The sequence below is a fragment of the Peromyscus eremicus genome, chromosome 3 (assembly GCF_949786415.1).
Source record: "Peromyscus eremicus chromosome 3, PerEre_H2_v1, whole genome shotgun sequence".
In the NCBI taxonomy this organism is placed as follows: Eukaryota; Metazoa; Chordata; class Mammalia; order Rodentia; family Cricetidae; genus Peromyscus; species Peromyscus eremicus.
The window spans coordinates 81173772-81245860 of record NC_081418.1 but is presented as its reverse complement, the minus strand read 5'-3'; the positions used below and the strand labels follow the sequence as shown (position 1 = coordinate 81245860).

The 72089-nt window shown below is 38.1% G+C and overlaps 1 protein-coding gene and 4 gene segments (V, D, J or C); all 5 read right to left on the bottom strand.

Moving 5' to 3' along the window:
- Positions 1–8616: 8616 nt before the first annotated feature.
- Positions 8617–9367, bottom strand: LOC131906335 (immunoglobulin kappa variable 2-112-like). The segment is given in 2 exon segments: positions 8617–8948; positions 9319–9367. Coding segments are annotated over 2 exon segments (381 nt in total).
- A 25917-nt stretch (positions 9368–35284) lies between these two features.
- LOC131906334 (immunoglobulin kappa variable 1-39-like) lies at positions 35285–35784 on the bottom strand. The segment is given in 2 exon segments: positions 35285–35607; positions 35730–35784. Coding segments are annotated over 2 exon segments (378 nt in total).
- Positions 35785–39559: 3775 nt separating this feature from the next.
- LOC131906333 (immunoglobulin kappa variable 2-112-like) lies at positions 39560–40351 on the bottom strand. The segment is given in 2 exon segments: positions 39560–39891; positions 40260–40351. Coding segments are annotated over 2 exon segments (381 nt in total).
- An 8886-nt stretch (positions 40352–49237) lies between these two features.
- Positions 49238–58637, bottom strand: LOC131906332 (Ig kappa chain V-II region 26-10-like). The segment is given in 3 exon segments: positions 49238–49483; positions 57891–58207; positions 58589–58637. Coding segments are annotated over 3 exon segments (612 nt in total).
- On the bottom strand, positions 52053–52397 carry LOC131905563 (developmental pluripotency-associated protein 5A-like). Its single transcript, XM_059256438.1, has one exon. The coding sequence runs from the start codon at positions 52395–52397 to the stop codon at positions 52053–52055; it is 345 nt and encodes a 114-aa protein (XP_059112421.1).
- Positions 58638–72089: the final 13452 nt, after the last annotated feature.

Below are 72089 nucleotides of genomic sequence, written 5' to 3'. Positions count from 1 at the left end.
GCAAACACAGGGGACAAACCAAATAAGGAAACAAATGCTGATTTGTTTATTTTCCCAGTTTGGGTTTTATTGAGATATAGTTTTGATGTTGCTAGCTCAGACATCTCTAAAACTTCTTAGGATCCCAGGCTGACCTTGAAGTTACAATATTCCTGTTTCAGATTTCCAATGTAGATATTATAGAGAACCCCTATAAAGCTCTTCATTGTACTTTTGATGTACGTACATAACATATATATACCAAATGAATACCTATGTATATATATATACAAACGTATTTTCACAATAATTAGGAAATACAATCATTCATCAGTTGACATGTGGCTAATGAAAATGTGGTACATATATACAGGGTAATTTTATTCACCTACAAAGAAATCTGAAATCATGAAATTTGCAAGACAATGTCTGGTAATGGAAAATGTACACTGAATGACAAAAACTAATGTGATGTGTTCACTCTCATAAGTGAATCCTAATTTTGAAATGTTAGACTTGAATGGTAAATCTGGAGTCTGTTAGGTTGGAGTTAGAAAGATCTGATGAGAGAAGAACTGATAAGAGATTATAAAGAGGGAAGGTGAGAGTAGAATAACCTGATACCTAATGGAGAATATTTTTAAGCACAAACATAGAATTGTCTTGAATTTTAAAGATCCCAAATATTATGTCCTTAAGTTCACATCTTTAAAAGTTAGTGAACATTGATAATTAAATATATTTTGTTTGTTTTTTTAGTGTTGTGGACTTGCCTATTGTCTTATATATGATCAGACTCAGGCAAGGGTGATAGTTGAGGAGGCTCATGAAAGCCTATCATTTATTTGTTTGTTATTTTTTTTTTGAGACTGGGTATCACTGTGTAGTCCTGGCTGTCCCAGAACTACCTCTGTAGACTAGCCTGACCTCAAACCCTCAGAGATTCACCTGCCTCTGCTTCTCAAATGCTGGGATTAAAGGCATGCACCACCAACACCTGGTGAAAACTTATCCTTTATTAAAGGTATTATTTTACACAGTATAATGAAATTATTTTAAATAGTATTTCAGACTTCTAGGGCATAATTAATAATAAATGAACATCAGTTTGACATCTGAAACTATGACTGTGTGTATCTGGGACCTTCTCCGCTGTCAAATAGGTAGAGATCTGTGCCAAAATTCCCTAAAGACATGTAGAGTGCCTTACACTAACTAGTAAGCTACAGAGCACAGTCCCAGGTGTGACATGAGGCCCTAGGAGCTCCAGAAAAAAAACACTGTGTCACAGAGGGAACTTGACTTTATCAAACAGATCTTTATACATGTCCTTTTAAGGACCCATTGCAACTAAGAAATGATAATGGTCTCTCTTCTACTAACAAATTATTTAATAAATTTTAATATCATACATGTTACTGAACTCCCTCCCTATCCACAAACTATTATAAAATATTGCCATCAAGTACATAAGGGGAAAAAAACAAGGGGTACATTCACCCACCTAAATTGCCACACACTATACTACATCTAGCTGTACTAACTTTAATTTTTTACATTAATAGATAATGCTTTTTTCTCCTGCCCCCAAACATTTTTCCCTAAAGGAGACACAGACTAAAATACACGTTGAATGAAAGGATCTAAAAACTAATCAATGGAAAGGGCACAATGCTCTTCTAATACAGAGACAGGATTATGATTATGTCTTTTCAGCAAATAAACAGTCTCAGATTGCTCCTGATCTGGAACTCCTGATCTTAAAATTACCATGGAGACCACCAGAGAAATGAAACATCTGAAGGCAGATGAGAAATCCATAAAAAGGAGACACCCCAAGAGTGTGAGTAAGCTGATGAGTTGGGGAGATATCGAAATATTAACTCATCAAGCAGAGACTATGTGGAAACTATACTGCTGACCCCAAATAATAATGCTATGTTACTGACTGTATTGCATGTTAATTATCACCTTGTTAATACAGTATTCTAATGATTTTTACAAGAAGGATAAAAGACAAACCTGTAATGGGAGACAGTATCATGCTGTTTAGCCATGATAAGGATTGTCTATATCATTTGGGACCTGTTGTCTAGATAAAAAAAAATGGTGTACAAATATTTTGTCACATAAATGAGAGATATTTTGGAAAAACTAAATATTCTATCTCATCAGTTCAAAAGCAATAATATGCATTTTAGCATAATTAAGTACTATTTAGATAACTCTGATACTGAAAACTACAGTAGTATGTAGATGAAAAGGGGAATATCTGATATATTGCTTCCTAAAGTTGATATTGTTGTACCTAGAACAGAGCTATTTGTTACCAGAGGTTTAAAAAATAACCACTACATTCATTTGGTACATGGCAGTAAACAAAAACAACCTTGTATATCATAGGACACTCATCTACTCCAGGCTCTTAAAAAGAAATTTATATATATGAAATCACTCAAAACACACACACACACACACACACACACACACACACACACACACACACACACTCATAGTCACTCATATGCATTAAGGATAAATAACAGGGGGAAACAAACCACCTTAAACCATACTCATAGAGCTGCTTCTGATATTCCTGTCAATGGAAAATGATCAAAAATAACTTCAAAGTTATAAATATGTTGTAAATATTCATGATGGCAGTACATACACCACTGAGTACTTTCCATGCTACCTATTCATTTAATTTGATACTTGAAATTTCACTGTATATATTCATTACACTTGAAAGCCATATGTTGTACATTGAAGATAAACTCATATTCATCTAAACTCCCTTTTTATTGATTCATTCCTAAAAATAATTTAGACATTTAAATTAGTATGCTGTATTATAATTAAAATTGCATTTAGTAAAATTAAGGAGAGTGAAAAATGGTAAGTTCAAGGGTGAGTTGAATTCTCTTGTTTAATATCTTCTCTTGTTTGTACTGTACTTAATGGACAAAACCTGAAATATTTGTTTTTACTATGGATTAGATTTTTTTTGACTTCTAGAATCTCTTATGACATGAATTCTCTGGATGACTACATTTTTAGAGCACTTTTGTGTGAAAATATGGAAAAATTCCTCATTTGTGATGCCATATGATAGGGACAGGTGTCTATATTTCCAATATCTAGACTGGGGGCAATAAATTAGTGATGGATCTAAGAGTAGGAAAATATAAATTAGTTATGCTATTCATTCTATTGAACAAACATCAATCATAAGTGTGTGACCATCAGTGTGAATACGATACTTTCTATGACATTGTTTTACATTTTGACTATGGTTGAAAAAGAAATGCATCTATTCTTTCAGTCCTTGACCAAGTTTAAAAAATGTGTTTTCTTTGTCAGAATGGCTAAGATCAAAAACACTGAAGACACCTTATGCTGGAGAGGATGTGGAGCTAAAGGAACTCTCCTCCACTGCTGGTGGGAATGCAAGCTTGTACAACCACTTTGGAAATCAATATGGTGCTTTCTTAGAAAATTGGGAATCCATCTCCCCCAAGATCCAGCTATACCACTCTTGGGCATATACCCAAGGAATGCTCAACCACACCACAAGGGCACTTGTTCAGCTATGTTCATATCAGCATTGTTTGTAATAACCAGAACATGGAAACAACCTAGATGCCCTTCAACTGAAGAATGGATAAAAAAAATGTGGTACATATACACAATGGAATACTACTCAACAGAGAAAAACAATGACATCATGAGGTTTGCAGACAAATGGATGGATCTAGAAAAAATCATCCTGAGTGAGGTAACCCAGACTCAGAAAGACAAACATGGTATGTACTCACTCATAGGAGGATACTAGATGTGGAACAAGGATGACTGGACTGCTACTCACATCACCAGGGAGGCTACCTGGAAAACAGGACTCCAAGAAAGACAAGGAGATCGCCCAATGACAGAGAAATGGAATGAGATCTACATGAACAGCCTGGACCTGAGTAGGGGTAGTGAAGGGCGAGGGTTGAGGGAAAGAGAGCTTGGGGGAGCAGGAGATCCCAGCTGGATCAACAACAGAGAGGGAGAACAAGGAATAGGAGACCATGGTAAATGAAGACCACATGAGAATAGGAAGAAGCAAAGTGCTAGAGAGGCCCACAGAAATCCACAAAGATACCCCCACAACAGACTGCTGGCAATGGTCAAGATACAGCCCGAACTGACCTACTCTGGTGATGGGATGGCCGAACACCCTAATTGTCGTGCTAGAAACCTCATCCAACTACTGAGGGATCTGGATGCAGAGATCCATGGCTAGGCCCCAGGTGGATCTCTGGGAGTCCAATTAGGGAGAATGAGGAGGGTTTATATGAGCAAGAATTGTTGAGACCAAGGATGGATAAAACACAGGGACAAATAGCCAAAGGAATGGAAACACATGAACTATGAACCAATGGCTGAGGGGTCACCAACTGGATCAGGCCCTCTGAATGGGTGAGACAGTTGATTGGCTTGATCTGTTTGTGAGGCATCCAGGCAGTAGGACCGGATCCTATGCTCATTGCATGAGTTGGCTGTTTGAAACCTGGGGCCTATGCAGGATCGCTTGGCTTGGCCTGGGAGGAGGGGATTGGACCTACCTGGACTGAGTCTACCAGGTTGATCTCAGTCCATGGCGGAGGCTTTGCCCTGGAGGAGGTGGGAATGGGGGGTGGCTTAGAGGGAAGGTGAGGGGGGTGGGAGGGGGGAGAACAAGGGAATCCATGGCTGATATGTAGAACTGAATTGTATTGCAAAATAAAAATTAAAAAAAATAAAATAAAATAAAATAAAATAAAATAAAATAAAATAAAATAAATGTGTTTTCTTATTAGTTAGCTTCTGTCCACTATATATTCCTTAATAAGGACACAAGGGTTGTTTATTGTGGTGTTCTTTTTCCACTTCATTGACTAACTTTTCCAACATGCTTCAATTACAGTTTGTGTCACTGGCTTCTTTTTTAATTTAAGTTATTTATTGTCTTATCTTTCAGTTACAAAAATACTGAATTTGCTAAATCAGTTCAAGTAACAAAAATAACACATACAAAATATAATAGTGTAGGTTGTTTCCTAGGGCCTGTGACTTTGCTAACCACAGGTTCTTGCCCCCTATTCTTGTGAAAGTTATGCATTTTATTTAATGGAATGGGCCTTAAATCCAACCAGAAAGTAGTATTGGTTTATACCCATGATTTTCATACCGTACTGTACTAACAGGCTTATTTTATAAGACAGGTAATTATTGTGGCTACTCAGAGATCAAACAGTATGTAAGATGTTACTTTAATTTTCCTATATTGTTGAGATTTGCTTTGTGTCCTGTTGTGTTTAATTTGGGAGAAAGGTGTGTGGGCTGCTTAGAAGGCATATACTTCAGTGTTTGCTGGAATGTTCTGTAGATCTATACTACATTAATTTATGTTGGATAATATTTGGTTTATATTTAAAATTACCATCTACTGATGATAATATTGTGTATTATAAAGCTGAGGTATGAAATGCTCTATAATAATCATTAGTTCTAGGTCACAGATATTGCTGATGTTCATTATTCTTAAAAAAGAATAATATAGACTACCACAATTTGCCCACCTTGAACCCAATCCAAGTTAGTGGTGCATGCCTTTAATCCCAGTACTGGGGACCTAGAGGCAGGTGGATCTCAGTGAGTTTGAGGCTAGCCTGTTCTAAAAAGAAAGTTCCAAGACAGCCAGGAATGTTACATAGAGAAACCATGTCTTAAAAAAAAAAGTGAAATAAAGTGAGTGGAGACATGGGGCAGAGGACAAAAAAGCAGCAAGATCAAATGAAAGAAAGAAAATAGTAAGGAAAGAAGAAATGTGAACATGAATGAGGGGAGGGAGTAAGGCATGACAATATTATTGCACACTAGAAAGAATGTACATAAAATTAAATACTGGTAAAAAGGGAAAAATAAATATAGAAATCTTTTCAGAAATGTTTTCTTAATTTTCAAGAGACTCATATACAGACACAATGAAATATGATCATATCTTCTTCACAGTTTCTTGCCTTAAAAATCTCTGCATCTGAACATCACAATGCTCTGTCTTAATTCCATGTCATTCTTTTATTATCATTTTTTTGATAACTCACTAAGTCTACTTAATACTTCCCATGGGTATGGAGCCATTCCATAGAACATAATGAACCATGCATTGACCACATTTTAAAAGAAGAATTATCCTGTTGCCTACAGCAGGTATCCGCTGCCAAAAGCTACTTGGTACCAAGTAGAGCCTAGAGATCTTCTAACATTTCTACAACAGGGTTTAGCTATCAAGATCTTGTGTAGGTTTGTGTAACTATTCAGCTTCTGTGATATCCATGATTGTGATGGCCATGTTATGTTCAGAAGACACACAGCACTGCTTCCCATTCTCTATATCCTAATTCTTTCCACTTTTGGCTGAGGTTTCACAGAATTATGAGCTTCCATCACTGAAGAGACACATGGTAAGTGTGATTGAGTGTGTTGCAACTCTGGGGGAAAGGTATCCTGACTGTTCAGGAGTCAGGTGACACCTTGAGCTTCTAGGACCGCTCTGACAGCTGGAGCTGCAATGTGACAGCTCAGCCCTAGAGGGGAAGGTATCCTGGTTGCTTGGGAGAGTCAGGCCTAGAGCTGCTGGGACAGCTCAGCTCTGGAGGGCAAGGTATTCTGATTGCTCAGGAGAGTCAGACAAGACCTGGAGCTGCTAGGACAGCTCAGCTCTGGAGAGAAAGAGACAGGCTTGGAGCTGTTAGGCCAGCTCTGCAGAGAAAGGTATCCTGACTGTTCAGGAGTCAGACTATACCTGGTGCAGTTGGGGATGGTCTCCCTGCAGGATATAGCAATCCTGCTGCTCTCCTGGACAATGGCTACAGTTGAGCTTTGCTCAGCCCCAACTTAAGGGGGCTTCCCAGCAGAGCTCTCTGCTTCTTCTCCAGCCCAACATGTTGCTTCTTTTGCTTCACTCTGCTAAAGGGAAAACCACTGCAGAAATGTAGCAATCTCCTATGGCTCCTGTGAAAAGTGGTTACTTTTTCTGCTCCACCTGGCTTAGCCTGTTAAGGGACCTCTCAGCAAGGATATTGTCTTCAGATCCTCCTTGTTCAGTTGCCCTAAGGGAATGTCTCTGCAAGGGTTTTTCTGTACAGTTCATTAAGTGATGTCTTAGCAAGGTTCTTCTTAGCTGCACTGGCAAATGATCTTCACACCCAAAACTCTTTTGAGAAAGAGATTTCTTTGGGAAGGAGGAGTCCAGGAGAGTGGCTGCTTCTACCAGGGTAAGAAAGAACAGCCAAAAATTGAACAGGCTGGCTGGTTTATATAGCACCTCTTGGGGGCAGAGTTTCTCCAGAGAGAATTTCTGTCCAGGCATTGGTTAGTTTTTTTCTGCTCAGGGATTGGTTAGTTTTATGGGTTAGGGGAAGAGAGGGCCTTGATTTCAGAGTCAAACTGTGTTTCTTTCACTGGCCTTTCTTAGCTTTGTGGCTCTAATTCTATGGCCAAAGCATATTTCTTTCACAGGCTCTGATTCTAGGGACAAAGTTTCTTTCTTTGGTACTGATTTCAGAGTCAGAGCATGTTTCTTAGGTTCTGGGTATGGGGATAATATGTTTCTTTCTCTGGCTTATGTCCCAGATCCAAGATGTGTTTCTTTCCCTGGTTCTGGGCTCCAGGGTTAGGGCGAAACTCTTTAGCCAGTCCCTTTTCCCTACAGTAAGTCCTGAGAACCAGGCTTGATTTCCATTGAGGGATTCTTTGTGGTCTTCTCTGAGAAGATGGGAACTCTCACCTAGGAAAGGAGATAACAAAAGGGTGCTGTTGTTGTTAAGGTATGGCCACCAGGAACAACCTGGTCCACATTCACTTCTCTACATGGGAATCAGAGAGCATGGCTGTAGAATCTTTCTGTAAACCTCCCCCAGTCTTTAGAAATAGGTCCCACTTCTCTCAAGTGAGCCCTGATTCCCTGCAGAGATTTACCCCTCCATGATGGCTGTCTCTGGTGTGAGGAACTAAACTCTCCCTGTATCTCCCCACCATGCTATTTCCCTTGGTTTGTCTGTCCAGAGCATTAAGAACTGTTATAATACATACCTTGGTCCTCAGTTATCCATCTCAGTGTCTTGTAAAACCATGACACCACATACAAAACCAAAGTTTTATCCTCTAGAAAGTTCACTTCTATTTTGTATCATATACACACATGTGATTATATGTATCTATATCTAGTCTAATTAACACAAATGAGAGTAACAATGTAATAGTTGTCATTCTGATATCTACTAAACCCAAGTAATATGATGATCTTCACTTGCTGTCAGTTTCCTGAGATCACTCTTACTTCATTTTCTTTATTGTTAAAAAATTCATTTCTTTATTTGGATACAAAGAAAAAGAAAATCATAAAGTTTCCAGGTAAATGGATATAACTAGAAAAATTTGTACTGTGTAAGGTTTAGAATTGAGTATTTAATTTGGAGTAGCTGTTGAATCTGGAAAACCATTGTGCTGAGGAAGGGTATGTATTTATGCCATGCTGGTTACACTACTTTACACCCAAAACAAGGAAGTTATAAGGCAGCTTTGTACCTCAGTCAGGGAGGTTTTTGTTCAGGGATGTATCACTGTGGGAGGATTTTCTAGCCACTGCTGACAGTAATAAACACCCATATCCTCAGCCTCCACTGTACTGATTTTCAGTGTGAAATCTGTTCCTGACCCACTGCCACTGAACCTGTTTGAGACTCCTGAGGCAAGGTTGGACATTCGATAGATCAGGAGCTGAGGAGACTGGCCTGGTCTCTGCAGGTACCAATCCAAGTAAGTGATGCCATTGCTATGTAGAAGACTCTTACTAGACCTGCAGGAGATGGAAGTTGATTCTCCAAGACTAACAGGATTGGAAACTCCAGGCTGGGTCATCACAATATCACCACTGGCTCCTGAAATAAAAGAAATGAAAGGTTATATTTAAACAAAATGACACAATAAATAATATTTCCTTCCTTTATTTGCTTCCTACTTATTATGTCCATGACTCATTCATAGTCTATAAATATTCAACATAAAATATTTATGTAGAGAGAGCATAGAGACTCTCTAGAAATCACCTGGACCATCTGCTTTGATACTTGACAGAGTTGCCACAAGAGCACAGGTTCTCCTCTCTTCACCCTCTAAACTTCGAAAGCCCATTCATGGAGAACAACACTGGCAATCTCACATTGGACAGAACATGTATTTGCATTAGCAGGGCCCCAGAAATCTCTAACCCCTCCACAATATCCTTCTTCATCTTTGTTTCTACCTTACCAGGGAGCCAAAACACAAGCAGCCCCAGGAGCTGAGCAAGACACTTCATTCTGAGAACTTGATATGAAGAGTCCAGAGTAGACAAGGCAGAAAGAGGACCTAGCTTTTGTCCTGTACTTGCAAGGAGAAGTTTACCCTAGGGAGCAATATGCAAATCCCCTGGTTGATGCAGCTGTGTGAAAAGAACCAAGGGTGTGAAAAGCCCACCCTTAAGAGCAAAGTGACATAAAGTGTCTCCTATGATTGTAGAAAAATGGATTCATTCCCTACTGCATATAGCAGGGGACAGTTGGATGCCACTGTGTAAGCTTGCATAAATGAAGACATATAGGATCTATAAGCACCATGCATCCCAAGATAGCAGAACCAAGAACCAAGGTAGTCTTTTTAACACACTTCGTATTTGCTAATATTTTTTCAGCATAGCATCTTTCTGATTAAGTGAACCTGACTCTGTTTGTTTTAGTTTTGTCATATTGGAAACCCAATAAAGAAAACTAGGGAGAAAAGTAATCCTCATTTTTACATGATAAATGACTCCCTAATGGCAGCTTACTACAAAAGTGTTGATACATTAAAGATAGAAAAGGAGAAATGAAGTTGTGAAAACATGCATATAATTCCCAATAGACTGTTATTACTTGGACAAATACTTGGTTAGATGAATAGATTTCTATCATTTAATTTAGGACTCATATAGACAGATACAATACTCCAATTCAGAGTGGGAAGGGATAAATACTACTTCTTCTATACTAAAACTCAAGCAATGGGTTTCTGTGACTCAAGTACTTAAGCCTTAGCTATAATCGTAACTTTGTGCTTATTGTATAAGTAAGTAAAAGCGTGTGTCTCTAGGTTGCTATAGAAAACATGTTTCATCACATTGGAAAATTTGGAGCATGGAGAGAGAACACATCACAAGTGAGTTAGTGAGGTCTGACGATATTTTCAGTCAGGCCTGGGAGGATTTTTCTCCGTTGATAATTTCATATATGTGCAAAATGAAACATGATCATATCCATCCTCCATTTTTCACCTCCATGTGCTGTTCCAATACCTCACCCACCTAAAATTATGTCTTCTCTTTTTGTTTTGTGTTGTTTCTTGATAACCCATTATGTTCAATTATTAAAATTCATATGGTCATGGGTATAGGCCCATACACTGGATCATGAGAAAACTACCAGTGACCACATCCTAAAAAGTAGTAATTCTTCATCCCTCAGCAGCTATCAACTGCCAATATCTTCTCTAGAATGGATGGCAGCTGAAGAGCACTTCATAAATCAATGCCTAAAATTTGGTTTCCTTGATCAAAGCGAATGTAAGAACAGCAGCTATGACTTCAAGCTGTTGTTATATTGCTAAATAGTTGTGCTAATAAACTGCTTCTGGAATACTTACACTTATATCCACTGACTGGGATTGCCTGAAACCTTGGTCAGAGAAGCTTCTTTTGCAACAGGCAGGAGTCAATGTAGAGATGCATAATTGTTCAATAAGAGACTGAGTGCCAGGATCTAAATGTCACATCTTTATCACCACCACTCCTCCATGCACATACACATTACCAAGGCTAAGAAACATATACTTTTCTAATTGAAAATAGATTCTTCTCTCATACAATGCATCCCAACCACAGTTTCCCCTACCTCAACTCCATCTAGCCTCCCCCAACTTCTCATCTCTCCAAGATCCACACCTTCTCTGTTTCATTTCCAGAAAAGAGCAGACAGCCAAGACATGACATCTAAAATACAATAAGATAAGGCAAAAGCCCTCATATTTGGGCTGGACAAGGCAATACAGTAGGAAGAAAAGAGTCTCAAGAGCAGGCAAAAGGGTCAGAGATACACTGATACACTCACTCCCACTGTTAACAGTCCCACAAAAACACCAAGCTAACAACCATAACACAAATGCAGAGGACCTGGTGCAAACCCATTAAAGTTCCAATGCTTGCTTTTTCAGTCTCTGTGAACCAATGTTAGTCCTGCCTAGTTAATTCAGTGGGCCATATTCTCTTACTGTCCTCCATCCCCTCTGACTCCTACTGTCTTTCTTTCCTCTCTTCCACAGGGTCCCCAATCTCTGAAGGGAGAGACCTGGTGGACACCTCCAATTTAGACACTAACTGCACATATTAATGACAAAATTACTGCATTTCATCCAACTCATGTCATATTTACTTTTATAACTAGAAAATATGAAATAATTTTATAAAAGAAATAGAATAGTTTTGAATAAGGTAAAGATTTTCCTATGCAAAATATTGAATAATAAATGTTTCTCATGCAACAAAGGAAGAAGGAAAATCCCAGTGGTGAGGTTCACGTAGACTGTGGAGGGAGTATTCAGTCTTTAAGAGGCAATGAGACAATTGACCTTGGGCAGTCACCAGATACACCAGATATCAGGACAACTAATTACAGTTGTTTACTTAATCTTACAAATGAAAAAAAGAAATATTGAAAGAGTGTAAAGAATATGTTTCAAAGCAAATGAAGACAGATCAGGAACATACTGAAGAGGTTGTAACTCTCATCATGCCCCATCCTTCCTCACTATCTGAGTGAACAATCAAGATACTCAACTCTGATGTTTTCAAGGTTATTTTTTCCACTTGAAACTATCTTATGTTGGAAAAAAATCTGTGAGAGTTTCCCTCTGTGGTAATTAATATACAGTGTCATTTCATAAACACATTTATTTACTTATGTACAAAATGCATTGTAAAGAAAAAAAGAACAAAAATAATTGAGTACTGATTTAACTTTTCATGAACAGATATGGTGACATCAGTAGGAGATATCATTAATTCTGATATAAATCTGTATGCCCAACATTCAAATACAGCATGAGAATTATCATTGTATAAGTACTCAAAAACATGAAGGAAAGCCATTCTCTTAAAACTTTTAATAGGATAGTGATCCAATATGTGGAAATTCTGAGGTACAAGGGAAGATTTCAAAATTCAGTTTTACATCTCAAAGATATGGGGGAGGACACATTCTAAGACCTTGGTAGCAATAAAAGATGCTCTCAAATCCATGGTCATTGTTTAATGATATGATTTCTCAAATTTCTGACCAAGAATCTCTTATTGGACAAGTGAAGATTCTTTTTTTTTTTCAGGGCATAATTTCTTAGTGTAGCCCTGGCCATCCTGCAACTTACTCTGTAGATAAGGCTGGCATCAAACACAGTGTTTCACCTCCCAGACCATCCCAGTCCTAGAATTAAAGGCATGTACTACCACTGTCCAGCTGAAGATTCTTTTTTTTTAAATTTTTATTTTGTAATACAATTCAGTTCTACATATCAGCCACAGATTCCCTTGTTCTCCCCCCTCCCGCCCCCTTCACCTTCCCCCCAGCCCGCCCCCCATTCCAATCTCCTCCAGGGCAAAGCCTTCCCCACAGACTGAGATCAACCTGGTGGACTCAGTCCAGGTAGGTCCAGTCCCCTCCTCCCAGGCCGAGCCAAGGGACTCTGCATAGGCCCCAGGTCAGCTGAAGATTCTTATTCTCAGCCTCCTCATTCTTAAAGTCCTGTCCTACTCTGGAGACTTTCTAAGATGATTCTGTTTTCTCACTCTTATAACTTGCTAAGACCAGAATGTCAGGATTCACTACAAAACCAAAACACAAAACAAAAAGATATCATGTGTCAATGATAACCACATGATTTCTCTATGAGATATTCTACCACAAAGACCACTTAGAATCCTTCTAGCTAATGGGTTCTGAAAGGTCACAACATATAAAGCCAGAGAAGGAAGAAATAGCTCCGTCTCCAAAATATATCTATTTTCTTTGAAAAATCACTATGTGTAAAATTGCAACAAAGGTATGAAACAGTGTTGTGTTTCAGTTCTACCTGTGTGTGTCATGGGTGATCCAGACTCACCCATATAGCTTGGGTAATGAACACCTATACATATGTAAGAATTAAAATAACATGATATTTTCCTGTTTGTCTTTGTAATGGTTAGAGCTAGCATTTCAGTGTTATTATATGTTGTGAGAAATACTGGGGATTCCATGACAGTAATGAAGTGCACTGTCTTTAGAATGTAGGTGCTTATGGTGAATATGAAATCTGATGTGGTTTCTTTACCACTGACCATGAGAGGATTTCAGACAAAGACTGTACAGAAATCTGTGTGTGGATTTTGGAGCCTGATTCAGATTCAGCTTGTGCCTTAACTGGCCTGAAGATGATGGCAGCACTATCTCCAGGAGCCATAGACAGAGAGGAGAGACTGGGTCTACACAATTGCATTACTGCAGACTGAAACCAAATGTGAAACAAGAGCAGAACATGATTGTGGTGGAGCCTGCTACTGTCAATCTATTAAAAATAAGCTTCATTGTCATTCTAATGCTTTAACAGATTTATATTCAATATATGAGGAATTGAAGTCAATAACATAATGAAATATTACTTCACAGTAATTATTAATTTAATTACAGAATAAATGACAGACACATTATCTGTGGAAAAATCATAAATTGTTGCATTGTTACTGGGTATGGAAATGAGGTTCAGCCCCTAGACAACATGGGACCTGATGAAGTCCCCAGGGATATGCCTGCCACTTGGCTGATCATTTTCACTACAAGGTACTCCAAGTTCAGGAGAACTGGAGCCTGAAAGTAGTGTAAAAGTTTGCACTCCCCTGTCCACATCAGCATTATTCAGAATAGGCAAAGAGAGTATAAAGAAATTTTGGAAACCACACAATGAATTATAGCAATATCAGAATACAGTCAGACCTTGATTAATTAATTCTGTGTAGTGTATCATGAGATAATTTTGTAATTGTGTAAATATCACAAAGAAAATGTATATAAGCCTAGATTATAAATCATTCTACCTACTAAGGCTTTTGTTATATGCCATTATTCCTAAACAAGGCACTCACAGAGAAGATGAACATATTCACTATTGGACTCAGTAATAACACAATGATAGGTAATTATAGACTTAAACATGCTGAAACAATTAATAGATATAGTAAAACTGCATTATTAAAAAAATAAAATATAATACACCTATAGAGTACACACGGGTTTTTTTTTGTTTTGTTTTCTTTTCTGTTTTTGTCCTCCAGCTTACAGTTACAACAGGAAATAACCTGCAACTCTGGGATTCTCCACTGCAAACACAACTCAGCTTACATCTGGTTCACCATGCATCACTGAAGCATTCCAGCAACAAATATGAGTCACAGGCTGAGTGTGTGAACAACTGACTCCTAAGTGGGCACTTCATGTTCTCTTTACTACCTTCAACTAAAGTCTTCATACTCTTTTATTTCCTTGATATTGATCCAATTTTTTGTTATCTTTTATTTACTCAAATTATGTTGAATAAGACACACATTTCTATTCTGTCCAATTCTGACACTCAATTTCAACATTGGAATTCACATAATAGACATCTTATTTCAGCATGTTGTGAATGATATTGTCCTAAACCTTTTGATGCTAGCATTTTGCTTTGATCAATTTTACAAAAGTTTATCTGGTAATGTGAAAAACAAGATGGACAGAAAATTCCTCTTTTAATGGCTTGAGGACAGGAGAATCCAGTGTTGTGTGACTTTTAAACTAAAGAACAGAAGAAGTTAAGAGAATATGCATGTTGGAAAAGGTAGACTGGAAAGTGTTTTTTTTTTTTTTAAGAAAACTTTATGAAGGGAACATAGGGAAGTCTTGGAAGTAATTAATATGATTTATAAAATGAATATTTTTTTTTACAATATACAATTGTGACATCACATTGGAGACTGTGACACTATATTAGAGAAAACTGTCTTTCCCTTTGCCACCAGTTATCAATTGCTAATAGCTTCTTGGTTAAGGATGGGACTTTGTGTTCATTTCCCCTTATTCTTTCTAGGATTTTGTCTGGTTTAAAGTTGTGCAAGTTGTGTGTGCTATCACAATCCTTGTGAGTTCATATGTGTATCAGCCCTGTAGTGAATGGATGAAGCTATTTCTTTAGAGTCACCTACCACCCCTGGCCTTTATAATCTTTCTGCCTCAAGAGGGAAGTTTTATCAACAAAGTTTTCCTGCTGCATGTGTACAAATTACTGATCAAAATACTCTATCTCCAAGAATACAATAATGTTACTATATTAAAAAATAACTTATGAAGGTGATATAGGAGTTTGATACGTGGCAAAAAAAAAAAAAAAACTTAATGAGTAAATATCTCCAAGTTTGAACTCTGGTATCCATAAGATAGAAGGAAAGAACTACTATCCATTTGTTCTCTGACTTCCATGTGTATGTTACCTCACACATGTGAGTGCACATGCATACATACATGCGTGTGTGTGTGTGTGTGTGTGTGTGTGTGTGTGTGTGTGTGCTGTATGATGTGTTTTAGGTGCCATGAGTCATCCACATCCTTATTTACTTGGCTGTATTCATGGATGATTTTAATTGGAGCATGTGCACAAGTTTAGGACAGAAAGGAAAACTAACCAGCCTACTACCCTTCTTTCATGTCTGGCTGTTCTGAATTGCCCTTGGCACCACTGCACTCTGCTGCTGCTTGTGGCATGTAAACAGTGTATCTGTTGACAGAGAAACCAGGTAACTGCAAGGCAACCTGGAAAATGCAGAGGCTGTGACTTGTCCTCCTGTGTGACTCAATATTTACCTCTTATAGGATCCTGGAGGATCTGCTGTGCTGCTCTCCAGAGAAACACGTAAGGGCAGCTGACTCTTCCAAGCACAAACATTTTCATTTGAAGTATACCACCGTTAGAGGAAGATGTGTACCTTGAAAGCAGTAATAATTCAGCAAATCCTCAGGCTCTGCCCTGTTGATTTTGAGGATGAAATCTGTCCCTGCCTTACTTCCACCATATCTGTGTAGGACCTCAGAAAATTGGGTGGAAAACTTATAGATCAGGAGCTGTGGAGACCTGCCTAGTCTCTTCAGGTACCAACTCAGACAGGTGTTCGCACTACTAAATAACAGGCTATGACCAATGCTGCAGGAGATGGAGACTGGCTCTCCAAGGATGATAGCCAACAACAATGGAGACTTGGTTAGCACAACATCCACTACTGGATCCTAAAATTATAAAGGCAGAAAATACATGGGATTAAATATAAACACAGTAGGATATTTTTATAATTTCCCTTTCATTATTTTATTCCTTTGTACCTTTTTAGTTACTCTTCTGAAAATATGCAATATAAAAATATGTTTACAAAGGAATAGGGACTCTAGATTTCTTTTATGGTAGTTATCACCATTTATGATTGCCAGAGTACAGCTGAGAACATGTGTCCTGCATTCTTCTGAAATCTCCTTCACTTTAATAGAACTATTCTGATCATACTCATTCTGAAGGTAAACCCCACATATTTCAAATGTAAACAGGACACTCACGGAAAGCACAGGGTCAAGAAATATGACATACCCATTGATTCTCATTTCACTTACCAGGGATCCAAAGCATCAGCAGTCCCAGGAGCTGTCTTGACACCGCATGTTGTGTAGCAGCTGAGGAGTCTTTATCAGTCAGGTTACAAAGAGATCGGAACTTTTATCTGAGAATGTGATAGAAATGTACTCACTAAGAAACAACATGACAATTCCTTGCAGGGTTCAGCAGTACACAAAGTCAAAGTGAATTAAGGCAAACTTTCTTTAGGAAATGGTCAAATGTCTCCTGTGATTGGAGGAGAGCAGTGCAGTCTATACTGTTACAGTAATGAGAAGGACTTCAGGTTAAGAATGTTGTTCTGTGGAAAGATGTGATGCATTCATCCCTTCCATCCTGAGACAGCATCAGACTCAGCAATATAGACTTGGATGCTCACAACAGTCCCTGAGAGGATCATGGCCACTCTGTGTGGTTCCCAGCTATTCTAGACAATAATAAAGCACTCCCACACAAACACAGATGTTTACATTCATATGTTATATTGAACAGCAGTATGGACTAGGCTCATTGAAGTATGGTCTAATATTTTGTTACCTGAATAGTTACTGTAGAAGGTTCAATACTTGTTAAAAAAAACTGTCTATTCTTTGGACTTATAACTATAACAACACAGGAGAACTCAAGGACAAAGAACAAGAGAGGTTTACAGATGAAGAGCTCACAGCCCTTTTCAAGGCAAGAGGCACAGCAGATATTATTTCATCCCACAGAATTTGAATATATATTTCATGTAAAAACTTGAACAATATTACACTCTGCCATACTTCTTCATTTTGTTTATATGTAATGAATACATCAAAGTACTTCTTAAGCATTCTTTCTAGACAAGGATTTAGAATAAGAAAGAAAATTTTTACTGATTTTGTTTCTGAGTAGTGTTTCTTAGTGGTCTTCATATAGAATCATGTGGTTTACTTAATTTCTTGCCTAATGGAAGAAATTCAGTCTCCCATCTACTCTCTATGTGGACTAGCACATCCAAAAATCCACAGTTCATGAAGGCTATATAGTATTTTAGCAAAGGAAATAGTAAGTCCAAATATTTTTGGTGTGTGTTTGTAAAATTTACTGGGAGAAATATCAAGTAGTGAGGCTAGAGCAAAGCAGAAAATTTCTATTCAGGCCTCAAATGTTGTATGATAACATTCTTAGCTTTGAGTTACAGGAAGATAGGGATTAGTTCACATTTTTGAAAATCAATTAATTAATAGTCACAGGGATGTTTGGTCACATACAGAATTAGACAATAATTGGCTGTGTAAGGAATTAACAGGAACCAAGATAATCTAGTGTTCAATCTGTCACATTATTCCACCGCACAATCATGAGAATTCTAATCAGAACCAATGCCTGACTACCTATCACAGGATGATATGGGGCTATATCCTTTCTAGCAAATTGTACCACTATTAAGTCAGAAGGAGCCAGAGGAATTTCAATTCTTACCAATCTCATAAGACCTTTCCTTATCTATTTTCAATACATTCTTGCAAAGTTGTTTTTAATACAAACTATAATGCTGGAAATGTTAGGCACTAGATCCTCTTGGTACCTCTGCCTCAGAGATCATGCCACACTCTTCTGCAATCTCTCTTCCCTCTGCGTGCTGCTGCTAGAATGAATTGACAAGCTATGTACTGCTCTGGCAAAGAGTCAACACCCCTGCCTCTGTCTTCTGGGAATGGGAGACACCTGATGGCAAATATGTAGTATAGATGCCATACTAACCAGGGCTGCTGTCCTGAGGTGTAGAACATCCCTCTCCCTATGAAACATTTAAGAGTTGGTACCCTGCTTGCCTGAAAGAACTGAAGCGATCTCTCCCTACTTCCTCCCCCTCTCTCTGTGTCTGTGCTGTATGGTGTTAAAAAATCTTAATAAAACCTTTGCCTTAAAGGATGCTCCATTTCTGCATCCTTCTCCCTCAAAGCCCTTCTCTTCCTCCCTAAAATCTAAAATATGATAGACAGTATGTCTTCCTTCTTACATGCTGAGTTAAGTTAAGCCTCTCCTTCTTTAAGTTGCATTCACCAGTGTCTTTTGTCATGGTGACAAGAGAACATAACTAATATGCATGTTAAATATATGCATGCTTAAAATGTATCATGCTGTCAGGGCTCAGCTGATTGGTTCTATTGAAGGCAACCATGCTAATCTCCAATCTTTGATTAGTTTGATTTGAGAAAGAAACCACAGTAACAATAAAAACTTGGGGTAATGAGAAAACCCTGAGTCCAAACTACATGAACAAATAGAGATCTTCTACATTGTGACACAAAATTTATTTTTTTAGATCAAATTTTGCCTAGATAATTCCTCACATTACAAAAAAAGTCTTACAATCTGTAATAGTTGATATTGACTATTGACTGTTGTCGAATATTAATTGAAGATGTGTTACATTTGTTTATGCTGTGGAACATTTTTTTAATGATGCAAAGATGTGTTGCATTCTTTTATGTTGCATTTGTTTAACTCTGTGAAGCTGTGTTACTTTGCTTGTCTAAAACACAATTGTAACTGGCAAAATTCATGTTGGGACATGGTGATTACAATGTACTATCAAGTGTTAATTTTCATTATGAAAATTATTCTTGAAGCACATGATTCACTTGCCTTTTGCACTATTTGTTCTCCTAACAAGATGTTCAATGAGAGACCTCTGTAAGATTTAGAAGAAGAAAACCCAATGCTATTCCATCAACATGGAAGGGAGGGCCTATGATGAAGATCGATAATTTCCAGAGAGTTGCTCCAACCAGCTGAGCCATCAACTCAGTCACATTTGGCCTTCTTAGCCAAGTCTACACGCTGCAGACTAGAGACTTTAGATCTTGGGTGGCAAATACATGCTGGCCACTAGTGAAGAATGAGATAATTACTCCATTATTAGTATTTGCACTTTGTATTTTCATACTCCCCAACTTTGGGTAGGTAACAGAATAATCATTTTAAATTTTTCACTCTCTCTTTGTGATGATCTTTCCAAAGTTTGGGAATGCAGCCCACTCTCTGTTCCAAACCCCAAGTCATGACCACTACACTGTGCATGGATTATTGTCCAGGGCTCTTGATAGAGTTCATTTCTCTGACAGTTAAGAATTAAAAAGCAGGAAAAAAATCTCAGGTGAAAACAAGTAGAAGAAGGGAAAATCTCAGACACAGAATATACAATTAGTCAATGATGAAAGGTTTTCATTGGGAGTGAATCTCACACACAGCAAAGCCCACAGAGAAAAGACCCTCTGCAGAGCAAACGGCAGACTTAGAAATCCTGGTGTCTACTTAAGGGTTGTGAATTTTAAGAACGTTTGAGGGGTCTTTCTCCCCTAGTCTAGAATTGGTCAGCTTTCACTAGGACAGGGAGGCTGACAGGTCCACAACTTTGGGGCAAATGTGTCCTGATCCAGCTTGAACTTCAAAGACAGTCCTGTGGCAGGCTCTTCTGCTGTGAAACGCTTCAGTGGAAATACTTGTGTTCATGGCGACCCCTGCTGGAGATATGATCAAAATGATGAAGTATCAGCTGAATAACCAAACATTTCTGAAATCTGTGTCCTTACAGCTAATTAATGGTTCTTTTATTTTCACCAGTGTTCACAACCCTTTTCCCTGGGACTTCTTATATCTACTAACAAAACATCATCTCACCTCTTTTATCTTTTTATAATTTTTCCGGCATTATGTGTAAAATGGTCTCTAGAAACCTGAGAATAAGAGGCTAAAATCTGGAAGAACATATTTGTCATTTCATCCATTCATGTGCAGACCCTTATAAGCTTACTTAAGTGTCCAAGTGTACTGGATGAATTTTGTCATCTTGACACAAACATAGACATCCGAGAAGAGGGTACTTTGATTAAGGAACTACCTCCATCAGATTGGCTTGTGAGCAAGTTTGTTCTTCATTAATAATTGATGTGAGAGGGCTCAGCCAATTGTGGGAGTGTCCACTCCTGGATAGGTAGTCGTACATTGAAGTCCATTGTCTCTGCTTCAGTTCCTATATCCTGGTTTCTGCATTGAGTCCCTGCCCTGACTCAACTCAATGATAAACTGTAAGCTGAATGAACACTTTCTACTTCAAGTTAATGGTCTCCGTTTTTTGATCCTCCTCCAGCTGACCTGTCCCTTTCAGCTGCTGCCACCACCTGTCTCATTTACCCTAGTTTTTCTGTGGTATGTGCATGAAAGTTTTCAGTTAAGTTTGGAACCCTGAATAGCCAGGCACAATTTTCTTGGACCACTTATTTCCCTTAATTATGTCCCTGATTGAAAATTTATGATAGTTTTTATCACACTTCCAAAAAATTACCATTTTCAGTTAAAAAAAATGAACATGGAATGTCACACAGAACGGCTGCATCTTTGAGGCACAGAAGCTTTGCTGGAACTAACTGTTATTCTTCTGTGGCAGGTTATGTTTGGACATTTCAAATAACCAATCATTCTAGGGAGATATCTGACTGATTGTAGTACAGCTGAAAGAGAAAGAGATGTTCAATGCTCACCATTAAGAGATGAGTCAGAAGAGCAAATTCCTTCCTCTGAATATTTTCCAGTTGAACTGGAGATGGAAAAAAATGTCTGAGATGCTTTCAGAGGCAGTACAGAAAAGACTTGCATGAAAAAGGAAAGGAAAGATGGAAGGAATGTGTGTGTGTGTGTGTGTGTGTGTGTGTGTGTGTGTGTGAGAGAGAGAGAGAGAGAGAGAGAGAGAGAGAGAGAGAGAGAGAGAGAGAGAGAGAGAGAGAGAGAAACTGCTTTTAAAGTCTTGTGGAAGAAAACAAAGAAATCCCAAGCCAGGGATTTCTACATGGATGAAGGTGCCAGTAACAACACTTTTGCCAAGCATGAGGATCTGAATTTGGTCTCTGGAACATAGTTAAGGGAGAGACCTGACTCCAACAAGAATTCCCTGATGTCCACAATAAAAAAATAATGTAAATATGAATTTATTTTTAAGTGAATACATGAGGATGGAGAGATGTCTTAGTGGTTAAAAGTATATGCTACTTTTCTAGAAGACCCGTGTTTTTGGATTTCTAGAACCCACATTGGTGGCTCATGACTACCTGTTACTTTGCTGCAGGGAATCCAGTGTCCTCTGCTGGAATTCGTGGGTTCTTGCATACATGGGGTATGAGTGCACACACACACACACACACACACACACACACACACACACACACGAAGACATACATTAAAATATAATGAAGATTTAAAATTAATAAAATGATGATCATTTCTCAAATTGTGTTTTTAACTTTTTCATTAAAAAAAATAGACAGCCTACTTCTAGCCTATCTAGTATATTCATTACTCTATGTCTTTCTGTTATGCAGCCTTGCAATGTTTAAAAGTAAGGCAGACCAGGTCTCCTCTTTTGTTGTTGTTATTGTTTTGATTGTTTGTTTTCTAATGCTCAAAATTATTTTAGGTACTCAAACTGTATTTTGATTACATATGATATTAGACTATTTTAACAGTCTAATGTTAGTGTTCATTTTCCAGAGAGAAATGGATTTAAGGGGGAACAGGTGGACTATACATTAACATACCCCCAAGTGTTCAATAATGAGGCTTATATCACTCTTTTAGAGATTTTAATATGTGTTGGTTTTATTGATTCTGGACCTTAATTGGTATCTTATTTAGGTTTCCTATGGCTGTGAAGAGACACCATGGCCATGACAACTCTTACAAAGGAAAACATTTAATTATGGTGTCTCACATTCAGTTCAGAGTTTCAGTTATTATCATCATGGTGGAATGCAAAGTAGCATGCAGGCAGACATGGTGCTGGAGCTGAGAGTCCTTACATCTTGATTCACAGGTGACAGGAAGTAGTCTAATTCACTGCATATGGTTTTAGCTTATGATACCTCAAATCTGCCTCCACAGTGACACATTTGCTCCAGCAAGACCACATCTACTCTAACAAGGCCACACCACCTAATAGTGCCACTGCCTTTTGGGTCATTTTCTTTCAAACCTCCAAAATGAGGCAGAACATCATGATGGTATAAGCACGTGACACGTGCTATTAAATCCAGGACACATGAAAGGCACTGAGCTCAGGAATTAGTCAGACCAACATACAGCTCCCAAGAATATACCCCCAAAGTAAGAAAAAGATGTTCCCACCAGGCCAAGACTTCTACACTTTACCAACTCTCCATGATTCCTTAATATGATAAAATATTTAAAGAATTACTCCACTAATTAGGGTAGATCTCTCATGATCGAGCCATCTGTGGAAATGCCCTCAGAATAATTATGGAAGGGAAATTTTTGTTAAATTTCATCTTTCTCTAGTTTCCTGTACAGTTACTCAATAAGATCCTTCCCAAAACTTGATGTCAAGAAGAGGATTTTCAACATTCATCAGCATCAGTGGTAAAACATATGAGGTGAGAATTGAGCTTCTCCTGTGATGTGCTTCACAAAGTTTGAAGCTTCAGCATCAAACTCCCTTGGACTTCCAAACTTGTCCAAGGACCACATGATTAGGCACTTTATTCCATCTGTTATGGTAGATGCACACTGAATGTTGGCAGAGAACCAGAGAAAAATGTTAATATTCAGATATCTGGGTGCATTCTAATAAAACCACTTCTTGACACACAACCATTCTGAGCACATAGACAAACAAGGGGGAACAGCTGGGGCAGCACAGCCTCCAACTTCCACTCCCCTGGGTGGTTTATGTCATGGCTTATATCATTATATGATGGCTACCATAATGCTGTAGACAAAAATAAGTTCCAACATCTTCAGGCTCCATTTTGCTGATGGTTAGAGTAAAACTTCTACAAGAATATTGGCCACCAAACCTTTATGTGACACCAGATGGCAAACTAGTTGCAAAATTGATGGAGGTTGTGAGAGCTTGACCTGATTTCTAATGGTGACAATTTAGCTTATTGCCAATCCTCTCACTTGCCAGTCAAGTGATAGTCACTCTGTCTCCTGTAGATGCAAATAAGGAGAATGAATATTGAATCACTTGAATGTCACATCTGGTACCTGACAGTAGAAAAATAAAACAAATATCATATTCTTCAGGTGAAGGGCATCTAGTTTGTTTTCAGGTTCTGGTTATTAGAAATAATACTGCTATGAACATAGTTGAGCATGTGTCCTTGTGGTATGACTGAGCATTCCTTGGGTATATGCCAAAGAGTGGTATAGCTTGCTCTTGAGAGAGCTTGATTCCCAATTTTCTGAGAAAGTGCCACACTGATTTCCAAAGTGACTGTACCAGTTGGAATTCCCACCAACATTGGAGAAGTGTTCCCCTTGCTCTACATCCTCTCCAACATAAGCTGTCTTCAGTGTTTTTTATCTTAGCCATTCTGACAGGTGTAAGGTGGTATCTCAGAGTCGTTTTGATTTGTATTTCTCTGATGACAAAGGATGTTGAGCAATTCCTTAAATGTCTTTCAGTCATTTGAGCTTCTTCTGTTGAGAATTTCCTGTTTATCTCCATAGCCCATTTTTTAATTGGACTGTTAGGTATTTTGATGTCTAGTTTCTTGAGTTTTTTATGTATTCTAGATATCAGCCCTCTGTAAGATGTGGGGTTGATGAAGATCTTTTCCCATTCTGTAGGCTGCTGTTTTGTCTTATTGATGGTGTCCTTTGCCCTGCAAAAGCTTCTCTGTTTCAAGAGGTCCCATTTCTTAATTGTTGCTCTCAGTGTCTGTGCTACTGGTGTTATATTTAGGAAGTGATCTCCAGTGCCAATGCATTCAAAACTACTTCCTACTTTCTCTTAATGGATAAAGAAAAGTGGTACATATACACAATGGAGTACTACTCAGCAGAGAAAAACAATGACATCATGAGGTTTGCAGGCAAATGGATGGAACTAGAAAATATCATCCTGAGTGAGGTAACCCAGACTCAGAAAGACAAACATGGTATGTACTCACTCATAGGAGGATACTAGATGTAAAGCAAAGAATAACCAGACTGCTACTCACAGCTCTAGGGAGGCTAGCTAGTAAAGAGGACCCTAAGAAAGACACAGGGATCTCCCAGCGATGGATAAATGGATGAGATCTACATGAGCAAACTGGGGGGTGGGGTAATGGAGGGCAAGAGTTGGGGGAAAGAGAGCTTAGGGGAGCGGAAGGTCCTAGCTGGATCAGGAACAGAGTGGGAGCACAAGGAAAGAGATACCACGATAGGTGAAGACACTATGGAAATAGGAAGAAGCAGAGTGCTAGAAAGATCCCCAGGAATCCACAAAGATGACTCCACTATAGAGTACTGGCAATGGTCAAGAGGGTGCCTGAGCTGACCTACTCTGGTGATCGGATGGCCGAACCTCCTAACTGTCATGATAGAATCCTCATCCAGTGACTGATGGAAGCAGATGCAGAGATCCATGGCCAAGCACCAGGCGGAGCTCCAGGAATCCAATGGATGAGAGACAGGAGGGATCATATAAGCAAGAGATATCAAGACCATGATTGAAAGAAGCACAGAGACAACTAGCCAAACTAGTGGAAACACATGAACTGTGAACCAAAAGCTGAGCAACCCTCACGGAACTGGACTAGGCCCTCCAGATAAGTGAGACAGTTGTTTAGCTTTAACTGTTTAGGGGGGCACAGGCCTTGAGACTGGGACCCGTCCCTAGTGCATGAACTGGCTTTTTGGAACCTAGTGCCTATGGTGATACTCTTTGCACAGACTTGGAGCAGGGAGGAGGAGATTGGACCTGCCTCATCTGAATGTACCAGGCTCTGCTGACTCCCCAGGGGAGACCATCCTTGGAGGAGGTGGGAATGGGGGTGGGTTGTTGGGGGAAGGTTGGGGAGTGGGAGGAGGGAGGACCGGGGAATCTGCGGTTGATATATAAAATGAATAGATAATCTCTTAATAAAAAAATCATAATTAACAATGCTATAATAGGACATCCTTTATTAGAAAGGAATTGCTTACTACTGTTAGTTGAATAAATTCTCTATTTTTTAAACATACCTAAGAGCCAGTGTAGCCAAATTGCCAGCACCTAAACATCAACCTTCATGGCCATGCTGTGTCCTGAGTGGGACTGACTGCTGCAGGGTGTGTGACAAGCCAGCTAAGAATCTGTCAGTTAAGGGGGATATGCTCTGGGCTCATGCAAATCAGCAAAGTATGTCAGGCCTACGGACAGCTACAGGGTTTGCTCAGCTCAGTAAAGCAGGAAGTCTCATTGTCTACAGGGACCCTCCACCAGACCTGGGAGACTTGCTACTGAGAAAGTGTTTCCCCCGGGGACTACTGGATGTAATTAGTCTAGAGTCCTTTGAGTAGAGTGTCCTTTTGCTCATTTTGTGGATAAAGTCATCCTTTTCTTCTAACTTTGAATATATGATGAACAGTTGAAGATTTAACTCTTTAGAAACTCTTCATGTTGCTGCTTCTTCTATAATGAAATAATGTAGGTGTTGACAGATGCTTCCTAAGGTAAAGTCAATGCTGTTTTTGTCTCCTAGTCTCATGTTTAATCTACTCCTCTCAGTGTTTCTGTATGATCCTCCTACACATACTTGGGAAACCTGCTGTACTGTTCCCGAAGACAAAGAGCACATGAGGCAGCTGGGCCATCTGTAGCAAGAATTTTCGGGAGATTGTGTCACCTCAGTAGAAAGAGATAGAGTATGCATGCAAATATACACTTCAAAATATTCAGGCTCCACTCAGCTGATTTGCAGTATGAAATTCACTATTGACTCACTGCCACTGAATGTGGTTGGGATGTGAAGAAACTGTTTGGGAACTCTATAGCTTAGGGGCTAGAAAGATGTGTCAGCTTCTGCAGGTAGCTAAGTAAATAATGTGTTTCCATTACTCTGTGTGAAGGCCTGACTTGACTTGAGGATATGAAAACAACCTCTCTAGCATCAACTAGCAGAGTGAGCCGTCTGTGTTGTCACAGTATTTACACGGATACTAAAAGTATAATAAGAGAGAAATGATATTTAATATAAAGACATAGAAAAATATTTTAAAATTACTTCGTATTATTATATATTTCATGCTGTGGTAATTTCAATGTAATTCCCTCCCCCCCCCCCAATCACATAGGGAGTGAAACTATGAGGAGGTGTGGTTTTCTTGAAGTGAGTATAGCCTTGTTGGAAGAAGTGTGTCACTGTGGGGAGGGGGGCTTTGAAGTCTCCTATGCTCAGGATATGACCAAGTATATAAGTCTACTTCCTGTGGCCTGCATATCAGATATAGCCAGCACCAAGTCTGTCTGCATGCTGCTATGCTCGCTGCTGTGCTCCCTGCCATGATGATAATTGACTGAACCTCTGAAACTGTAAGCGAGCCACCTGAGTTAAAAAATTTTTTTTATAATAGTTGCCATAGAAATAGTGTCTCTTCACAGCCATAAAAACCCTAACTAAGCCAGAAGTTGGTACCAGGTATTGGGTTATTGCTGTGACAGCCCTGATTATGTTTGTGTTTTGAGAAATTTGGACACTGGTACTTTGCATTTGGAAAGCCATGGAAAGGGGGCTTGTGGGTTACAGGGTCTGATGGGGGATGGTGGTAGTATGACCTGCCTGCAGAAGGTCTGCCTGCTCACTGACCTGTAACTGGGACTGCAATGGGTGGTGGTGTGGGGGCACAGGGTTGTGCCCCTGGGCCCAAAGCTTAGGGCCTGGGGTGTTCAAGTGTTAAGATAAAGACTCACCTCTTAGTCCAATCGGGTGCTGGCAGGCTCTGTCTCAGGGAACAGTTGCAGTCTAGGAGGGTGGATCTAAGCACTGCTTAATGGGTCATACTAGTAGGAGCATGGAAGACAGTGGTGCTGAATGTGATTTGATGAACTGTGGGGAACAAGAAGTTTCAGAGAAGAACTTTAGTACATGGCCTAGAGATTTGGTCTTATGATATTTTGGTGAAGAAAGTCACTGCTTTTTTCCCTCATGTGAGGAGTCTGCCTGAGGCTAAAGTGAAGAGTTTTGATGTTTTGGATTAATTTCCTTGGCAGAAGAACTCTCAAGACATTCTAGTAGAGGCTCTGTGAGATTACTAGAGGTAACTCTAATGAAGAATTAAAATGAAAGGAGCAAGCTAAGCAGGCTAAATTACAAATGTAAAGTTTAAGGAGAAAAGGAACACCAAAAAGTAGAATGGAACTAAGTTCTGTGTTCAAGGAGATAAGCATATTAAGAAATGGATTAAAAGAAGTATTGACCTCAGGGCAAGATCCCAGCCAGTTAAGTTTCCAAAGAATATCTTAGAGCCAGGTGTAGTGGACACACCTTAAATCCCAACACTGGGAAGGCAGAAGCTGGTGGATCTCCATGTTTGAGGAAAGCATGGTCTACATGGCAAGTTTCAGGACAGCCAAGCTTAGGCAGTGAAGGACAGAAAGCTGGTGAATGTAGCTGAACAAGGGAACCATGTCCTAGCCCCATTAAGCAACAGAACTTGGCAGCTTTGGTCATGTGTTTCTGGCTTTAGAGTCAAGCATGGAAGAAAGCGATTATGAAATTTACCCCCACACCTAAAGAAAGATGCTGAAGCCAGGCATGTATCAGAGGTGTCCCTAAAAGGAGGCCTGGTAGAGAAGCCATTGCATGAAATTTTGAAGTTGACACCTGGATTTCCTTAGAGAATTCACGATGTTAGAGATACCAGAGTTGTGGGATACCAGCCAAGAAGAGCTGCTAACAGGGAATCAGCCCAAGAGAAAGAAGCATGTTGCAGTTAACAAAGCTGAACAGAGTCGGAGATCTGAAGAGTATTTTGGCATCAGACATGAAGCTGAGAGTTTGGAGTTTGCTCCGCTGGTATTCAATCTTGCTTTGGTCTAGTATTTCCTCACTAAGCTTCCTTCCCTATGTTTTGGAATGGTAATTAATAGCCTGTGCTGGATATATGTTGGAAGTATTTGATCTGTTTTTTCATTTTGATTTTACAGGGGATTACAGTTAAGAGATTGCATGGATCTCAGAAGAGATTTTAAACTTTGGACTTTTAAACATTGTTGAGACTGTAATAGACTATGGGGACTTTTAAAGTTGGACTAAATGCATTTTGCCTTATGATATTGTTTCAAGCTTATGGGGACCAGGGAGTGGAATGTAGTAGTTTGAATGTAATTAGCCCCCATAATCTCATAGGGCATAGAACTATTAGTAGATGTAGCTTTGTTGGAGTGGGTATAGCCTTGTTGGAGGAAGTATGCCACTGTGAGGACAGGCTTTGAGATTTCCTATGCTCAGAATACTACTGAGTGTGTCAGCCAGCTCCCTGTGGCCAGCATATCAAGATGTGGTCAGCACCACAGCTGCCTGCATGCTGCCATGCTCCCCACCATGACGATAATGGACTAAACCTCTGAAAATTTAAGCAAGCCACCCCAATTAAATATTTTCTTTATAAGAGTTGCCCTGGTAATGGTGTCTCTTCACAACAATAAAAGCCCCTAAATAAGACACATGCTAATTGTATTCACAGCTTTGGTACATATTCTAAAATGTAGTTCATTAACAACAAAAAAAAGATATTTACAAATCATAACGAAGGCCCCAGAATTCACCTGTACCATACTCTTCCATCTTTGTCAGATTTAGCACCAGAACACAAATCCTTGTTCATTGTAACATCCCTCTCAGTCACTTATCTAAGCCCACAGGGCCATGTGTAGCACAACCGCAGCCATCTCACATACTGACAGATCACAAATGACCAGTGATGGAGTCTCAGAGTCCACTCACTCTCCACAGTCACCTTCATCTTCCTCCTTCTATATAGGACAGTGGTTCTCAACCTGTGGTTCATGAGACCCGCAGGGGACACATATCAGGTATCCTGCCTAACATATATTTACATTATGATTCATAAAAGTAGCAAAATTACAGTGATAAAGTAGGAACTAAATAATTTTATGGTTTAGGGTCACCACAACATAAGGAACTGTGTTAAAGGGTCACAGCATTAGGACATTTGAGAATCCCTTTCTTCGTTATTTTTAAAAGATTTTCTATTCATTTTACATACTAACCACAAATTCTCCTCTCCTCCCTCCTCCTGCCCCCCACGCTTCCCCCCAAAACCCACTCCCCATTCCTACTCCTCCAAGGCAATGTCTCCCATGGGGACTCAGCAGAGCTTGGTACATTCAGTTGAGGCAGGTCCATGCCCTTCCTCCCTGCACCAAGGCTATGCAAAGTGTCCCACCAGAGGCATAGGCTCCAAAAAGCCAGCTCATGCACCAGGGGCCAGTCCTGATCCCAATGCCTGGTGGCCCCCTAAACAGTTCAAGCTAAACAACTGTCTCGCCTATCTAAAAGGCCTAGTCCAGTAAGTACCATGGGGGCTCCCATCATGACCCCGATGTCCCTTGCTCATAGAATCCCTCTGCTCTCTCATAGATTAGATTCCTGGAGCTCGGTGTGGCACCTAGCCATGGATCTCTGCATCTGCTTCCATTAGTCACTGGATGAGGGCTCTATGATGACAGTTAGGGTATTCAGCCATCTGATCACCACAGTAGGCCAGTTTAGGAACCCTCTGGACTATTGCCAGCAGTCTAAGATGAGGTCATCCTAGTGGATTCCTGGTAACTTCCCTAGCACTGTGTTTCTCCCTGTTCCCATGATGTCTTCATTTATCATGGTATCTCTTTCCTTGCTCTCCCACTCTGTCCCTGTTCTAGCTTGAACCTCTGGTTCTCCTATGTTCTCATCTCCCATCCCTTGCCCTCCGTTACCCCACCTCACCTCCTGTTTACTCATGTAGATCTCCTCTATTTCTCCTTTGCTGGGTGATCCATGTGTCAGGCTGTAGAGATGGCTCAGCTGTTAAAGGCTAGGCTCACTACCAAAAATATAAGAGAACCACTTTTATAGGGGATCCAAAGTATTAAGGAAATACTTAGGAAAAAGATATGGAAACCAATACTATGAAGTTGAGCTAAGGAGTCCTAGTCAGTCGAGAGGAGATTAGAAATGAACTTTCATCTCAGACTTGTGAAGATGAGCCTCCAGGGTAAACAATACACAAATTTGCAGGCTAATGTAGGGAAGGGCCAAGAAGAACAAAATGACTAAAAATTTCATTGGTTCTTGTAGGAACCTTGGTACAGCCCATGTTCCTGAAGTACTAGACAAAAACTCTAACTGGAAGATTTTGTTCTGTGCAGAGAACACGTTATCAGAGGTTCCTGCCACCCCTCAAAAATACCTGGGACACCACATACTGAGGTATATAAACATAGTCAATATCCATGAGGGGCATGACTTTCATCCTTGGGCCCATTGCAGCTAATTATACAAAGGCACATCACACACTCACACAAATATGGAAGATACAATGTTTTATTCAGTAACAGCATGGGTTTCAGGTCAGTAAAATGTGCCACATAACACTTTTAACCAAATTTTATGTTTAGAATTACTAACAACAAGTGTTAGAAATTGTGGTTCTCTGCCATCTAATATAGTAATCTGAAAAAAGACCACTATGATTTATGTAAAAATATGTAGTAGTATTAAAAATAATAATAATAAATAAATTTTTAAAACCTGACAGGAAGAAAAAAAAGTTCCTTACAGGAAATTAGCATATGCTTTGCAAAGCAAGAGAAAATGGAGAATTTTTTATGCTTACAAATAAATTCTTTTGCCTACAAAATTACATGTATGACTTGCTATAATCTTGTGAATATCCTTGACATGGTGGATGCATGAGAACTCCATCCACTGAAGGAAAAATGACAAGACCCACCATGTGTGTGGAAGACTAAGTTTCCACACAGATAAGTAGGATCTGATTTAGATCTGTGCCAGATCCACTGTCATATAACTAGGACATGCTGGCCTATGAAGCAAGGCTCCTCGCTGAAGTGTAATCTCATATCTCTGTTATCAAAGGAGCTGTAATACTAACAATAAGGCTTCTCGTGCAATTTGGTGTTTTGTGTTAGGGTTCCTTGTGTCCCCTGGTTTCCTGCTTTCAGTTTTCCAGGCATTAATCAGAAATTATATGTGGCCAAACTGTCACAGATGATGCCCAATATGGTGAAGTACCCCTGGAGAAGATCAGGATATAAGTAAGATGGAAAATTGTGCATAGGGTACTCTCAAGGATGCCAGGAATTCAACTAAGGGATGAAATGAAACCAGGCAGGAAGATTATTACATTTACTTGGTGCTGTTTTCCATAGGTCTGGAGTGTGCACATCTGAACAAGTTTGTAAGAATTCATACAAATATGTCAAGAAATATTAACTCCCTCCCCAGCGCTCCCTGAGAACTAAGGAGTGCCAGCAGGTATTGAAGCCATTGTAAGTCACATATGTATGGGGATGTGTAACCTGTAAAAGTCTTGTCTCTTTGGAATCTTTCACCTTAATGTTCAGCCAATTCAAACCACTCTTGCCCTATTAGATTAATATGTAAGTGTTTTTGTTTCTTATGGTATTAAAATTTTTATCAATAAAAATTTTATATATTTATCAATATGGCTAGATATAATTACAGAAGTTTCATTCTCTAAATACTTCCCCAGCCCTTTTTGTGCTTGCTTACAAAGTATGTTCACACTCAAGGTCATCACTATCTCTGAGGCTCTTGCTAAAATGTGAACTTTCTCAAGATCTATAAAAACCACAGGGTAGTGTTAAAAAGCTGTAAAATTTTAAACAATAAATGTTTGTTAAACTTACAACAAAAGTCAATAGTCCAAAGTACATGTAGAGGTGATATTTGGTATAGCAAGTATACAGGTTGGACTTAACTCTTGTTTAGAGAAATAAAATAAAGAGGAACAATAAATATATATATTAAATATAAGATTGTTAAATGTTAAACATATATTAAATATAAGATTGTATTCTGGGAAAATTTGCATGAGAAGTTTTTTTATATGATAAAATGATATTCTGTCTTCAAAATAAATTACAGATGAGAACATAAACCATAAATGCCAAGTCTCAAAAGACCAAAATAAAAGTTATACACATTTATGTAGGATGGAAGTTAATAATGATATAAATTTGGAATAGGATTTATAAATTCCTCAGGTTATAGCGATTTGTTCATGATAATAAAACTGACTTAAAAATGTTTCATCTGCTGGGCAGTGGTGGTGCATGCCTTTAATCCCAGCACTTGAAAGGCAGAGTCAGGCGGATCTCTGTGAGTTTAAGGCCAGCCTGGTCTACAGAGTGAGCTCCAGAACAGGATCCAAAGTGTCACAGAGAAACCCTGTCTCAAAAAAACAAAAAAGAAAATGTTTCATCTAAGTATTCACTTATGTCTTTGTTAAATTTAACCATTTGAAAATAACTAGTTGTAACCAAACTATGGAAAGACTCAGTATATACCTTTTTAAGTCCTATAAATGCCTCCTTATAAAAACCAGTTTTACTGTTTCTCCACATAATTATATTTTTATGACAAAGTAAACTACTTAATATAAAATACTATAAAATTGACTTAGAACTTGTGAAAATACACTACAAAAAGTTCAAGAAGATAAAATTGCCAGTTTCTTCATGCATTCATTGTGTTTATGATTTAAAGTCTACTTGAAGTGAAGACTAAACTTCTCTCTGGGCATATGTAAAAATACATAAACATTATGATAGTTTAGTAAATTAGTTGTTGCAGAGTCTTTTCCAATTAAAGATAACTTCTCTTGTGATGGCTAAAGAAACTCCACTTCATGATGGACTGTGATGTCAACTGTAAACGGACCTCTTTCCTTCCCAAGTTGCTTTTGGTCACAGTGTTGATCACAATAGAAAACCATCTAGGCATTCCTAGCAGAGTTATCACATGGCTCCTTTATCCAATTAGTAGGATAGGCTTCTTAGGAGAAAAGGTCTCTTAGAAAACTAGGAAAGAATGAACAGGAGCAGTTTCATATTTTCTCCTTTTTGATTTTTAGGAAAACTCCCTATTAACCATTTTTCTACATAAGGAAAACAAAATTCTGTTAGATTCTTGTTAACTTTGAATGAGAATCTCTCCCTCTTATAAGCCACTGTTTAATGTAGCCACATCAAAGGAGTCTAAGTTCACAGAGAACTCCATCTAGGGGAATAAAACTAGATCCACCCTTTTAATACCTCACGGTTATCTGTGAATGTGACTCCCTGTCCCCTGGGTCTTCATTTGACAGTGGTCACTAGGACTATGATGGAGGGTCAGAGCTACTCAGCAGAGTTAGTCATCTGGTGTATCCTCACCAAATGAGGAGAACATGTTAATTCCTTGATACTCAAACCCATGCTGGACACTTTAATTGAATAAAACTTGACAGTATCATTAACTTCACATGGCTTAGAAGGACAATTACTGGATTGCAACAATGATACCAGATTATACAAAGAGTAGTATTTAACTCTGGTAAGTACTGGACAATTTAATACAAAAGTATAAATTAATTAAAGCAAAAGTGAGCTAGCCTATACAATTTTAAATGTGAAAAATAAAAAGATCATGTTTTAAATATGCATGCTTAATAACTTGATTTATTGTATAAATTGTCTATTTTGTGATTGGGACTCAAATAAAATGTTTAAAATATTTAAAGTTTTAAAAAATAAATGTATGACATTTCTTGTCCCAAATGATTCGTCTGTTTGTTTTGTTTTGTTTTTCTTGAGACAATGAGACATGAGCTGTCATCAAATTAATGATCTCTCTGCATCTGCCTCCCATGCTAGCAATTTAGGTATTTGCCACAATTTGTGGTTTTCTAATATTTTTAATTAATGATTTCCCTAATTGGATATTTTCCCAATTCCATTTTCCTTGGATATTTAATTGTGCTATGGAATATCAACTCTTCAATAATACCACTTCCGGTATTATTTCCCTATAATTTCATGTAAACAAATCTATATTGCAATTCACACAGTGGGATTGAAAGTCACATGAGAGTGGTTTAATTTTGTTTGATACTTATAAGTGGAACAGTGTACATAGGAGCCAGAAGAATCTTATGTGAACTGCTACAGACAGCTGAGGTTTTCAATACCCACAGCTGCAATTTCAAGGCATAACAGAAGATCACAGTTAGGCAACTTCTCCTTTCTCTGACAAATGTACTTTAGCTTTTGAAAGAAAACCAGGAATCCTTTCTGCTGTCAGCTTCTTTCAGTAGTATTTCCCTGCCATTGAAATGCTGGTGCTTAGAATCAAATTCATTGCATATAAACTTGGAATGTCCACAGAAGCTTCTACTCTTCTGTAGAGTTCTAGATGGTGATAAAACACAGACTCCTTACATGGAGCCACTGTGTCCTCTGTTAACGTAGAAAAGATATTGGTATTCTGGATGTCTGAAAATGAAGAGGAAAGAAGATAGTTTAGGGTACAGAGAGGACTGTTTAGCCTCTTCTGCAAAAAAGAAGTCTCTCTGTGATTCTTTTTAAAAATCTCATGACATCTGAGAAGCAGTTTCATGAGGAGGATCAGCTGTGGCATCCTCTCACTTCTGCTTCCATAGAGGTTTATGTTATGACTTGTGTCACTGTGGGAGGAAGATTACTACTCTGTAGACAGTAATAAGTTGCAATATCTTCAGGCTTCAGGCTGCTGATGGAGAGAGAATAATCTGTCCCAGACCCACTGCCACTGAACCTCGATGGGACCCCATCTGCCAAGCTATTAGTATAATAGATCAGGAGTTTAGGAGCTTTCCCTGGTTTCTGCTGGTACCAGTTTAAATTATTGTAAATGCTCTGACTGGCCTGACAAGTGATAGTGACTCTGTCTCCCAGAGATGCAGACAGAGAGGATGGAGACTGAGTCATCTGGATGTCACATCTGGCACCTAGGAATGGAGACATAATAAACATCCAAATAGTTAAGCATGATAAGAGAGAACCTCCCCCAAATTTCAGTCAACAATAATCACAGTGTAACAGTGAAATTCTCACTATAGTCATTTTTTACCTGGAAACCAGAGCAGCAGAAGCCCGAGGAGCTGAGCAGGGGCCCTCATGTCCATGCTCAGTCCTGACTGCAATGACAACTGTACAGGGTGTGACTGGTATATGAAGAAGTCCTCAAGGCTGTGCAGCGAGTGCATGCAAATCACTGGGAACCAGTTAGGGTGGGGCACAGCTGCAAGGCTTGCTCATCTCAGTAACTGAGCACAAGTCCTGTGTCCCCAGATGCCCGAGGTCAGACCACACATATGCCTTCGGAAAATGCATTTCTTTTTTTAAGTTTTAAATTTTGGAGGTTTTTGAAATTTTTTACTGTATGTAAGCTCATTTTTAATAATATATTTCAAATATATATTAGCAGTAATATAGACAAATATCTGACTATCAATGAATATACAACAGAGGAGGGACTATTAAATTTTTAACTCATTCATATAATTCCTATGGATTAAAAAAATACTGTGTCAAGCCTGGCAGTGGTGGTACATGCCTTTAATCCCAGCACTCAGGAGGCAGTGCCAGGCGGATCTCTGTGAGTTCGATGTCAGCCTGATCTACAGAGCAAGATCAAGGACAGGCACCAAAACTACACAGAGAAATCCTGTCTCAAAAACCAAATATATATATATATATATATATATATATATATATATGTGTGTGTGTGTGTGTGTGTGTGTGTGTGTGTGTGTGTGTGTGTGTGTGTATAACTGTAAGAACACACAGGCCTAAAAATAGAAGGTAGTATAAAATTTGACAACAGGAATAAAATAGCATTTAAAGATAATTTGCTAAATTTTTTCACATGCACTTATTATCTTTGAGGTAATTTCATACTATATCTCCTCTGAAGTCCCTTATCTCTCCATTCCCATGAGTCTTGTTTCTACAAAAAGTTGATGTTTGAATCTAGTGGCAGCTTTATAGGAGCTCTCTAAATACTCATGGATACTGACAGGTGCTCTACAGGGACGTTGAAGATGGGAGCTCTCACCAGGGAAATTAGATAAAATAAAATGATTCTGGTCTTAAGGTATTAGCAGCAGGCACATGCTGGTCCTCACTCTCTTCTTTACCTGGGAATCAGAGGTTGGCTGTTTGCTCTTTCTGTAAACCTCCCCAGTCTTTAAAAATAGGTCCTGCTTCTCTCATGTGGACTCTGATTCCCTAAAGAGGCCCTGCCATGGTATTTGTCTCTGGTGCTCAGAATTAAATTCTCCCTGCAACACTCCACCATGCTATTTCCCTTGGTTTGTCTGTCCACAGCATGAATAATTGTTATAATAAATGCCTTAAACCTCAGTTATTCATCTTAGTCTACTCCAAATCCATATTGCCACACCCAAAACCTGAAAGTTCATTCATACAGAAAGATTCATTTCTAATTTGTGTCAAATGCATGTCATATATATAATGATAAAACAAATGAGATTAATCATGTGGTAGTTGCTGTTCTGATATCTACTTAATTCAATTAATATGATTATCTTCAGTTGCATTCCTGCAATCACAATAACCTCTTTTTCTTTATTGTTAAAAAATCTACTTCTTTATTTGGATACAAAGAAAAGAGTAATCATAAAATTTCTAGGAAAACATATATAGCTGGAAAAGATTGTATTGTGTAAGGTAAACTATAGAGCTGTGTGCTTAATTTGAAGTACTGATGAATCTGAGAAATCATTGTGGTGGGGAAGGGAAAGGAAGATGCTAAGTCGGGGAGATAGTGCACAAGTGACATGAAAGAGGAAAAGAAATTATTTGATAATTTTCATACGTATTCTTACTAAAATAAAAGAGTTTAAATAGAATTAGCCTACACCTGGCATTATGCTCATTCCAGAAGCTGTAGGTTGCCAAATAAAAAAATCCCTGAGCCAGGTTTGAGACACTTCTCTTCAATATATTGATCGGAGGTATACTGAAGATCCTCAAAACAGTGATGGTGATTTTCGTTGTTCTTGGTTGCTGTAGTGGCTTAAATGAGAATGTACCCCAGAAGTTCAAGTGCTTGAATACTTGGCCCCAGTTGCTCTCACTGTACATATTGGAGGTGTAGGCTTGCTGAAAAAAAAAAGTATGTTACTGTGGGTAAGCTTTGAAATTTCAAAGCTGTACATCATTTGATTTTTTTCTTTACTTCCTACAAGCAGTTCAAGAATTGAGCTCTCACCTGCTGCTCCAACCACCATGCCTTCTCTCCACCACCATGGATTCTAACTTTGACCTATAAGTCAAAATAAACCTATTCTGTAAATTGCTTGTGGTCATGATGTTTATCGAAAACATTGTATACAAACTAAGACAGTTTCCAACCAGATTCTTATGGTGAGATGCAAATTCTATAGACACTACCTACATTTGTAAAGTATGTGGAGCAATCAAGTCAGTATTTACAAGAGAGAAGGGAGACCCTGATATATAGTTCCCTGTACAGAATGATGTATGAGCTGCAAAGGAGTGAAGAAAAATGGACATTCTTAAAAGCTATAAAACCTGTGTATTGTTATAATGACATATATTAGTGCATCCTTCAGACCTCATTAGAAATGATTCCTTTTACAGTGGATGGCGGCTGAGACAGAGACTCACAAATGGTGAAAGTGCTGAGAAAAAGTGTTAGTGCTATGTGCAACCACAGATAGGGAATCTGTATTGTAGCTAGAGTTTTCCTGCCTGGTTCACAGTCAGGACAAATCTCTCTCACCTGCCAGTCCCACAGCTGCTCAGACCCAACCAAGTAAACACAGAGACTTATATTGGCTACAAACTGTATGGCCGTGCCAGGCTTCTTGCTAACTGTTCTTATATCTTAAACTAATCCATTTCTATAAATCTATACCTTGCCATGTGGCTCGTGGCTTACCGGCATCTTCACATGCTGTTTGTCATGGTGGCGGCTGGCAGTGTCTCTGACTCAGCCTTCCACTTCCCAGCTTTATTCTCCTCCTTGTCCTGCCTATACTTCCTGCCTGGCCACTGGCCAATCAGTGATTTATTTATTGACCAATCAGCAACACACTTGACATACAGACCATCCCACAGCACTGTATTGTATCTCATTTGCAAGGTTCAGGGAACATTACAGAAGAGGAGGCAGATAGATCATAAGAACAAAGGGTGTTTATTATATTTTATTTGTATTTTATTTTTTGAGAATTGCCTGTTTATTTCATTAGCCCATTTGTGGATGGGGTTATTAGATTTCTTGTTGATTAATTGGTTGGTTGTACTTTTAGTTCTTTATTTTAGATAATAATTCTTTGTTAAATATATAAGTACCACTTTTCTGAGGACTCAGCTACTCCTTAGTTTGAATCTTTGAGCAACTTCCTCTTACAAAGTCTCAGAGAATCTCCTGTTGCTACATAATGTGGGATCATATACTGTGCCCCAAGACTGACTGATCAGCCTGTCTTCAATAAGCAAAATTTAAAGTAAAAATCATAAAATGAAAATTTTATTCAATGTGGCCACTTTGTAAAGTGGGACAATTATACCCATCGAACTATGAGTCTTGTGAAGTCCTGAAATGAGATTAAAGATTACAAATTTGCAAAAAAATATGCATACTAAGTGGTTCTGCCCAAGATGTGGTCCTGTCTACTACTGTCCCTAACTGACTGCACTTTTAGCATCCAAGCTGCTTCCACTCCTTCTCCCAGCATGCATTCTCCTGAAACCCCCCTCTCCCAGGGATTAATTGTTGCAATAGCTGAAAATCAGAGTAAAACAATTGTCTCTTAAGTATATCTTCATCTATGTTGACTGAACCATGTTGTACCCAAAACAAGGAACTTGAGACAGCTTCATCACTTCAAGCAGGGAGGTTTTTGTTCAGGGATGTATCACTGTGGGAGGATTTTCTAGCCACTGCTGACAGTAATAAACACCCACATCCTCAGCCTCTACTCTACTGATTTTTAGAGTGAAATCTGTTCCTGACCCACTGCCACTGAACCTGCTTGGGACTCCTGAGGCAAGAGTAGACATCCAATAGATCAGGAGCTGAGGAGACTGGCCTGGTCTCTGCAGGTACCAATTCAAGTAAGTTTTGCCATTGCTGTGTAGGAGACTCTTACTAGACCTGCAGGAGATGGAAGCTGACTCTCCAAGAGGAACAGGATTGGAGAGTGCAGTCTGGGTCATCACAATATCCCCACTGGCTCCTGAAATAACAGAAATGAACGGTTTTGTACAAACAAAATAATTCTATAAAATAATTTTTCCTTCCTGTATTTTCTACTTACTGTGTTTTTTACTTTTATTTATATTCTAAAATTTTTAACATGAAATACCTATGTTGAGAGAGCATAGAGACTCCTTAGAAATCACTCGAACCATCTTCATTGGTACTTGGCAGAATTGCCACAAGAGCACAGATCCTCCTCCTTTCACCCACTAAACTTCACAAGCACATTCCTGGAGAATAATACTGGCAATCTCATACATGGACAGAACATGTATCTGTACCAGTGGGGTCCCTGAAATCCTCATTCCCCCCACAATCTCCTTCTTCATCTTTCTTTCTCCTTACCAGGGATCCAGAACACAAGCAGCCCCAGGAGCTGAGAAGCACACCTCATTCTGATAACTTGGTTTGAAGAGTCCTGAATAACCAAGGCAGAAAGAGGGGCTAGCTTTTGTCCTAAACTTGAAAGGAGAGGTCCTCCCTAAGGAGCAATATGCAAATCATGAGGTTACTACAGCTGTGTGAAAAGAACCAAGGGAAAGAAAAGACTTAAGAGTGAAGAGTAAAGGCACACACCTTTAATCCCAGCACCCAGGAGGCAGAGGCAGGCAGATCTCTGTAAGTTTGAGGCCAGCCTGAGGTTCAGAGTGAGTTCCAGGAAAGGTGCCAAAGCTACACAGAGAAAGCCTGTCTCAAAAAAAAAAAAAAAAAAAAAAGAAGAGACCTAAGATGTCTCCTATGTTTGCAGAAAAATGGATACAGTCTCTGATGCCTATAACAGGGGAGAGATAGACTCCACTGTGAAAGCTTGGATCTGTGTGAATGGAGACATACATGGTCTAAAAGCCCAGAACATGCCAAGACAGCACCAAAGAACCAAAGCAATTTTTTCAACATTCTTTGTTTTTACTAATGTTTTCAGCATAGCATCTTGCTGTCTAAGCCTATCTGATTTTGTTTGTTTGTTTTAGTTTTGTCAGAACCTGATAAAGAAAGCTTAAGAGACCAGTAATCTTAATTTCTTCAATGGATACCTCCAATTTAGTCTCTATCTCTGCATATCTTAATAAAGAAAATACTGCACTTCATTTAACTCATGCCATATCATTATTATAACTGGAAAATGTAAAAGAAGCTTTGAATAAGATAAAGATTTTCCTGTGTAGAATGTTCAATAGTGAAGGTTTTTCACATAACAAAGGAGGAAGGAAAATCTCCAAAGTGGTGGAGATTCATGGAGGCAATGGGGGAGTTAGTCCTTAGGAGGCAATGAGCAGATTAAATTTGAGCTGCCATCAGATATCAGGACCACTAATTACAATTAATTTTTACTTAGTCTTTGAACCGGGCATGGGGGCATTGGAGAAAAGTAAAAATGTATTTCAAAGCACTTGAAGATAGATATGAATATACTGAAGAGGATACAACTGTCATTTTACTCCATCCTTTTTCAACATGAATGAACAAACAAGACAATGAACTGGAATTTTTTCTAAGTGATTTTCTCACACTTAAAACTATTCTATGAAAAAAATTCACTGGGAGTTTTTCCTGTGGCAATTAAGACAGTGTCATTTCATAAACATGTTTATTCACCTTGGTACAAAAATGTATTGAAATAAAACAAAAGAACAAATGCGGTTGAGAACTGTTTGTAACTTTTCATGTACAAATATGGTAACATCTGTAAGTAGATGGCATCAACTCTAATATAAATATCCAAACCCAATGCTCAGTTGAAGCTTAGGAATTATCATTGCAATAAATAAGTACTCAAGAACATGAAGGAGAACCCTTTTTTGTTCTCTTAAAATCATTAAAAGTATAATGATCCTGACATATTGGAATTGAGTTAAAAGGGAAGATCACAAAATGCAGTTTTACATCTCAGCGAAATGAAGAAGAACACATTCTAATGACTTGATGATTGTGGGAGCCCACAAAGATTCCAGCTTGTGGTTTGTTTCCAGGTTTGAGAATCAGAGTTTATGTTATTCCTCAAAGTTGCATAATAGGGTGCAAAGGCATGGTTAGCAGGTGTCTTATATTTCAAGACCTAATAACAAGCTGCTTTGCCACGGATCATGGATACCTGTTGTTTTGAATCAGGTCTACACTTCGTTGTACCTTGTGCTTTGATCTTGAAATATGGGTGTCTTTTGCCTCTCTCCTTGCTAGTGCATAAAAAGCCAATTAGAAATAAACTTGAGACTGATGAATATTGAACCAGGACCCTCCTGGAGCTATTCCATATCTCTTTCTCTCTGTCTATGTCTGTATTTCTTCCTATTATTTCTCAATTACTCATTCCCCACTTTAGGGATCCTTTGATAGGTTGGGGCTGGATCTCAAAACTGGGCCCTGATAGTTGATCAATGGAAGATGCTCAGTTTTAGGGGCAGGTTGTTCTACCACACTTCATTTGTAAATCATCACATAAAATGAGAGGTTCTTTCCTCTCTCAAATCCATAGTCACTGATTAGTGATCTTCTTTCTCAATTTTTGGGCAAGAGTCTTTCATTTGCCAATAGAAGTTTCTTGATTTAAGTATCCTTAGTCCTAAAGTCCTATACTGCTCCCTAGACTTTCAACAGAGGACTCTGCATTCATTGAACTTGCTCAGGTAAGAACAACACTGTTGACCACAAAATAATGTTGTATGTGTCTATTGCAACTGTATCATTTCCATATAAAATACACTACCACAAAGGTCTTTTTGAAAACTTCTAAATGATGGCTTCGGAAAAGACACAATGTATAAAACTGTAGAAGGAAGAAATATATTTATTTTCAAAATATATCCACTTACTTTGAAAAATCGAATTGGTTAAAGTTGAAACTAAGGTATGAAACAATGACTTGGTTTTCAGTTCCAGGTAACCTGTCAGGAGTCATCCAGACTATCCCATATTGCTTAGCTCATGGCCCTGTGTGCACATTCAAAAATTAAAAGAACATGGAATTTTCATGTTGTGTGATATCTTTCTGTATGCTGTGAATATGTGTTGCTCTGACTGGTTGATAAAACTGTTTGGTCAATAGTGAGGCAGAATGAGGTTAGGCAGTACAATTGAATTAGGGAGAGAGGAGAAGAAAGGAGAGTAGAGGAGATGCAAGCAAGCCACCCAAGGAGCAACAAGATGCCACCACACCAGTAATGCCATGGCTACATGGCAAAAACATAGATTAATAGAAATGGGTTAATTTAAGATAAAACAGCTAGCTAGCAAGAAACCTGCCACAGGTGATATAGTTGGTAATTAATATAAGCCTCTGAATGATTATTTTATAAGTGACTGTGGAACCTCAGGGCTAGACAGGAAACAGGAATAGGAAAACTTCTATTTACATTTTGGTGTTCAACATGGTAGCAAGAATTTCCTCCAAAACCTGAGAAAGGTTTGATAAAGGGTTCTAAAATGGATCAGCTTCCTAGTTGTGTCTCTCAGGCAAGCCATGATACAGAGATGACTCGTCATTGGGGCTTGAGCTACCGTTTGATGGATTCGAGATGTGTAGCCTTGACCTAAAGCAGGGTGGATTCTTGCCACAATACACAAATCACACACACAAAAAGGTTTCTGGCAGTAAATGGTAAAAGTACTTCCACCACTATATGGTCTAGGGGAGAGATGAAGGTCAGCAAATCAGTTTATGGAGAAGACTGAAGAGAAAAAGGCCTCTAAGGATTACAAATGTATGCATGCCTTGCCAATGGTGAGTTTCCCTGCCAAGGAAAGGTATCTGTATCATGTCCTCAAATTGCCTGGCTTGTTTATACTAATGGCTTGACTAGATGTGCCTCCTCCAACTCACTGGGAAGTCACACCCCCACTCTAAGTATGCTGCTCTATGTTATGCCCCAGGTACATGAACATAATGGAAAAGAGGAGAGAACTCATATTGGCCTTGACTCAAAGTTAATGAAGGTCAAATGGGCCTCAATTCTGGTTCCAATCCTAGTAGGAGCAAGAATAGTCAGTGCAAACACCATAGGCACCTCAGCCTTGATTGTTGGGAACCAGTACTTTAGGAAACTCGGTTCTCAGATGGACTTAGGTTAGGTCATTTGAACAAATCTATTTCCAGGTTGGAGAGCCAAGTTTACTCCCTTGCAAAAGTAGTCATAGAACTGGAGGAGATGGACCTCCTTTTTATGAAACAGGGAAGAGAAATTTTCCCTAGAAGAAATTTACTGTTTCTATGCCAACCAGTTAGTAGTAATTAGTGAAAACCTTGCATGGTCAGTTAAAAACTACAAGAAGAAAGAAAGGAGACCTAAATCAGATAGTTCACAGTGGTTCTTCATATTGTGGTGACCCCAATAAAACATTTTTTGTTTTAAAATTACTGTTATGAATCATAATGTAAATATCTGATACTTTTCCGATCATTTGACCCCCAAAAGGGTCATGACCCACATAATGAGAACCACTGGATGATTGGTATTAGTCTCTGTTAACCTCATCCCCATGGCTGAACACCTTATTGTCAACATTAGCTGGACTGTTGGTTCTTTTTCTGATATGGCTAACAGTGGGAACTTGTATCCTCAACTGCATGGCCACCTATATCAAACAGAGAATAAACTCAGTCAAGCTACTGTTTCTTAGCAACTACTATGCTCCCCTAGGACAGGACAAGTCAATGATTTGACTTATGCCCATAGAACCAGTGGGGAATGTGACAGGGGGAGACACTGCAGAGGTTCCTCCATCTTGTATTCTTGCTGAGGCCATTTCTGGTTTAACTAGAATTTGATCTCCTTGATGGAAAATCCCACGGAAAATTACACACCTTTATGCTAGGAACCTGACTGAGGTCATGATGCCCCAGCCAACTTATCTTCTGTTAAACTGCCTGTTTGTGCTAAACCTCCCCTGAAGCTGCAGAGTTTGTTATCAGGTTGTGTTTTTTGTCTTTAAAAATCCCTCCTTCTAAATGCTTGTGGTCATACTTAGGTCCTGCATACCTGAGTGTAGTCCCAGCCAACCGGAACAAAGACTTTCAATTGGCTGCAAACTGTGTCTGAATGATCAGCTCTGGTGGGCTTCCTATAACAGTACGGGACATCATTTATCTAGTTTTGAGGTAATTGTTTTTAGTTAAAAATTAAAAAATATATAACTTATGTTTCATTAAATAACCATGGGAAGAATTTCAAAATGTAGAGTAAAAATATAAACCTTTTCTAATGTCTTCAGTTTCTGAAGATTCTGAAGAAATCAAAGTGAACGGGAGTTTAATTCAGCTATTCTGTCTGTCTTAATTAGACATGGGTTCCAGAGCAGGAGAAAGAAAAGAGCTATAGGTGACAGTCCTGGTTTTGGAATATTGTGCCTCATAAAGAGAGGTACTAATATCAAAAGCCATTAAGAAATAAAGGAAATACTAATATAATTTCTTTCTTTCTTTCTCTCTCTCTTTCTTTCTTTCTTTCTTTCTTTCTTTTTTTCTTTCCATCTATCTAGCTATTTATCTAGATACATATACATAGAAAGAAGGAAGAGACTAGATTCTTATGAAATTCTCCTTAAAGAAATGCAATTCCTATGCTTATTACTGCTTTCTGTATGATGGGATTTGTTTCAGGGAAATTGTCTGTACAGTGAATCCACTGTGCCATTAAAGCAACTTTGAATCAAAAAAAAAAAAGTACTTCCACCATGTTGGGAAGCTGAGGGGGGTGGAGTCAACAGCCAAAGTCACCATGCAGCTTAACAATTTAAAATTTCTCCTTGTCAGAGAAGGATTATATTCACATAAGACAAATTCAGATGGAACAAAACTCTAAATGGCTTACATTGTGTGTAAAAAGACACATAGGCTTGAGTGAGAAGAGAGAAAGGATATAGTCATAAAAATAAAATAAAGTCTTAAAAAATAAAATAATATATAAAATATAATAAGCCATGTAAAGATGAAAATTACACAGAGAGTCTGGATTATGTTGTCTTTGGGATTTTTAACTGGAGTGAGACATTTGCATGTAAAGGCTGCTGAGTTAAACATATATATATATATATATATATATATATATATATATATATATATAGTATCTTGACTTCAAAATTTGGGTCTAAGAATATGTTGCTTTGGAAAGGGGGCTCTGATTTTGTTTCCATGGGAAGCAAGAGGCTGTGGATTTGTTCCAGGTTAAGATGGATCAGATTTGATCAGGTGAGACCTCCAAACCTTGACAGATGGTATCTATCAGCAAAAGTTATAGATGGTCTTCCTAGGACTTGACCATTATTTTGAATTTTCTCAGGATCCCCATTAGATTTACAGTGTACCCAGTCAGCAGGAAGTAGCCTAAAGAACTACACCCACATTGCCCCCCAAAAAAGTGGATTATGTGTGCTTGTCTTTATTTAGAGGTTGGTTACAAATTTTTGTTGCTCATAGTCAATCTCCTTCTAAAAGAAGAAAGGAGGGTATGATATAGAAATGATAGGATAAAAGGGTAGATTATTGAATCTACTTTAATCTAAAAAACAACTATTAATCTTACATATTTTATATTAGTATGGATTTTGGTTTATTGATACAAATTTAAAGTTAATTTTGTTGCACTGTATATATATATATATATATATATATATATATATATATATATTCTGTTTATGAAACTCATTTAAAATTGTAATGTATAGTTAAGAAATACAAATCAATAATTAGTTATCTATGATAATCAAACTTATAGTCATGTTATTTAAGTTTTCTAGGTATACATAGATATATTTTAATTAGGTAGGTAATTTTCAAACACTTCAAAGACCTACAGAATATGGCATTTAAAATGTTTTAAGAACTTTGACTTTTCTGTACATTGAGACAAGTCTGCTCCTGGCTGCACCAATCTACTTCAGAGAAGATGATGGACATTGAAGAAATTCCATATGGAGTTTGGTTTCTTTATGGCAAAAGTTAGCCATTTGGGCAAGAAACTGCTCTTGTCTGGACTGCTTGACAGGATGTTGTATAAACTGGACATACAGGACTCATAGGAAAATGACCACTGAATTTTGCCAAAACAAGGCTAGATCGTCCTTCAGTTTGCTGCTTCACAGAGGAGACTGCCAGATATTTTACAGGACACAGGGAGAAGCAACTGAGAAACTCTAGGCCTATAGGCTTAAGATGGATGTCCCAATGTTGTAGAGGAACTTTGGGTGACTATCCAGGCAGCCAAATGTCTCTGTCATTTCTAGAATTGTGGAAGTTGTTTGCAATGCACATCCTCTTTACTTAGGTAATATTATATCCTTGTTGGGTCTTTGATGGACTTGAAGACTAGATAGTTATAATTATAATTTTACTTAGTTATGATAAAAGATAAATTAGTTATGAAACTTTAGACTCACAAAAACAGGATAGATGATAGAATATTTTTTTTAATTTTGCCAAATATTAATGGACTAGATAGTGTAACTGTAATTTTTGCTTGATAACTGTTTGTTATATGTAATTTTACTATGTTAAAGTTAAAACCTTCCTTCTTGATTAAGTAGAAAAGGGGAAGTTCTGTAGGATGTCTTTCTGTATGCTGTGAATGTGTGTTGCTCTGACTGGTTAATAAAGCTGTTTGGCCAATGGTAAGACAGAATAAGGTTAGGCAGTACATTTTAACTGGGGAGAGAGGAGAAGAAAGGAGAGTCCAGGAGATGTGAGCAAGTCACCCAAGTAACAGTAAAATGCCAGCAGACTGTTAATGGCCATGTGGCAAAACATAGATTAATAGAAATGGGTTAATTTAAGATGAAAGAGCTAGATAGCAAGCCTGCATAGGCCATACAGTTGGTAATTAATATAAGCCTATGAGTAATTATGTTATAAGTGGCTGTGGGACTTTAGGGCCAGGTAGGACATGGGAAAACTTCCAGCTACATTTTCTGGTTTATCATTCTAGCAAGTTGAGTTATATTTTGTGTAGGGCTATAGATGTTGTGAGAAATACTGGAGATTTCATGACAGTAATGAATTGTAGCATATTTAGGATCCAGGATGCTTAAACTAAACATGAAATCTTCAATTATTTCTCTTCCACTGACCATGAGAGGATTTCAGAGAAATCCTGCTGGCACCAGTGACAGCTTATGCCTTGACTTGTCTGAAGAGGATGGCAGCCCTATCCTCTGGAGCAATAGATGGAGATTAGAGACTGGGTATTCACAACTGCACAACTACAGCTGAAGTAAAATATGAAACACAAGCAGATGTAACTGTGCTGGAGGTTGCTTCTGCCAACATACAAAAGAAAAAAAAAGGTTCATTTTCATTCTAATTCCTTGACAGATTGGTATTCAATATATAAGATATTCAAAATCAGTATCATAATGAAATATTACTTCACAGTAATTAATAAGAAAATAATGGAAAAATAACAAACATTGCAGTTGTGGAGAAATCATAAATCATTGAGTTGTTAGTGGGCATGGATATGATGTAGGGCCCATAGAATCCCAGGATATGCCTAACACCTGTATGACCAGATCCACTCCAAGGTACATATTCAGGAGAAGTGAAGTTTGAAAGTAGTGTGAAAGTTTTCACACTAATGTTTACATCAATATTTTTCAATATAGACAAAGAAGTGGTAAAAAATATGTAATAGATTATATAATGAGTCATAGAAATATCAGTATATATTTGTACATTGCTTAATAATAACCATGAATTGTGTCTAATGAGTCATGAGATAATTTTGTAATTGTGTAAATCACAGAGGAAACTTCTATAAGCCTAGAATATGAAGCCCACTAACCACACAGGTTTTGGTCATATGGTCAAAATACAGGCTATTGGGACTTGGTAATAACATAATGTTGATAACTATAGGTTTAAGCATGTCTAAACAGTTACTTGATACAGTGGTATTTCAATATTAAAGGTAAAATATAGCACACCTGTAGAATGTACATTTTGCACATGGACGTTATAAAAGTTCTTCTGAGAAAATCAGTGAGTGGCTAGAGGCTGAAGGTGAAGGTTTTTGCCACCCAAGTCACTTCAGAGGAAAATTCATGTGTGATGTGTCACCTGTCCCTGAACTAATAGTTGTAGGAGTAAATAACTTGCAATTCTGGGATTCTCCACTGGAAATACACCTCAGCTTTTTCCTGATTCATCACTCATCACTGACTCACCTGCTTCAGCAATCCAATGTGTGTCTTAGACTCAGTGTGTGGACAACTGACTCCCACATGTACATTCCATGTTCTCTTTACTACCTTCAACCAAAGTCTTCAAACTCTTTGTTTTCCTTGAGATCTATCCAGTTTTGTGTTACCTTTTATTCATTCCAGTTCTACTGAATAGGTCACTTGTTTCTGTTCTGTCTCCAGTTTACTTCCTTATCTTGTCTTTTTTCAGCTCCAACATTGAAATTCATATAATAGCCATTTATTTCAGCATGCTGTGACTGATACTGCCCTAAACATTTAGACACTAGGCTTTTGCTTTTGAGAAAGTTTAATGACTTATCCTGAAATGTTAAAACCAAGATGGACAGAATTCTCCCCCTTTGCCTGAGGACAGCAGAATCCAGTATTGTACCTCCTCCATACTAGAGAAGGAAGAAAGTAAGAGAATATGGAAGAAAGAGGGATGGAGTGGAGAGGAAGATTTTTTTCTTTTTTTTTTTTTTTGCTTATTTATATTTTTGTTTTGTTTTGGTTTGCTTTTTATAGACAACTTTGTAAAGGAAACATAAGAAAGTCTTAAAAGTAATTAGTAACTGTTGATGAAATGCAATTTTTTTTTTGCAATATACTATTGTGACAGTACAGAGGAGACTATGACACTACAATGGAGAAAATTTTTTTCCTTTGCCAGCAGGTATAAATTGCTACTAGCTTCTCAGTTAGGGACAGGTCTTAGTATCCACTTATAACTCTGGTAGGATTTTGTCTGGTTTGAAGTTGTGAAGGTTTATGTGTTCTATCACAATCTTTGTGAATTCATATTTGGGTTTTTTTTTGGGGGGGGGTGTTTTTTTTTTGGTTTTTTTTTTTTTTTTTTTTGGTTTTTCGAGACAGGGTTTCTCTGTGTAGCTTTGCGCCTTTCCTGGAACTCACTTGGTAGCCCAGGCTGGCTTTTTTGTTGTTGTTGTTGTTGTTTTTTAAGACAGGGTTTCTCTGTGTAGCTTTGCACCTTTCCTGGATCTCGGTTTGTAGAACACGCTGGCCTTGAAATCACAAAGACACACCTGGCTCTGCCTCCCAAGTGCTGGGATTAAAGGCATGTGCCACTACTGCCTGGCTGTGAATTCATATTTGTATCAGCCGTATTGTGATTGGATGACGCTGTTTCTTTGGAGTCACCCACCACCTCTGGCCCTTACAATCTTTCTGCCTCAATAGGGAATTTTAACTGCTTCAGGGTATTTGATCACACTATGAACACCAAGATTGTGTTATTTCCTGGAAAAACATGCTTCTAGTTGCAGTGTGGCTCAACCCTGTCACACACCCTTAATCCAAGAGCTTTCTGCTTGAATATTATAAATGGGATTAAATAAAATCAACTATAAGTCAAGAGGCAGAGCAAGCAACCTGTTTATAAGAAATAACCATAGAGATTAAGAGGGAATCAGGAAGACTGAGAGAGAGAGATACACAGGAAGTAGAAGGGAGGGACATTCAATTCAAGGAATTTTGCTTGAGATGGATGGGAGAAAACTCTTTTTTTTGAGATGATGATGGAGGAGGAAGGACAGTTTGACGCTTTCTCTGTCTCTCTAAACTAGCAGACTTCCACTCCAGCATCTGGCTGTTGGTTTAATGCTACAAGTGAGATTTTGATGAAAACAACATTTAACAAAGGTTCCCTGCTACATGTACACAAAATACTGTTCAGATTACTCAACCACTTAAAAAAAATACACTAATAATAATAAAAAAAATAAGTTACGAAAGTTGATATATGAATTTGACAGCTGACAAGAAAACTTAGTGATTAAAGTCATCCATTTCCAAGTCAGATAACCTGAATTTGAATCCTGGTATTTTCTTGAGGGCCAGAAGTTTTAACATACTTTGAGGAATTTTCATCCCCTAACTTAGGATTAGTTAGCTTGTTCAAAGACAGGGAGGCCGATAGGCCCAGAACTTCAGAGCCAATGTATTATGATCCAGCCTTTAACTTGAAGGACAATCAGGAGGTCTGATGACAAAAGAAAAAGCTTCCCACGTCTTTAGGCCTTTGCCTAAAGTCACATCAGGCACATATGAAGGGGACTGGAAGTGTGCTATCTTTATCATGATTAAGTTTGTCATCTTTATTGTCTATTTGTCAACACTCTTCCTATCTTTCTGTCTATCAGGGATCTGTCTAAATCCTAACCCCTCACATGCATACATAGGTAATCTGTATGTGCCAATAAAAATCCTTTCAGGATGCTTTGCTATAGACTCTCATTCCTTTTTCTCCTCCTCCTCCTCTTCTTTCTTTCTTTCTTTCTTTCTTTCTTTCTTTCTTTCTTTCCTTTTTAAGTCTCATTTGATTTTTTTCTTTGCTGTCTATATCCAAATAGATGTCATGATCCATATAAATCTCAAGTACTGAAATGTATCTTTACTAAATCAGGATTTAGTTGTTATACCTTTGCTTCTAGAGCAGAGGAAGAGGAGGAACATTCCTAGCCACTTATTCCAAAGTCACTCAATGCAATTCAAAGTTCAACTTCATCTGAATAATGATCTCAGCAGATAGAGGTACCAGGAGGAGCTGCTGAGGCAACCCAGGCTCACACTTCTGGTTTGCTGAATGTTATGACTTAATCCACTGTGGGTGGGAAACTGTTGTACTTTTCACAGTAATATGTTACAATGTTTTCTGGATCCACAGTGCTGATGGTGAGGGTAATATCTTGACTAGACCCATTGCCACTGAACCTACCCTGGAATTCAAGGAGGTTGTAACATGAATCAGGAGCTGGGAGAGGACTGTTTTTTGTTTGTTTGTTTGTTTGTTTGTTTAATTTCACTATGTATTGGCAACCTTGGAAAGAGATATTCTCATCAGAACTTACTGCAAAGCTGGGATCCAGAAATATCTCGTTAGATGATAAAGGCTATAACAAAGTTAGAAACCACGCCAGAACCACTCCAATATGCTGGAAACTGGCTTCACTCTCAACACCGGCCTAGTTCCAGGGTCTTCATGGCTTCCTCCAGCTTGAGCATTCCTCTCTCCTGGCGAAGGCGGTACCTCTCAGCCATGGATTGAAGCATCCATTTGGCCCGAAGCTTGTTGTTGTGAGAGCCATAAACTAAGACCTCGGTGAGTTCGGAAGATTCCAGAGTCTTCAGCACAAACATGACCTGGCTCACCTGCTCTATGTAAGGGATTCGAGATCCTTGTGGGCCAAACAGAGAATTTAGCAGCGGAGTCAGTACTTGGAATACTTCTGGATCTTGCAGATCTTCGGGAATTTTCACCCATGGCGGGATATCTGTACGGGTCAGGTAGCTTTCCATCTCCGTTCGTCAGAAGCAACCAGTTTCCAGCGAAGACTGGAGGACTGTGGTTTTTGCTGATACCAGGCTAATGCCCTGCCAATGTTCTGACTGGCTTGACACTTTATAGTGACTGTGTCTCTTGGTGATGGAGCCTGATGTGAACACTGACTGGGTCACCTGGAACCTGTGACAGGGTGGCAGGCACACAACAAAAACTATATAAAGCTGCCTTCAAAAGTCAATTTATAGGAATTTCCCTACAAGCCAGTCAACAATGACCACACTGATATAAGCACTGGTGGTCTCCATACCCGGGATCCAGAGCAGGAGCAGCACCAGGAGATAAGCAGGAACCCTAATGTCTGTACTGTGTCCTGATTGAAACTGACTTAACAGGGTGAGACCAGCCTATTAAAAAGTTCTCAAAACAGGGGGCTCTTCTATGGTTACATGCAGATTAATAGGGTCTAGATAATATGGGCGCAGTTGCACAGCAGTCTTCACCTCAGGAACTGGCCCTGTATGAGCCTCTGGACCCCATGTCTGCACCATATCAGGGTATTGTGGGGTTTTCTGAAGAAAATTTGTTTCTTTCTAGGACTCAGAGGACAGACTGGCTCTGCTGTCCTGAGAATGGAATGATTTTCTATACGGATTGTAACATGGATTTCTTGCTAGCCTTACATATTTGCCCATCATTCATAAAGGCAATTCCAGAAAGTAAAAGAGTGTTCTATTATTAATAAAACCTCAATAGTCAAATATCAGGTTGAAAACTTGGTTAATCACAGAAGCAGTGGAGAAGTGACCAGTGACCTTCTCCCTCTCACCTTCTCTGATCCAAAAGGGCCTGTGTATCTTTCCAAGCCACTCCCGACTACTTCCTGTATCTATCTTGGGTCCTTGGAAACATCTATGACTAATTCTGGTCAGCCAAATGCTGAGTCTTCTCTCATATTTAAGGTAAACTTTATTGATAGTCTTAGAGTGCCAATGCAAACAAACAGCCCACAATATTTCCCACTTTCGTCTAAATAAAAATGAAAGGTTTTAACTCTAACACACAAAATTATATACAGTAAGAACAATTATTAAGAAGGAATTACATTCACAAATTTCAGCCCATTTATAGTTGGCAAATTCAGAGAAAAATACTCTACTATCTATCCTATCTTGGTAAGTTCAAAGTTTTGTGCCTATTCACTTTCTATCATACCTAGGAATATCTTTTTAGACCTTAAAACATTTTCTTAGATAACTTAAGCTTTTATATCTCTCAACCATATACATTTTGCATCTCTTTTTTGAATTTCTTTTTTGAGTGTGTTAACAAGGAAAACTGTAACTAGGAAAACTACCTAGACTTCCACCCCATAAGAGAGCTTGGAAGGAAAAAATATTACCTGAGTAAACAGAAAGTGCAGAGCAAACAACTTCCAAAACCGTAGAAATGGCAGAGATATCTGGCCGCCTGGACAGTCATCCAAGTTTCCTGTGTAAGGTTAAAGCATCCATCTTTGATCTACATGCCTAGAATATCTGACAGATTTATCTGTGAAGCAGTAGTGTTTGAAGGACTGCCCTACCTTGTCTTGGCACAGTTTGGCAATTGCCTTCTTTTCTGTCCTGCTTGTTCAATTTGGACAGCATTCTGTTAGCAGTCGAGGCAAGGGCAGTTTTTGCCCATTGGCTAACTTTGCCACAATGAAAGCAAACCTAATATGGAGGTTCTTCAATGTCTATCATCCTTTTGTGAAGTAAATTGATGCTGCCAGGAGCATACATGTCTCAGTGTCATGAAAGGCCTTATGTTATTTTAAAAAATCTTAAATGCCATATTCTGTAGAACTCTGAAGTGTTTGAAGACCATCTATCTACCTAAATTATAACTGTTTGACCTTGAAAACATCCCTAATATGACTATATGTTTGGTTGTTATAGATGAGTACTAATCTGCATTTCTTTATTTTCCTAAATAGCTTTCAAGGACTAGAACTTTCCTTTTTTTTTTTTTTTTTTTTTTTTTTGGTTTTTCGAGACAGGGTTTCTCTGTGTAGCTTTGCGTCTTTCCTGGAACTCACTTGGTAGCCCAGTCTGGCCTCGAACTCACAGAGATCCGCCTGGCTCTGCCTCCCGAGTGCTGGGATTAAAGGCGTGCGCCACCACCGCCCAGCAGAACTTTACATTTTTAAATGAGCTGCATAGGCACAATACCTTAAACAAGAGTAGGAACATATATACAGTATGTTCTCACAAAAATAACTTTAAATTTGTGTCAATATACAAAAATCCTTACCAATATAAAATATTTAAGATTAATAGTTGATTTTAGTTTAAAAATAGATTCAATAATCTACCCTTTGTCCTATCATTCCTATATCCCCACTTTTCCTTTTCAGAACAAAATCCCTGAATATAATACCTTTTGCTTAGTTTCCTCCCTGACCGTGATGAATAACAACTTGCAACCAACCCCCCTAAATAATGATAAACATCCAAAAACCACCAGCAGACCAAAAACCACCCACCCCACTTCTTGGGAATATGGATATCATGTTCCTAAAATTATTTCCTTTTGCCTGGGGGTGATGGTATCTTTAAGAGATCCTGAGAAAACTGAGATCATGGTCAAGTTCTGGGAGAGCTAGCTGTTGTCCAGTCTTGATGTGATGGCAAAGTGTAGGGCTTATTTGAATTCCTGGCTGAAGTAGATTATGAGGCTGAACCATTTAGCTAATGGCTTTAAAGTTGTCCTGAGCAGTTTGTAGTCCAAAATTCATCTTTGGGTGGTGTTTGACAGCTTAATGTTGTTATGGTAGTCCAGGTAGATTTGTCATTGCAGGGTTCCATCTGCTTCTTGGGGACCTCCATGGCACATGTCAGGAATGGTCACAGTTCACTATAGAAAATTTAAACCTGTTCACTGCCATATGCAGCAGATCTTAGAGAGGTTAAAGGATCACAATTTTTTAAATGCATCTGGGATACAAAAACATAGTTCCTAGTTACCTGTTTCAGACACAAGCTCAAAAATCACATACAGGAAGCTAAATGAAGCCTATTTCTAGAATTAGTTAGTACTCTATATGCCCATAAATATCACAACAGAAAGTATATATATATATATGTCTTATAAATTTTGAGATAATACTTATACCTTAAAAAAGTTTTAAAGAATCAAAATAAAACCAAAGATTATGAGATTAGTGGCAATAGGATAGTCCCTTAATTTTGGTTTTTCTTCTGTCCCATACCAGATGGCTCTTCTGACATGAGACAGAGATCTTTGATTTTTATTTAATAAACATGCTTGGGTTTAGAAAAGAAGAGAGTCACACTACAATTCCAAAGCTAGCTTTAATTTTTAATTGAATTGAGACTACAAAAAGACCATTTGCCTTATATGTCTATAGAGAACAGCAAAAGCAAACAGTTGGGAAGATGTATGAAAATTTATCCTGTTGGAAGTGTGCTATACTAGTAGGCCAATTTATTCTTTTTCATGGAACATTTTCCTTGATGTTTTGTCCTTCTTCCAATGTCTCATTTGCTCAGTTGTCTTCCAATTCCTTATATGAATCCTTTTATTTTCCTGGAAACACACACAAAAAAATCCTGCCCAACCCTAACTTTTGGGAATTCATTTTTGGCAGGTTATATCTGATTAAATAAAAAGCATTTGTTAGTTTCTTAAGTTAGTTTAGATTGAGTGGCCAAACTGTTTGATGAATTAGTACCCCTTCTAATGAAGAGGTCTCTCCTGTTCAAATCTAATCTTTATCAATCTTGATAGTATCCATATCTTTTCTTCTTCCATAGAAACAAAAGCAAAACCTCTTCCCCAACATACCACATAACCTGTTTTCTATTCTGAGGCCAACTCATCTTTAAAGTATACAGGATAATTTAATTCAACAGTGTTTTTCTACTATCCAATGTCTCACCATAGCTGTCATTCCTTTCTCACTAGCACTTAAAAAATTTAAAGTCAGGTGTGGGAGAGCTGGCATGGGCTTAGGAGAGCTAGCTCTGCCCCTCACATGAGAGGGTGGTCCCAACGGTCCGAACTGAACACCTCAGCTACCACCCAGACCCCACATCCTGGGCCTTGGATTGACCCTCCTAACTCTTTCTACAGTATGCTGGAGTATTCAAGTGGGCTGGTCCTGCAGAACAGCAACTATACAATTTCCATGACTTAAGGCAACAACAGGATATCCTAGAGAAGTTTTGATGAGGTCCCAGTGATGATGGTGTGCTAGAAAGAAGAGGCCTTAAACCAGATGAATGAATCATTGCTGTGAACATTTTGTGGGTGGGGCTGATTGAAAAAAAGGGGTATAGTGAGTAACAAACCACAGCTCAAGATGCCACTATGATGAATGAAGAAGTATTCAAAAGATGTAGGAGCGCGGTGGGTTTTTGATTGTTTGTTTTGTTTTGATTTTAATTAATGTGGGGGGAATAGTGCAGGTGCAAAGGACAGTTATGGAGAGACTGGGAGGTGCATGGTGTGAAATTTCCAAAGAATCAATAAAGAATTATGTTTAAAATTTTAGAAAAAAAAATCAGAGAGAAAATAAATAAATAATTTAGAGTTACTAAAGCTACCAAAAGGGGCTCCTTCCTATTTAACCTGTGCCTTTATTGCCTTGCTGCTCTGCCCTCTCATTGGCTCTTAGCCCAGCTACTTCACTTCCTTTTTACTGCTTGTCTGTACAGACCTCCAGGTCTCTATGGTTGGCACTGGAATCAAAGGCGTGTGTCACCGCACTTGGCTATTCCCTAGTGTGTCCTTGAACACATAGAGACCCTGCCTGCCAAGTGATCAGATTAATGGCATGTGCTACCACTGCCTGACTCTTGCGTTAATGGCTTGCTATTACCTCTGATCTCCAGGCAAACTTTATTTATTAACATAAAAATAAAATATCAACAACACAGGATGGAAATAAAAAGAACTATTTTTTTCCTCAGAGAAGAAACACTTCATGAGTAAAATATAGTCTGAAATTAGGGAGCCAATGAACCTACTTATATAAACATAAAGCAAACTGGAGTAGAATGGGCAATATTTATATTAATAGAATGGAATTTAAGTCAAAAGCATAAAATGTGGCAAATGAAGTAATTATATAATAAAGGAAACAGTTTAACTAAGGAATATTTCTCAGTTTCCTGTCTACTGAATAATTGTGAATGATGAAGGCAGACAAGGCCTGTTGTATCAGAGTGGGTTTTCACTCATTCTTTATCCCATCATTTCTCCTGCTGAGAGGGTACCTGTTCACCATTCTCCTGAGGCAGATACAATGTCATAGTTGTTGCAGCTGATAAGGGCAGAAACGGATGACCAGTGAGGTGTTAATAACCAAGGAGCCCATGCCCCAAGGCCCTCAGCTGCAACTAATACTCCAGAGATCTTCAGAGCTTCTCTCTAACACAGATAAGTAACATATGTGGCAGCTGGGGCACCCAAAGGAAGCATGTTTTTGTTAGAGTCTGCATCACTGTGGGAGGATAATGTGAAGTTTGGAGGCAGTAATAAACTCCTACATCCTCAGGCTCCACTCTGCTGATCTTGAGTGTGAAATCTGTGCCTGACCCACTGCCACTGAACCTGTCTGAAACCCCAGAAAATCTGTTGGAAACCTTATATACCAGGATCTGTGGAAACTGGCCTGGCTTCTGCAGGTACCAATGCAAATATGTGTGTCCACTACTTAGTAGGAGGCTCTGACTAGACCTGCAAGAAATGGAAGTTTGATCTCCAAGGCTAACAGGCAGGGAGGTTGGAGTTTGGGTCATCATAACATCACCTCTGGAAGCTGAAATAAAGACAGAGAAGTATAAAGTTAAAGATATACTTCATGAACAATTTTTTGGATTCTTTTTTGATATTTATTTCAACTGAGATATTTATTTTACATATAATTCTTTATACACTAAAATTCTCTTTTTGACAAACAAGTGAATTGAAATCCTAAGAATAACTTAGACCATCCCATTCAATCTGTGTCATACTCTTCATTATAGAACAGGTTCTTTCTAATCTGAAACCTTCCTCTCACAGATGTAAACCCCACAGGTCCCATCCTGGAGGTTAAGACCCATCTTCTCATACATGGACAGAACACATGTGATTATTAGTAGAACCCTGGGCTCATTCTCCCTACCCATCCTTCTTTCTCACTTTCCTCTGTTCTCACCAGGCATCCAGAGCAACAGCAGCACTAACAGCAGAACAGGCAACTTCATTTTGAGGAGGAAGCCTGAGGAGACTGGTAAATCACTGCAAGATGATGACTGAGCTTTTATACAAGAGTAGCCAGGGTGTGTCCTCCCTAGGAAGCGATATGCAAAGGATGGGTCAGTGCTGTGATATAGAGGGAAGACTCTGCAGATTTTTCATGCTTTCAAAAACCACAGAAAATATCTTCTCTGTCAAGGGTGACAATAGTAAAACAAAATATGGTGCTTGGTGGGAAGATGCTCAAAACTGTCAATCTGGAAGACAATAAACACAAGTGTTCTATTACAGAAACCCTGGAAGGAGTGATGAAGAGATGTATGCAACTGTTCTCTAGGAATAGAAAAACTATGCTTTTGCTCCTCTTTTGCAATTTTTCCTAGAAATATTTGTCTTTTTATGAATGTTAAATGTAGAAGTTAGAAGCTGTCTTTCAATGGTTTATTGAATTTTCTCTATGGAGGCACAGAAATAAATAAACATACTAGGAAGGCATATGGTGTATTTACCATGAAAAATCTAAAAGTGGCAGATATTAAAATAATTGTCATATGAAATATGGTCTACGAAAACTTAGGAATGGAGGAGGGTCTGCAATACAGATAGAGGGAAGAGGTGTTGTTGGCTAATGATATTCCACAGGCGAATTTCAACTCATTTGTGTTATATGAATTAAATGTGTATAACTTTTCATTCGCCAATTATACCTTAGTGAAATTATATCTTTACACACTTATTTATTAATTTATGTGTTTGTATGTATGTGTGGGTGTGTGTGTGTTCATTCCATGGCACACAGGTAGAGGGTAGAGGACAACAAGTAGGAGTCAGTCCTCTCCTACCATGTTGGTTCAGGGAAAATATCAAGTTGTTTTCCTTGATGGCAGGAACTTTTATTTGTTGAGACATCTCACCAGCTCCCTCAGTGAACTGATTTTAGCACCGTAGTTTGAGAGTATAAAAATTTCTCCAGGGGTTGATAGATTGCTCAGCAGTTAAGAGTACTTGCTGTTCTTCTAGAGGAACTGAGTTTAGTAAATAGCAGCTGTGCTGAGGGGCTTACTATTGCCTATAAGTCCAGATCCAAGTGATCCTACACATACTTCTCTTCCTATATAGGCACCCACATGCATGTATGATTACATACAGAAAAAGACACCAAAAGATGCACATTTTTAATTTTTTAAAAAGAAAACTCTCACAGATAGAAAGCTAATAGTTCTATGCAAACACAAGAATAAAGGAAATGATTTATGCCTCCGAAATAGAATATGGAGTTTAGGATAGCCTGTTATTACAGTCTGATGAAATTCCTTGTCCTGATTGTTTTTGTCAGCTTGATACAAGCTGTGGGGCATCTAGGAAGAGGGATCTGATTGACCTCTAGACAATTATTGTCTTGATTAATAATGGATTTGAGAAGGCCCAGCCCAGTGTGAATAGTGCCAACCCTAGGCAGAGGATCCTAGGTGATATAAGACATTAGGCTGAGCAAACCATGTGGAGTAAGTCAGTAAGCAGCACTCATCCATATCCTCTGCTTCAGTTCCTGCCTCCTGCTTCACGACCTGTTTGATGAGTTCTGTTCTGTTGAGTTCCATTCATGATGGACTATGATGTGTAACTAACTATAAACTGATCTCTTTCCTCCATAAGTTGTTTTTGGTCATGGTTTTTAATCACACACACACACACACACACACACACACACAAAAAAAAAAAAAAAAAAAAACACCAACGACAGTCTTTATGAGTTATCACATAGCTCTTATATACAATTAGTAGGAAGGGCTCTCTTAAGACCATAGGAAAAAATGAACAGGAGTACTTTCATATTTTCTCCTTATTGAGTCTTAGAAAAACCCTTCTCATCCAGAAAGGAAAATGAAATTCTATTAGATTCTTGTTAACTTTGTATAAGAAAATATTTCCCTCATAGGCATCTGTGTTCTGTAGCCACAGCAAAGAAATCCAAGTTCACAGTTGATTCCTTCAAGGTGAACAAAAACTAGATCACTCTTTTAATGTCTCTGGGTTATCTGTGAATGTCCTGTCCCTGTCTCCTGGGTCTTCATTTGGCAAAGGTCACTGGAGATTTTGATGGTGAGTCAGAGCTACTCAGTAGAGTGAGTCTACAGCCTTACCCTCATCAAATGGGGAAAACATGTTAATTCCTTGATACCCAAGCCCATACAGATATTTTCAAACTGAATAGAACTTGACAATTTTGTCAACTTCACATGGCTTGGAAGGACAGTTACTGGATGGCAACCATAATAACAGATGAAACAAATAATAGTATCTAACTGTGGTCAATAATGAATAATTTAATTGCAAAGTACAAATTAACTGAAACAAAAGTGAGCTAGCATATACAATTTTCAATGTGAAAAATAAAATGGTCATATATTCACATATATGCTTAATTTATTGTGTAAAATATAAATACGTAAATAAATAAAATAATAATAAAATATACTCGAATATATTGTGTAAATCATGGTTTTTGTGCTTAGAACTCAGATAAAATGGTTAAAAATATTGAAAAATGTTAGAAAACAAATATATGACAGTTCTTGTCCCCAGTGTTTTGCTTGTTTTGTTTTATTTTTTTCTTGAGACAATGAGAAATAGGCTATCGTCAAGCTAATTATCTTCCTGCCTCTACCTCCTAGAGCTAGCAATGCAGGTATTTGCCACAATTTGTGATTCCCTGTTTTTTATTTAAAGAATGATTTCCCCAGTTGGATATTTTCCCAATTTTTAAATTACCTCCCTTTTTCCTTGGATATTTAGTTCAAATTGATTCTGAATGTGGATTAACAAATTACTTATTTGATCTAGTCTGTGATTTCCCTTAATTTTTCTATAGATGCCAAACTAAAGTGTAGAGAACCTAAGGGACCTGCTGAATGACACACAGCTTTCAATCCTCAGGGGTGAGGCAAGATCTCAGAAGCATTGCCCATAGAGTTCCTAGTGCACTGCAACAATAGATGATATGAAATAGTACTACTTAACTCTTGAACTTACTGTTTTTCACTCTTACTCAACTTACTAAATGCAATTTTAATATAATGAAGCATACTGATTTAAATATCCAAAGTACTTGTATAAATTAATACATAGAAAGTATGTGAAGGTGAATATGGTGATATATGTTCAAGATACAATGTATGGCTCTTATGTATAAATAATTAATATATACAGTGAAATCTCAAACATAAGTTAAATGAATAAAAATCTCTCAAACTAGAATGGAAAGCATTCATGTTGTACCTACTGCCTTTATGAAATCTAAACTATACTTACAACTTCAAAAAGTCATTTCAGGTGAATTTTCATGAATGTACTTATGATAAACTTGTTATTTGTATGAACTTTTGTTCAGACAAATCCTGAATAACTTATTTGCATTATGAATTTTATTTTCTTTATTTCTAGGCTGTCATATGACATGAATTCTTCTGTGGATGACTATATTTTCATAATATGTTGTGTAAAAATATGGTAACATTCATCATTTCTAATGGCATGATTGTGACAGAGATCTATATTCATAATACTGTAGGCTATCAAATAGTGATGAATATATGAGTAGGGAAATATAAATGAGTTTTCCTGCTCCTTGTATTAAACATACATCAATCATAAGAGAGTGGCCATGATTGTAAAGGACATTCTTTCTTAGAAATTATTTTCCAATAATTAAGATATAAAAAAGACATACATTTATTCTTTCAGTTCTTGACCAAGCTACAAAATGTTTAATTTTTATCATTTTCATTTTTGTTGTTAAGAATTTTTTTCATTTACACACCAATCAGAGATCCCCCTCTTTCTTCCTTCCAACCTCCCAGCTCCCTCCAACTGATCCCCCATCCCCCCACACACAAGAAGGCAAGTCCTCCCGGGGGAGGCACATCTAGTAGAGGCAAGTCCAAGCCCTTCCCCCTGCCTCAAGGCTGCACAAGGTGGCCCATCCTCAGTAGTGGGCTCCAAAAATCTGATTCTACCGCCAGGGGGTCCCCAAGCAAATCAGGCTACACAATTGTCTCACCATGTAGAGGGCCTAGCCAGTCCCATGCAGGCTCTACAGCCGTTGATCCAAATTTCATGTGTTCTCTCTAGTTTGGTTTGGCTGTCCCTGCAGGTTTCCCCATCATCACCCTGATGCACTTGCTCATAGAATCCCTGCTCTCTCTCCGACTGGATTCCTAGAGTTCTGCTTGGTGTTTGGCTGTGTATCTCTGCATCTGCCTCCATCAGTCACTGGAGAAAAGCCTGTGATGACAGGGTAGTCACCAATCTGATCACTGGGGCAAGCTAGTTCAGTTCAACCTGCCCTCTTTTATATATTATCTTGTGAAGGCACTCTTACTAAAGACACAAGGTTTCTTTGTTACAGTGCTTGTTAACTATTTTGTTCACTACCTTTTCCAAGTTGCTTCATTTGCAGTCCCTATTAGAGGATCTATGATTTTTCTATATGGTGATATTTTATTTGTATTAAAATGTTATTTGTATGTTAATAAATAAAGTTGCCCGGGGGTCAGAGCTATTATCAAGCCATAGGAAAGCAGGGCAGTGGTGGCATACACTTGTAATCCCAGCACTTGGTAGGCAGAGCTAGGTGAGTCTCTGTGTGTTCAGGGATATAGCCAGTATTGGATACACATGCCTTTAATTTCAATACCAATCACAGAAAACCTGGAGGCCTATACAGACAGGCTGCGATGAGGCAGTCATGTGGTTGGGTTTACAACCAATGAGAAGGCAGAACAGGAACTCTATATAAAGACTTTAACACAGGGGTAGCTCTGGTTCGGAGAGGTAGGACCACCACAGGAGGAAGGGTAAGGTTTTAGCTCTTAGCTCTGACCTCTTGGCTTTCTTCTTTGCATTGGTTCTGTGTTTCTTATTTAATAAGAGGTTGGTTACATCTACATTTCTAGCTACAGGTTCTTGGCTCCAATAATTGTGTCAGGTATTAGTTTTGTCTTATGGAATATTAATTTAAGATGTGTTACATTTGTTTATGCTTTGAATATTTGTTTAATGATTCAAAGATGTGTTGCATCATTTATGTTTTATTTGTTTAACTCTGTAAAGCTGTGTTACTTTGCCTGTCTAAAACACTCAATTGGCCTAATAAAGAGCTAATCAACCAATAGCTAGGCAGAAGAGAGAAATAAGAGGGCTGCCAGGTAGAGAGTATAAATATGAGGAGAAATCTAAACCCAAGAGAAGAAGAAAGAAGAGAGAGGAGCAAGAAGAAGAAGAAGAGAGGATACTAGGGGCCAGCCATCCAGCCACAAAACCAGCCACAAAGTAAGAAGGAAAGAAAGGAATATAGAGTAGAGAAAGGTAAAGGCCCAGAGGCAAAAGGTAAGCCAAATAATTTAAGGTCACCCCTAGCTCTATAAAAGAACACTAATGGCAGTTTCCCCTTCCTTCTGCCCACTCCTTCTGTTGAGCACCTTGAACACACAAGCCTAGCAGGCTAGTAAAACAGGCAAGAGTCAGCCAACACACTTTGATAATCCAGAAAGAAAACTAGAAACCAAGGAATAAAACTCCCACCCAACCAGGAAAAACCCAGAAATCAGCACTTACACCTAGAATCACAACAAACCCAGATGCCTAGATGCCAGCAATAGAATACAACCAATAACAATCAAGGCACTATGTCACCACCAGGGACCATCTATACTACCACAACAGGCTCCGAATATTCCAACATAACTGACACACAAGAAAAACACCTTAAAACCAACTATATGAAGATGATGGAAGTATATAAAGAGGAAATGAATTAATCCCTTAAGGAAAATATAAATAATTGAAGGAAATAAATAAATCCCCTTTTAAAAAGCCAAGAAAATATAAACAATTGAAGGAAACAAATAAAACTGTTCAAGACCTGAAAATGGAAATAGAAGCAATAAAAAAAGCACAAAGTGAGTAAATCCTGGAAATAAAATATTTAGGAATGAAATCAGGAAATACAGAGGCAAGCTTCACCATCAGAAAATAAGAGATGGAAGAGAGAAGTTCAGGAATAGAAGATACAATAGAAGAAATGGAATTATGGGTAAAAGAAAACTATAAATCTAAAAAATTCCTGACATAACACATCTAGGGAATCTGGGACAATACTAAAAGACCCAATATGTGAATAATAGGGATAGCGGAAGGAAAACAATCCCAACTCAAAGTTCCAGATAATATTTTGAACAAAATCATAGAAGAAAATTTTCCTAGCCTAAAAAGGGAGATACCTATACAGGTACAAAAAACATTAAGAACACCAAATCCATGGTAACAGAAAAGAAAGTCCCCCACCATATAATAATCAAATCACTAAACAGATAAAACAAAGAATTTTAAGCTGCAAAGGAAAAAGACCAAGTAACATATGAAGCGTGACCTATTAGAATTATACCTGACATCTCTGTGTAGACTCTAAAAGCCAGAAGGGCCCAGACAGACGTGCTGCAGACTTGAAGAAACCACAGATGCCAGCACAGATTGCCACACTCAGCAAAACTTTCAGTCACCATAAAAAATAAAATAAGATATTCCATGATAATGTCATATTTAAATAATATCTATCTAAAAATCCAGCCCAACAGAAGGTGCCAGAGGAAAAATCCAAACCAAGGAGGTTAAATGCACCTATGAAAATACAGGAAATAATCTCACATCAGCAAAACCAATGTAAGGGAATCACACACACACACACACACACACACACACACACACATCTTTTTCTTCTTCTTGATGATCTTCTTCTTCTCCTCCTCCTCCTCCTTCTTCATAACAATCACAAGGAACAACAACAATAAAATAACAGGAATTCACAATCATTGTTTATTGATACCTTTGAATAACAATGGACTTAATTCCCCAATAAAAAGACACAAATTAACAGAATGTATTCAGTGACATTGAAATATGTAAACATAAAGTTTATCTTAGCACCCAAGGACTCCACTTGTTTGAGTTATGTACACACACTCAAATGCACTTGGGATCCTGAGACCCTTTCCAGAATGTGTTATGTGCATAGCTCACACTGAAAAATGCAATTAACAATCTGCTACCAGTAGAAGAAGCTGAATGAATACCTGGTTCTGAAGAGTAGAATAGATTTCTCATCCCCTTAAATACCTCCAAACATGGACAGGTTTTATGCGATCTTACTCAGATTATGAGCATTAGGCAGCCTGACTTGGTTTAGATAATAAGGAAATTTGTGTCAGGAATCAATAAATGTTAATTTTTCTTTGGTGTTTTGGTCGCTGAAATACATAAACAATTAATATACCAGTAATGAGAGATGATCTTTGTCCTTGTAATCAGCACCACCACAGAGATTGTGTTTAGTAACTAAAGGAAAGAAACAATGCTCATCTAAAGAGTTTTAATAACATTGTCCCATTTCAAATATTATTGTGCTTCTAAATTAGTTTGAATGTACAGTAGAACATTGGAGGAAATCTTTTTCAAATGGGTTTGAGACAAATCATATCATGAAGATAAAAGCATATTAAATTTTAATTTTCTAAGTTATACTCTTAGCTTCACTAATTATAGAAATGTGATCTGTGTATACAGAGATCACACAGAATTTTTAGCCTTCAGATGGGCTCTAAAGCCCTGAAAAGACACAGTGTATGAAAGAACATAAGAAGTAAGAACAGATTTTGTATACATACATGACATAAGGGAGCTAGATATATTCATTGATATTCGCTACCATGGAGTTTAAAAAACTGAAAAAGAGTCAATTAAGACTACTATATAACAGGAAGGAGTGAATTTCAATAGAGCATATTTCTCAATTGGCTGTGATGCTGTATAACTTTATACAAGTGAGACATGTTGGAGGATGAAGGTTTATTTCAGTTGGTCTTGATTGCTGAGAGGTCCTCACACACAATCATCCTGTTGTAGAAGCAATTACAAGGCTGTGGCTATTGACTTGTCTGGAAAATGGATGCCATTTGAGAAAACACTAGTGGTCCAGAACCCTCTGCTTATCCTTAGTTTTCCAGGATCTCACATAATGCAGTATTCTGTGCTCCTCATCCAACAAATTACACATTTGTCAGCTGGACCCATCCCATGTAAAGATATTTTGTTAGTGTCTGTGTCACTGTGGAAGGATTGTGTGTATCTTGAACATAGCAATGAACTTCAATATACTCAGGCACAACCCTGCTGATTTTGGATGTAACATAAGTTCTGATCTGCTGCCACTACATGTATCTGGGATCCCCTGCAGCTCACTTGGAAACTTTATAGATGAGGAGCTGTAGAGATTGGCCTGGGCTCTGCAGGTACTACCCAGATAGCTATCTCTGTTGCTGTTTAAGAGGCTCTGACTAGCTCTTGACTCAGAAAAAAAAAGGAGCTTCCAGTCCTCAGTGTCCTGTTACACATGTATGTGAAGTTTACCTGAGTATGTTTTAGCATTGCCAAACAGAGAATGTTAGATTTGCCGCAGCTGACAGTTTGATTGGGCTAAACAGTGGTCAGTTTTAAGGAGGAAGTGGCAGTTTTAGTATTGGACCCTAGCAGATACGATGAGCACCTTAATTTACTTGGAGATACCAGTAGAAGAGTCTAAGAGTATGTAATAAAATTGTCCTCAGTGTGAATAAGTGTTTTCTCATCTTCATGTCCTAGTGTAGATGACTAATGTAGCTGAAGTTTTTTTCCCAATCAAACAGAAGTTCCAGCAAATGAATGGCTAATGTTCACAGACACGAGCTTCATGGAGATGGGGGAGTGGCTGTGAAGTTACTTCTGTGTACTTCCCAGGTTAAATGATGCTGAGGTGGGGAGTTGAATCAAAACGTACAGCATACTATGAGAGAATGGCTCACACAAAGTGGTAGATAAACTGTCAGATGCCCTGAGGAAGTTCCTCTGACAAGGCTCAGCCCAGATGTTGACAAGACAGTAACTTGACACAGGAAATGAAGGGTACTGGACAAGTGGATCCTGTCTCTAGCCACTGTGAGCATTAGGAGGTATAAAGGTTAAGCACTGGGGATTTCATTGCCTGAGGCTTTTCTGTTGCTTAGAAATATGGATGAGGTTTCCTTAGTATATAAACCAAACTATGCCTAAATAATTAATGGTCAAATTTAAGGACATTTGTAAGCAATAACTAGACCTGTATATTTTGAATTTTATAATGGTAATTTAGAAATAAGTCAACTCAAGGCAAATTCACACAGGCAGCTTTGGCTGGTTTACATAACATTACTGTGCACTGGATAAGCTTGGTTAAGTGGAATTTGTGCACCCAAACTGCCCCAAACCACACTGCTTTAGAATTGAATAGATATTCAAATTCATTGTCACCATCTCTGGACTCAATGAATGTTATCTTTAAATTAAAAAGAGAGTTTTTGTTTGATTAAGAAAATCAATAATTAAGGGAGTGACAGAATGAATGTGAGCACAGGAAACCTTTGGAAATAAGGTCTGGATTTTGACATAGACAGTAGTGATGGCTTCATGAACTTGTACACTGTCCTCCAAACTCCATCACATTGTGAACTTGACATATATAATGTCTACTCATGTAGCCACACTTCAGTAAAATGACTTTCAGAAGATGGCAAAGAATTCCAAGGAACAGAGAGAGATTTGATAATTGCAGGTTGGTGGAACGCATTCTGGGTTCTAAGCAACTATGAAAAAAGCAGGTGGCCTATTCTAAAAACTATAAATCTTTCTTCTTTTTCCTATCATGGTAAAATTTCCATTTAGCGGCCTAGAGAAATGGGTCAGCAGTTAAGAGAACTGTATTTTCTTCCTAGAACCAACCTGATAGCTTATGACCATCTATAATTTCACATCCAGAAGTTCTGGCACCCTCTTCTGGGCTTCACAGGTACCAGGCACTCATGTACTGCACATGCTGGAAGAATACTGATACACATAAAACAATTTTATTTGTTTGTTTATTGATTGATTGATTGATTGATTGATTGATTGATTTTTCAAGGCAGGGTTTCTCTGTGTAGTGTTGATGACTGTCCTGGATCTCGCTCTGTAGACCAGGTTAGCCTCGAACTCACTGAGATGCACCTGGCTCTACCTCCCCAGTGCTGGGATTAAAGATGTGTGCCACCGCCACCCAGCCTAATTTATTCTTAATTTACAGTAGTATTTATTTTACTGTCTCCCATAGGTTTTTGCATTTGTCATTATTTTATATAGCTTATAGAATATTAGTATTAATTATTTTTAATAAAATCTCTACACAATAATTTTATTACGCTTAAAATAATAAGGGAAAAGTTATGTAATATATATAGGAATTTTTAGAAGACAGCTACTCTTGGTGGTACTCTCTGTATTGAGACAAGAGTGCAAAGTACTTTAAAGGAACGTGTCTTGAAAAGCAAGAAAACAATACTGACCACCTCAAAATTATATTCTGAATTTTGAAGTTTTCAATTACTGAATTAGATAAATACTACTTATTTTGTTAGATTTTTTTTCAGGGCTGAGGACCAAACCCAGGGCCTTGTGTTTGCTAGGCAAGCACTCTACCTCTGAGCTAAATCCCCAACCCAAGATTTTTAAATAATTATTTGAAGTTTTTAAATTTTATTTTGCCAATTCCACTGTAGACTAATTGCATTTTTCCTAAGATTAAATATGAGATATTTAATTATTTGCATTTATAATTATAATTTACTTTTTATTGTAGTTACATAAAATCAATTTTTTTAACTTTGAGTCAAATGATTTTATATTCTCTTGTTGATTCTAATAATTTAATTATAGATTAATTTGCATTTTTCATATACATAATCCTTTCACCTGTGAAGTATGATAGTTTCCCTCTTCCTTTTTTATATTTGTCATTTGTAGTTAAAGCTACTCTATTATCATGGCATGAATACCTTCAAAGATATCTGTTCAAATATATTTGATTAAAATATCCAAGTATTACAGAGAAAATCTTGTTAGTAAATTTCTCTTGACTATGGAACATGTCTATATATTCTTACTAATCTTGTAAAATTTCCAAGCTCTTTCCCCCTTTTTCTTTTGAATGAACTATATTTAGCTATTCATTATGTCACATGTCAAAAACTTCCAAATGTCTATCTTCCTCCTAAAGTGTCATTAATCTCCCTTGTGTTAGTTTCTACTTCTATGAAACTATGAAAATAGTAACACTTATTTAGTGGTATACTTTTGTAGTTTTCAAGTATCTTTGATCCATAGCTGTGGTGGAGGTCATCATTCTAATGATTTTACTTTAATTAACAAATCATACAGGCTTTCAATCTTGGATTTTCTCAAGTATCTTCTTATTAATGTACTGTCAAAATTCTATCTTCAGAAAGTGACATGTGACATTGTCCTCCTGTCTTACACACTCTTCACTAAGCTTTTTATTCTTACCGTTCACTGATTTCTACCCCAGGGCTTATGTTACTGAAAAGTGACCATTGTCATTCTGGTGTATACTTAGTATGATTTCCTCAAACAATTCCCTTATGATTTTATCATATATTACACTTAAGGGCAATTCTATAGCACAATGTTTCATAAAATAAGGCTTTTTATAAACCACTGATATAATAAATTTAACTTTGCTTATTCATTGGGCCACATTCTGACGAAGCCTCTAAATTTCTATCATCCCCCATTAATCACCTTAATGTATTTAAAGAGTCATAACAAGGCACGTAATGACATAAAATTTAATAACAACCTGTAGCAAAATGGAATAGAAAAACTTAGCTTGTTTTCCATAGATTAATTTTGTGTTTTTCTTTATGGATAGATAGTTGGATGGACAGAGAGATAGACTTATCTATCTTTCATGTAACTGTCTGTCTAACTAGTCATCATGTGTGTAGTGGAAGTCCCAGAACCTGAGGGTTACTAATTTAAAAAATAGCTATGTTGTCTCTAGGCTTACCAACTTATTTCCATAATAAATATCATAACTGTAATGATGGCTACCACATTGCCCTAGCTTTGAAAATAGCTAAGGAATTAGTTAGCACAGCAAATTAGAAGAACAACAAACATTCTCTGAAATGGAAACAATGGAAGAAGTAAAGGCTCATATTGTGATCCTCTTGCTGTTATGGTTAAAGACCACAGGAAGTGCACACAGTAAACAGAAACCAATATGGCTCCCCTTAGAGATGAGCAGATATCATTACTATACCCTCTGACACCATAGAAAAATGTTGTCATTTTATTTAAAATATCTTTTCTACTAAAGTAGTTTGATGTGTAGTGAGACAGGGATGTAACGGAAAAGAAGACATTTTATTTTAGTATCTCTTCCTCATTTTTCTGCTCCGCCCCTTCCTCTTCCGATTCTCCACCTTTACCACCTTGTTTACCTGTGGTGTATCATGGCCTAGTTGAATATATTACACAAGACAAAGGACATATTAACATTATACAATGTATTCACATAGTTCATTCTTCTGAAAATTAAGAATTGTATAATTATCTCTATAGTGTCTTAAAAACCATTTTTATGTGAGTGTCTTAGAGTTTCTATTTCTGTAAAGAGACACCCAAATGACAACAAATCAAATGAAGAAAACATTTAATATTGGTGGCTTGCTTATAGTTCAGAGGTTCATTCCATTATCGTCATGGCAGGGAGTATGGTGGCATGCAGGCAGACATGGTGCTGGCTACAACTTCATCAGAAGGCAACAGAAAGTTGACTGAGCACATTATCTTGAGCATATATGAGACCTCAAAGCCCACCTCCACACTGACACACTTCCTCCAAGACCACATCAACTCCAATATGACCACAATTCTTAATAATGCCACTGCTTTGGGGGGCCATTTTCTTTTAAACCACCACAGGAGTAATAGGTAGTCATGATAAATCTCTAAAGAAGCAAAGCATAGTGACAAAATTATCTTACTCTCATGTGCTGTCTATAAAGCTCAGAAAAATATAACGCCCAGTTTAAAAAAAAAAAAGTTAGGCATTTTATAAAAACAAAACAAAACAACAACAACAAAAAATATCAAAATGTCTGCTGTCACCATTTGTATCTAAACCAATAGCACCAATAGCACAATATATGAAATGTGGGGGGGGGGTCATGCCCCACTCTCCAGACAAGCGACCTGGGACCAAGGAACGGTATGTGCACCACTTGCCCTTTCCCTAGCCTCCCTTTGTCCCCTGGGAGACAATCAGATGCAACTGAGCCAAGTCAAGCAAGGACTCATTAGGCCCCGGGTGGAGCTCTGGGAGTCCAATTAGTGAGAAAGAGGAGGGTTTATATGAGCAAGAATTGTTGAGACCAAGGTTGGATAAAGCACAGGGACAAATAGCCAAACGAACAGAAACACATGAACTATGAACAAATGGCTGAGGGGTCCCCAACTGGATCAGACCCTCTGAATGGGTGAGACAGTTGATTGGCTTG

Bases quoted from the DNA above. Each gene is read 5' to 3' on its own strand.
- LOC131905563 (XM_059256438.1), bottom strand. From the start codon at position 52,397: ATGGAAAGCTACCTGACCCGTACAGATATCCCGCCATGGGTGAAAATT.